Here is a 65096-nt window from a genome sequence, read left to right as displayed (position 1 = left end):
GGAAAAAATAGAGGCTTTGGCCTTAGATAGCCCCCGGTGGTATGTTTACCTCGCCACATGCACACACATGCATTCACAATATGCTATACCATTATTTTTATGCTATAATTAAATTCACATGCGCACAACACATCCACACAGGAATCATGCATCTCATACTTCATCTTCCAATGCCCTTAGTACATGACCCACACAAAGCAACTGCGTACATGTCAGTACGTGGCCCACACAGGCACCTACGTACTTCTTATCTACACGTGGCCCACACATGCACCACTACCCACATAGAGTACATAACATGGCCCACACAAGCTCCATTATCCACACAGGATATAACGTGACCCATACAGGCACCACTACCCACACAGGGTACATAACATGGCCCACATAGGTGTCATTATCCACACAGGATATAACGTGGCCCACACATGCACCACTACCCACACAGGGTACATAACATAGCCCACACAGGCGCCATTATCCACACAGGATATAACGTGGCCCACACAGGCATCACTCCAGCTTCTGCAACACGTGGCCCACACAGGCACCACTATTCACTAGTATTCAATCCCCATGACCTATCCGTCATATATCAGTAGAAGAAGCTCCTTGACCTGCCAACGTCATATCATGATTTATATTTAGGCAATATAACAACCTCCTCATGCCAACGTTATATTGAGATGCATACGAATAACCACACCAGTTAGTTCACATAGACACATCAATGCATTTCCACACAGGGATCCAACATATCAATTCATTTCCCACACAGTATTCCAACAGATCAATACATTTCCACACAGGAGTCAAACATAATAATTTATTCATCATGTCATAATCATTTCAAACATCCCCATATGCAAACCCAAATGCCACAACAATTTATATTCAATTTATTAGGAAAAATTATTCCCATGTCACACGAATTTAATATCATATGCAATTATTCCAAATATAAATTTTAAACAAAAATCATCATTTTTCCAGTACTCAGATGGTTCTAAAAATCATATAGATAAATAATAAATTTCATACACTCATAAATAACCGGCTCATCTTAATAAAATACTGATATAATTTTATTTCCCCTTACCTGATTCCTTGAACCACGCTTGCAGGCTCCTAAAATTATACCTGCGACGCTCATCCGAACCCTGATTCAATCAAATCAACCCCAATAAAATTTTATCTTAATCTTTCCTAATTTACAATAATTAAATAACAATTAATTTCTAAATAACTCATTTATCCTAATTTTGGGGCTATTCCTACAACGATCCCACGAGAAATTCGCTCCGCTAGATTTGTAGAGAATCATCCTTAATTCTTGTAGTGGTGTCCGATCGCCCATTTGTCTTAAAATTTAAGAAAAATTGAGGTAAGAATGAGAATCTGCCTTACCCAAGAGATATGCCCACGTTGTTCTTACGACAAATCCACTTCGGTACATATGTTGGTGGCGGAGAATAAAGTTCGGCGGTATTTTCGGATTTTTAATTGGGTGAGAATCCGCCACAAAATCGTAAAAAGAAGAGAAGTGGAGAACGTGAGCTGAGAGAATTTTTTTTTTCTTTCTTTTTTTCTCTTTCTGTCTGCGCGTGAGGCTGTCCCTTTGTTTTTGCCTTTCCACTTCCTGTTTCCTACAGGAAACTTAATAACAAAGTTTCCTTTTCCTTTTTTTTTTTTTTTTTCTTTCTTTCCTTTATCCTTTAAACTTTATATATACTTATATATATATATATATATACATACATATATATATATATATCCTTATATGTATTTAAATATACACATATATATATATATACACAAAATCCTCAATTTTTTTTAATTTAATTAATTTTATTAATAATAATAATTTTTTTTTATTAATTAAATTTTTTTTGTCGTTACAAAATATATATATAATGTAATAGGATGGATTGGATTTCAATTTGAAATCCAATTTCATCCTATTCCTCTCTGCATCTTCTTCAGCGTCTGCACTCTCTCACGTTCTCTCATCTCTTCGTCACTCCTCCGTCCTCCTCCTCCTCTCTTTTCTCGATTTCGTTAGCTTAACGAGCATCGATCGAAAAATGGAAGGTGTCGTTGGATTCATAACTCCAAACCGATATTTCTATTGGAGCGAATTTGTCGTGGGAGTGGCATAGGCACCACTCCTAGGGAAATGTATATTTCCCCTAATTTTTCAATTTATTGTTAAATCTGCTGTTAAATCGACGATTAGACACCACCATAGGGTCGTAGTCATGATCGTCGTCATTTTGATATAAGTAAAGTTCCAATTGGGGTTTTCTAGGCCCTACTCCAAAGCGAGAGTAAGATTTGAAAATTTTGGTAATTTGGCTATATTTAAGGGTATATTTATTTATTTAGAATTTATGAGCCTAGAAAATATTAAAATAACATTTTATTTAGGATTAATTTAATGAAATTAGGATTTTTGATTTAGGGTCTAGGTGAGCGCCGCAGGTATTTTTTGGGGTCCCTATTGGCGTAGTTCAAGAAACCAGGTAAGGGGAAATTATATATTAAAGTAGATTTTATAAAATTAAAGGTAATAAATTATGTTATAATATATGCATGTTTTGGTGTGAATTATTAAAATGTCAACCATATAAAACTACGACTTCTAAGTTTAGGACCACTTATTTAGTTATGTATTTTGTGATAATGAACTAAAGAAAATGGAAGGAATTTTCTAGATAATTATGTAAGAAATGGAAATGTATTTTTAACATATAAATATTAAATATGGGTTGACCTATTTTACAAGAATATGTATGAATTTTTACTGTTAAATTGTGTGACATGAGCATTTGTGTAAATATATGTTAAATGTATGAGATGCATGCTAAGTAAGTAAGACATTATGAATAAAATGTGATATGTACAATGTTGCATGTGTATATTAATGCAACCATATAAATGTAAGACAACTGAAAGATAGTCATGTTAGCATATCTAGCTCATTTCTATGTGGACTAATTGATGATAGCTAAAAGGAGTTGTGTTAGTAGATTATAACACATTTCTATGTGGACTAACTAATAATGACTAAAGACCAACTGTAATACAAATGAATGAAATGACCATGGAATGAAATGACAAATGTGAATGATATAACTAGGAAATAGTCACTTAAAGTAAAATGAAATGCAATGCTTAAATTATGAACATGAACATATGTGTATGAGTGAATAATGGCAAAAATGAATAAAATATTATGATATTAGAAGTACCTATATAGGTAAAACATGATGTGATTGGGCGAGGTGTACCTTTCGTCTGAGGGCTTGCAGAGTAAGGCGAGTGGATTAGTAGTTACAGATGTGAGAGTAGCTGCATAATGTATTAGGGCAGAAAGAACCTACTTGTATGAGTGGGTAGATTTCCCTATCTTTAGGGTCTTTGCAGGTAAACTATTGTTGAATGTGCGAGTACGAGATTAATCTTACACTTGAGGGCTTACTAAGTAAGGTGAGTGCTCTGGTATGCTTTAGTAGTGACCTTCGGGTTACCTAAGTATCAGAGTAGAGGGGGTGTTACTTGTATGGACGGGTAATCGCCCCTATCCTTGGGTAATCTCGTGGGTAAATCTCTACATGTGATTGTTTAGGTTCAGAAAATGGTTTTAATGTTATGATAATGATTTGCAAATGTATTTAAAATAATATTTATATACCTCATGTTAGCCACACGATGTATTTAATATATTATTTCTTCTCTTACTGAGATGTGTCTCACATAAATATGAATTTATCTTTTTCAGGATTTCCTCGAGATCAAACTTTGAAAGCTCGAGGTTTTTATAACATTATTGGGAAATAGAAAAAGAAAAGGGTGTATTTTAATGTTAATTTTGGGAAATGTGAATATTTATGTTTTATGTTTTTATGTTTTAAGGCTGTTGAGTAAGGAATGATTGTGAAAATACTGAAATATTTTGAGAGTTATGTAGATTTATGGAAATGCAGGTGATGGATGATTTATTATGTATTATAGTTAGAATTAGTAAACTCTGGTATTATGTTATATTGAGATTATGTTTATATTTTTCGCTGCGTATATATTGATTTATGGATTATTAGGGATTTTATCAGGTATAACGCACCGGACCCGGGATTATGGATTCGGGGCGTTACATAGCTACTGCTTGCCCCCTCCATCCCTCGTACTGACCAAGTAAAAAAAGCATTGTACAGTGGAATACATCTCAAAACACATTCCTTAATAAAGCTACCAAAAAATTATATGCTGGTTGAAAACCTCCCACCACCTTTTCTTTTTCCAACAGCAATCTAACCACATTAAACTTATCCAACTCATGTAGGATAACACATTCCCCCAACTCCTCCCAATATTGGAACCTAGAGGTAAGTCTAGAACGACCATTAACTAAAGTAAACCACAACTGCCCCCTTCCCCTACATTCAACAACATTGACAAGGGAAAACCCCCTAATACAATCTACCATATTAGCCAACTGGGTGTTCTAAACCATAAAAATACCTTCCGAAGACCCCCTTGAACATATAAAAGCCCAACTAGATCTTAATAATGTTCCCATCAGTACTTTCTACTTTATTTCTAGCAAAAGTAAACTATTGTAATAGTATATGGACATCAATTCCTAGACTTTCCCTTTTTCCTACAATCTCCCACCCAACCCTTTAGAATTCCAACTCATTAACCTCATACTTTAACAATATTAATTTAATAAGAAAATAAAATAAAATATAATAAAAAATAACACATAAAGTCTCTCTCTCTCTCTCTAAATGACACAAAATTTTTTCATACTATAAGAAATATACAAATTGTAATTGTTCTCATAAAAATAATTTATTTTCTTTGATAAAACCTACAAGGGAGTAATTAGTTAATGACAATTTTTATTGAACCTTATCCACTATAAATTAAAACTGTATGTTCGGTACGTAAGAATATAATGGAATTAAGAATAATGAAATCAAACTTATCACTTGATTTTGTCATATTGTTTATTTAAATTTTCATTTAATTCCTTTCCTATTTCGCTTTTTTCTTCGAACCAAACCTAACAAAAGAATTTTACATGACGAGTTCATAAGTTAGTCATGACTCATTTTTAAAGTTTTATTATACAAACTTTAGAACATACTTAATGCTATTCAAAGTGATAAAAAGATTTCGGAGTTAAAATTAAAGGTAATCGGCTTAAATACTCCAAATTATGATTTATGATTGGTAATTTTTTTTTTCAAATTATTACCGGTGAATCAATAGAATTTATTGTAACATAAAGAGATTTTTTTAAAGAAATGGACAATTATGGATTTGCATAATAACAATTATTATTTTTAAAAATCTCTAATATAATAAAAATATTTTAATTACTGAAAGGATGGTGATGCATGCATGAACTATGCAAAAAGAGCTAGTCCAAATAGTGTGTTTTATTTAAAAACGTTATTTAGTCTAGTATCTTTTCTTTAAAAAACGTTTGAGCGATTTTATGGATGAATCAATTGTGAAATAAAGTTCCATCTGAAATTTTCTTAAATGTTTTTAATTAAAATAAAATTAAATTCGAAAAAATCTCCAATTTAAACGTCAAGATGTCCAGCCCTACTGCGCGAGAACGTCTTACGTCACGCGCATCACCCCTATTTGTTTTTTTCTTAAACAATCCCAATTCCCTGCACCACCCCGTCTCTCTCTTCCTCTCTCTCAAACCGAAGCAAATCCCTCCGGCGCTGTGGATTTCGATCAATCTGGTGAGTTCGAGCATATTTTTGAACACGTTCTTTCGATATTTGCAATACACACGTTAATCATGTTTGACTCGTGTGTAAGAATAGGATATAGTGTTCCATGGAAGAAACATGCATCAGTAATTTAATAGAAATAGCTGGTTTCCTGCAGATGTTATGATTCCGAGCTTTAAATCGTTTGGGATGTGTTGTAAACCACTAAGCCGTGGAAAACTGTGCAATGAAGGTTCTATTTATTTATTTGTTGTGTTTTTTTGGAAATTTATTGGTATTTATTTGGTGGTTGCGGAAGCTCATGCTCCGTTTGGTTGCCCAGAGTGTGAGAAAATTAGAGGAAAGATTTAGAAGTTATAATAACGCCATTTGGAAATTACATAACGACTTCAATTCCAAGCCATAGAATTTGCTTGCTGTCTTCAGTATGGTTTAGGAAAATTGGTTTAAGTTATTTAAAATTGAAAAAAAAATGAAAAATACATTAAAAGGACTGTTAATTGGGAAATGTTAACAACTTTTCATTTATGCCTCCATTAGCAACTTGACACCAAAACTACAGTGTTTTAGTTCTAGTTCGCTGCTACTATCTTGAATCCTGAATTTATCAATTTAATGCTCCTAATTTTCTATATTTTCCTTTTCCTTTTTTATTGGCAACCAAATAGATTATTAGTTGCCCTGGACGGAACTGAACTAGAATAAAATGAATTATATTATATTCTACGGCATGTCATGGGTTTCATTAATGCCGGTGTTGCCTTTCTTGTTTTGGATAGAGAAAGAAATATATTAAGAGTGAGACAATAAGGAATTACAAGAAGTGGAGAACTAGAAGTCCTCACATGAAAATACCTAAAAAAGAAAAAGCAGAAAAAGCAGAAAAACCAAAAAGAAAGAAGGAAAAAACACAGCGAAGAAAACCTAATACTACCTAACCCAGAAACCCCCTCTTGATCCCTTTTCCATCATAATTAACATAACACACCAAATTTTCTTGCTCTGGATGACCTTTATTCACCTTGCTATTACCACCATCTAAATGAACTGCTTGACCTCTAGGATCGACGGTCACAATCCCATCTGATCTGCCATGTCCTGGACCTTGGTATCCTTACTATTAATCTTGACTGTTTGCGAAATGGTATCCCCATTATCAGCAATAACTTGCTGCTCTTCGCCTACAACATAATCCATGCAAATTGGAATACCTTCAAAATCATCAAGGAGAATGGAGTCGCTAGCACATGAAAAATCTCACCAACTATATTAGATGAGTATGAAACATGCCCATATTACTTCTAGATCTCATTGAATAATAGTCTGCCATCATAAACAAACTTAACATCAACGTCACTCTCATCTTCAGATTCATCGCCCCATTTCCTTTTCTTTTATTTTTTTCCCCCTTTAGATCTCTTTCACAATATTTCTCACTTGATTAACAACTAAGTTTCCACAACACACATATGGCCATAAGAATTCCTTCTCACAGATTTGGACATGACCACACTAGAATTAGCTTGTTTCTCTTCAAATAAATTTTTGCATTTCAACACCCGCCTACAACAATTAGGAAGACCTTGGATCAACGGTAAGGTTGCTCCTTTTTCACTGGTTGGTCACGGATTTGAATCCAAGGAAACATTCTCTCTGCATTAAAAAGTAAGGCTGCGTACAATGTAACAACCCTCTCCTTGCCCTCACAAACTAGGGAATCTTATGGCCCGGGGACGCTCTTTTTAACACTCGCCTAAGCATCATTCATGAGTATAGCTTGCTAACTCGAGCCTTATTAGATCTTTGCCCCTCACTATTAAGTTTTTTCCATGCATCAACATTATTCCCTTGAACAACTTTCAAGCATGCCTCTTGGTTCCAAATATGGAAATCTTGGCTTGTTTATCCCCACACCCTAGTGAATGCTTTTTAGACTAACCCGCATCGCGACAAAGATCCTATTTAACTACTCACATCCATTAGTTGAAATAGTATAACTACCTGTCCCAACTATGTTTATTGAGAGATTCTCCTCTTTGAAGCCCACCATTTGAGATTTGTGATTTCCAAATGGAGCATTGCTTGGCACCTACGATAAAGGAATAATGAATTTCCTTTTTTATACTTGTGTATCAATCCAATTCTGGATACATGAGTTCCCTAGTGTCTTAGAGACCTTTCTTTGGGCCTAGTCACCATTAGGACCATTGTTGTTTTGTAAATGGACCAGTAAAAAGCTCTTGGACTTCGAGTTGGACCATCACTCAACCCTGAGGTCCTAACTATGGGCTCAGGTGCATGATTCGAAGAATGGGCCTGGGTAACATGAATAGTGGCTTGATCCACATACATGATTAAAACAAATCTTGTTTTACCCAAAATTTGACCCAAGTTCAATATAGTAGTAATGATCCTTGGCTCATCCCACTCCAAGCACACACCATTCTTGGCCTCTTGTGGATCAACCCCCTTCATCTCAAGAAAAAAACTTGGTCCTCCTAGAGGACTAGTGTAGTCCTCCTGTCGGACCTCCCCAACAAATGAAATTATGCCAACATGCAGGTCTCGCTTGGTAGGATCCGCATGAAGTTGGGTGGTGCCCACACACCACATGCTACTTGACATGATTTCATTGGGCCGCATGTTTGATAAGAGGACCACCCTTGTCCTTTGGGAGGACCTAATTTTCCCACCTTCCTCTCATTCTTTGCTGTCTTGAAAACTTTTGAATCACCAATTGCCACCACTTTACCACGAACCAACTTTGTACTTCCATAGTCACTGCATCGCCACTAATTGTAACGAATTGCTGGCTCTAATCTCCTAACATCTCATTCTTCCAACTTTGGCAAACACGAGTATTTGAATATTATGGCTAATTTTCCTTGAGATTTGTTGATCTTCTCCCACCACACCACCAACGGCAACACTTCAACAAATGTACTTGTCCCATCCATACTCTAGGGATGAAAGCGTAATATCCCTTACCTTTAAAACCCAATCCCAACTTCAAAAACTTACCCTTATTTGAATTGGTTGCTACCTAGTATTATTGTACTACTAAACTTCTTGTAATGAATTTTCCAATATCGAGAATACCAATGACAAAACACTTGCATTCCTACCTTGCTGCTGACACAATAATGCTAATCCATTTGTTCTTATTTCAAGATTTCTCCTCCACAGAGTTTTGAGGAAATTCTTCTCAATATCTAACTTTGAACTGAGTCATCAAAGTGAAAAAGAACACTTTAACAGAGTGTGAGACCAGTTCCTTCCTTTATTGTACCTTCTCAGTTAAATCCTTGTAACTGTTATTTCTTGAGCGTCAAGTTAATGGTTGCTATGTTTTTATTTTATTTTATTTTTATTTTTTTGTGTTTTTGTTTTGATTGAATTGGGTTAATGTTGCCCTAGGTGGTTGTCTTTTTGGATTCTAGCATAGCCATTATTTCTTAAATATATGTAGGTAAAATACTTGTACTTGCGATGGAGCCTTTTCTTTTTTCCTAGGTTGGTATTGACCTATGTTATTGCTTTTCGGGTTGTGTTCTTTGACATCATCTTTGTTTAGTTGTTGAGATAACTTGGAAGAAGAATTAGAGACGTTTAGTTACAATCTTACAGTGATTGAAAAAGTTGTGCCGTGAAATGAAATCTTTTAATTTTAATTTTTCTTTCCCTAGTTCCTATACATTCTTACCAAGACAGTGTGTTATTGATTCTTATTCGATTTGTTTAGTTAGCGACATGGGTTTAAATAGTTTCTTATAGTGAATATGATAAATTGTTTGGTGAAGGTGTTTTCTTTTGTTTTGATGTTGCATAATATTATAGATGGTATGCAATATTTATGCTAGTGGAAGAACCTTGGTGTGGGTAAGAATTTGGAAATGATGGAATGTTTTGATGGGAAGGAGTTAGTGGAAGTTGAAGGAAATGTAGATACGGAACCATGTGTGGGTATGGAGTTTGAATCTGAAGAGGCTGCCAAGGTGTTCTACGATGCTTATGCGACACGTTTGGGGTTTATTATGCGTGTTGATGCTTTTCGTAGATCAATGCGTGATGGGAAGATTGTTTGGCGTCGACTTGTTTGTAATAAAGAGGGCTTCCGTAAGTTTAGGCCCAGACGAAGTGAAAATAGAAAGCCGCGAGCAATCACGAGGGAAGGTTGTAAGGCAATGATTGTAGTGAAGAAAGAGAAGGAAAAATGGGTTGTTACAAGATTTGTAAAGGAGCATAATCATCAACTAGTTGCTACACCTGCCAACAATCGTCGGAGTGTGCTTCTATCTCAAACACCGGTCAGTGCTCTAACCTCATTGGAAATTTTAATAATGATTGCTTCAAGATTCATAAATATAATGCTTTCTCAGCTGGTTTATATTTGTTATTTAATCATATTTCAGAGTTATTTCAAAAACCCTTTTTGGCTCTTGGATGTATTATGTGGTATAATTAGGTAAATTCTACTTTGTTTTTGTGTGTGATTTGTAACGAATGTGGTGCATGTGCCATAGTTATTGATCAGATTCTGATGTTAGCTATTAATTATTTGAAGCCATCTGGCTGATGTTGGCTACTAATCTTAAGATGAACCTGGATGCTCATGGTACATAACCTTTTACGCCAATGTTTATAGCTCTAACTAGTTTTTGTTAACCTTAATCAAGTCGATGGTTCATGTAAACAATTTTGCATTTTTACTTGAATGGGCATGTCAATGCTAAATTTCTTCCGTTTGGGAGCACTTAAAAAAAGTGCTTATAGTATCTATGATTTAAAACAAGCACTTTTGCAAAAGACAACTCACCTTCCTTGAGGTTTTCCATAAAGACAAGGACCTCCCTTGAGATTTTTAAAATCCCACAGACCTCCCTTTAAGTTTGAATTTAAGGGCATCCGTACCTGTTCATGTCAACTTTCTGTTAGTACTCAAATGGAAATTAGTAAAATGATTTTTTTTTTTCCTTTTATGCCCTCAATACTCAGGAGCTGCCAGCATCCCACAAGTGATGTGGCTCAAAAAATCCCCCCCTTTTGCCCTTAATTACATACTGCCTTTTAGTTTACCTTTAAAAATATTTTTTTTTTCCTATTTTGCCCTTAATTACATACTGTCAGCATGGTATCAGTTTTCTTTGAAAATAATATATATATATATATATATGTATATATATATATTTTACCCTTATGGAGCTCATTTCACCTTGCTCGCCTTGAAAACATTTTTTTTTCTTTTTCCATTTGTGCCCTTATTAAGCCACAGCTTTTTAAGGATAGTACTGCTGCTGCTAAGATGCAAAAGGACCTCATCCCTGCACACACACAAACAAAACAGACTTCTCTATGAAATGGAAATCAGACTTCAATTTTACATCCATATCAAATTGAAACAAAAATAATAAATTTTTTACTCTCATTGCTTTACTATTTACAGCTCCATCAAATTTCCTATCATTTTACCTATGATCTGAACGAAATATATAAATTATATTTTAAATAATAGATAAAAAGTCCGCAACTTGTCCTTTATATCATAATAAACCATTCAATCTACATTTTCAGGTCATTATATTTGGAAACCATTCAATCTACATTTATTCTCTAGTCTAGAATGCTACGCGACACTCAGATCCACTTATTCTTTGCTCTTGATGTACAAGCTATGATCTGAAACAGAGTTTTTCATTTACTTCGATCCTGTTTTTCGAGAAATGCCTCCCTGAAAATGTACAAAAATCAGCATTTCTCAAAATTGAGTTTGACTGAAAATGCAGCTTGATTGGAAAAACAATATAATGACAAGTTCTGATCTGAAACATATTTAATTGATTGTAGAACTATAGTCTGTTTTTTCTTTAATTGTGAGTTGTCCGGGGAAACCTATCTTGAAGCCATTGCCTGCACATCCAAGAAGATCTCAATCATCTTGACTAAGTGATGTAGGACAAGATGCAGGACCTTGGGAAGATCCATGTTGGAGACTACTTAAGAAGAATTGGATTGATACTTGTTGAGTTTAATTAGAAGTTTACTATGTGTTTAGTTTAATTAAGATAGTATTATGTGTATTTTGGGGCTTGTTTGTAATATTTGTTTATTCTACGTGTATGTTTGTAATGCTATGTAGTTTTAGGGGTATGTGTGTGATTTCTTGTGTTTAGAGGCTTTCTTATAAATAGTGTGTGAAAGCCATGTTGTAAGCAGTTGATGAATTTGAATTGAAGTGAACATGAGTTTCCCCCTGGTATCTCTTCTCTCATCCTTTGCTTCCTTCCTCTCTTCTAATTTCTCCATGGCTGCTGAACCTTGATGCTGCCCTTGCTTCACTAACTCATACCAGAATATTTCCCCAAAATAAATTTATGCATTTTCTCATCAACTTTGGCTTTTGTTTGTAAATCCCAGGTGTAATAATGAAATCCCATGGAGTACCTTAATTGGAGAGGGCTAAATGCTTATTTCAATAGTTTTCATAGCCCTTTTCTTTATAAAAGGTAAAGAACTAATAATCTAATATTAGCATTGAAAGGATAGAGAAGGTTTAGACACAATACAAGGAGTATGGGAAATTAGGGATGACACAGATCTGATAGTGTATTTATGGAACTATTGATCAAATTGAAGAGTGCATCTTATCTCTTTACCTATCAGCCCAAATTAAAATGTTTATATGCCCAGTCCTATTACCTATTTACCTTAAGCTATAAACTCAGCTGAGCATAAAAGCTATAAACTCAGCAAGAGCCACTATCAGAATTTTCCTTTGTCCTAGAGGAAGCCCCCAGGCGAAGAGTTTATAATCTGCTCCAACCAAATAAGATAAAAGAAAAAATAAAAGAAAAAGAAAGAAACTTGGTTCTTTGTTGAACTTGTATGTTCTATTGACTGGTGCTAAGATCAAACTGAGTGTCCACAAAAGCAGCAAATTTCTTTACTGGGCAAGGCATGCTTTTCATTGTTTAGTAATATTCGCTTTGTGTATAGTTACAGTCCCATTGTTTGCCTTTTAATAACATTGCCCTCCATTGCCAACCAAAATCAACATGAATAGCTTTCCTCATCTCTATCATCCGTCACATGTGGATTTACCTAGGGTTAAATCATTAAATGCATACTGGAACGCATGACTGCAACAGAAATTATATGAAAGAAATAGAGTTTGATTTATGGGACAGCATACCTAACCTTGTTGGTGAGAATAAGGATAGTTGCCTTCTGATGGTATATAGAAGTTAAGACAAATCTTTTCAATAACTATGAACTCTTTAAGAACTAAAATTTGAACCCCCTGCTAATCTGGTGACAAGATCAACTTCGTAAGATTTAGCATGCAACCTATTAAAAGAAAACACTATTCTACTTTGATTTCAACATCTAAAACCACCCGAAATTCATTAAGCTAGCTCCTTTCAACACTGAAACACATTCTGTTTCCAAAAACTTCAGCGATTGAAATTTGACCAAAAGGCACATTCCTGCTTTAATAGAGATCAGTAATCACTCACTCAAAATTCTATATTCTGTTATGAACTTCTTAAACGCTGTGTAGAGAAAGGTAATTTTAACTTTTGACACGTTTGAGAATACATACATGAACCTCAGTACTTTTCCCAAATTGTCCTTTATGTCCTTTCCATAATAGAGTGCTGGAATTATGAGGAGAAGCTTTGGAATCTAGAGTTTTCAAGTTTAGTAGAACTATAGAAGTAACTAGAACATATGAAATGCAATTTTAGAAATTCCTAGTGGCAGAAGATTTTGATTAGGGCAAAAGTAGGTAGGGGTAGGGTAAAATGGAGTAGTACTTTAGGCATGTATAGTTGTTAGACCAAAAGAAAAGTCAAGACAACTGTGTTATATGAATTCAAATCCAAGCCTAATATTCAGACAATACAGTAACAAATTAACAACAATCGATCTCAGAAACACAAGGAAATTAGTGAAGATCGTTATTATGAATTCCACTATTCAATATTCCCTTTAGTTCAACTAGAACTTTCTTAGTTTGGCACTCATTTGACATTTATACAAGAATGAAAAATGAAGGCCGAGCAAAAAGAAAAGAATTAGGAAAGATGAAAGATAAATAAATTCAAAACAAAAGAACTATATGTACCTCTTACTTGCAAGCAATCTCTTCTCTTTGTTCCCACTTCCCAGGCTTCAACATGCTGTTGTACCATAAGAGATATATGCAATACACAAATTCTTTGACCATTTATCCTACCATGTAGATAAGAGAAAGTTTTACCATATGCTAGGAGATTAAGTATGCCATGCAAAAATTAAGTATGCCTGTCATTTACATAAGCATAAAGTATGCATGAAAAAATGTTACAAAAATGCCGAGAATGGGGTTTAATGAATTTCCATACTACAAAGATAAAACAACAAAATAATGCTTGACAACTTCCTTTGCACCCAACTTCCATATATCGTGTTTGGGGGAAGCAAGAGTAGCGGATGTTACATAACAGAAGTGGGTGTAACGAGTCAACAACCATGAATTTTTTTCAAGCACACGCTTTCTTATGTATATTGGTATATTTGCATGTTTTAGGGTCTAAACTCTTCTTAAAAAGAGCGTGTATTTTTGATCCTTTAGTGTTAGCTTTGGTGTATTCCCAAGAGGGGGGGTGAATTGGAATTTAAAATTTAATCCTAGGTTTAGCTAGTTCAACAGCAGTACATTCACAACTTAGGGTCTATCTATGCAGTTCCAAATGCGCAGATAAATATAACGTGCGGAAATTAAAATCATGCGCAGCATTCACCAACTATAACATACATGTGCAGGAATGTAAATTGCAGAAAGATAAACAGTGCACACAAGATATGTTATTGGGGTTCGGCCAACTGTGCCTACGTCCCCGCCTCTAGCTCGCAAGCCCGAGGATTCCACTAATGACTCACTTAAGGGTGGAGCTACACCTAATACAATCAGGTCAATTAGCACAAGGCTGACCTCAACCTTTACAAACTCTTCTTGCGGAGCAGAAAAGGCCCTAGGTCAAATTCACAGGGCTGACTCCAACCTGATCCTTTTGGGTTAGATCAAACCCCCTCAGGCCATGCTTGGAAATACAACAGTATTTTTCACAAAGAATTGATACAGTGATTATGCTTTCATGTAAAGCAGATATGTACCCAATACGCGCAATCACATACACATCAACAATGTAGGTAAATGTATGCTCAGTGATGTGTATTTTTGTGCAAGCTACACTCAACTAGATATGATCGCTAATATGCTCAAGAGTGTTCTAAACAAGTAATATCTTGGAATTTAAGCAAAGCACAAATCAATAGCAAATCAGTATTCCAAAAATATCAATCAGATATTCAAATTAGTTCAAGAAGATTTTCTTCAATGAAATAGGCACACTACTAGTTTGAAAATATTTTGCTTGTTTGAAAATATCTTTGCACAACTAAAAACAAAGCTATTGGACACTTGCAATAACAATGCAAATATCCTAAGCTTACTAGGTTATCCCAACACAAGATTTATAGTATGAAAATCTGTGGGATAAACCTAAGCTAAACTCCCCAAAAAATAATATCTCAATCACACAAGCAAGTGGGAGTATTAGCACTATCTAATGGACACAAAGACAATCAATAAACTCTCACACTATCAAGATGTATCAAGGGAGTGAATATTGAGAGTATTTTGGGCAAAATGTGATTTGGAGATAGAGAGGATTTTTACTAATGATTTTGGCTAATCTCACACTAATCCACACAAATGAACCCATATTTATAGGCAGGGGTAAAATTATTACCGTTAGGGACTTGTTGGAAAGTATTAAAAAAGTTTCAAATAGTTAAAACACCATTAACCCAACTTAACCCTAATTTACAAACGGTTAAATTAATTTTAACCCGCCGACGTTCGTATGGCTGACCCATGGTTTGGTCGCCCGAACAGACGGAGGAATAAAAGGTATTTAACTACGTTCGGTCGCTCGTGTCATGCTTTGGTAACCCGAAACAAAGTCAGTAGCCTTTGTTCGTAAATTCGGGTGCTCGGTCATAGGTTCGGTTGCCCGAACTCTTGTATTCGGTCGCCTGGGGCTCATTTTGAACTAAAAGGTTCGGGTGCCCGAGTTGGTGAAAAGCACTCTGAGATGGGTTCGGTCGCCCTAGGGAGATGCGCCCATTTCTGGTTCGGTCGCCCGAAACCTGGTCAACCCGCTGACTTCTCAGTGGTTCGGGCGCCCGAGGTGTTTTGAACACCTGGGGTTCGGTCGCTCAACCTCTCATATATTTTTCAATTAAGTCCAAATTTTTCTTTAATTAATTCCCCTGATTATGTAAGTGATATGGGGACTTTGTCAACAATGTGTAGTAACTTAGGGTCTTTTCAAGTACGCCCAAAACTTGGCGTCCGTAGACCGAAGGGTGCCCTAAAGTCATTCGGTCCCTATGGTCAAAATGCGGTCTCTTTGAGCTTACAATTACCTACATGCATGACATGTAGAAATCATTACAGACCGATATGAATTATTATTACAGACCCATGTAATATAAACTATAACAAAAGAAGTCTTTGGGGTCTTTAGACTTTGAGTTTTCAGGTGCCATGAGTTAATCTGCTAATTATATACCTCTACACAAACTCGAAAGTCATGAAATACCAAGAGTATTTGTCATCATCAAAACTGGGTGTGACCTATAAGGTCAACATTTAGTTCAACTTAAATTGTTTAGTAAGGATTTTTACATTTGTTTTAAATTGCTACTGAAAGAAAAATTATATATATATTTTCACTTTTTCATTAATCATGTGTTTGATAAATTAATTAATAAATCAAAATTCATTGTACACTCACTAATCTATTAGGCACATAAGACATACAAATAATACAATAAATTAAACAAGTTCTATTTTTTTATTCGCTAAGTAATTTAAATCTAATAAGTTAACGGAAGCTTGGCCTAAATGAAGTCGTGATGCTCCCTCAGCACGATGGCTTTCTAGACTTCATCCTTTGACCTTGTGAGCATGGCTGGTTTGACCTTTCTTCTTGAACCCTACTACTTGTTCTCTCCCTCCATTGATACCATATTCAAGAAACCGTACCGTAGCACTGGTATTCCAACCTTAGCTGAGTCCTATTTTCTCTTCTTTTACCAGAAAACCCTTCCGTCTCCCAACAAAACACTCTAGCAAACTCTCGAGCACCCCTTCGACAAATCATCCTTGGCCTTTAGAGACAATCTTTGTACCCTCTTTTGGTCTTCAGAGAACCCTCATCTGTGATTCTCACACTTCAGAGCAGTTAGCGAGCCTGGTTATCAGGCTATTTCGCGACTTTGGTTCATCGGAGTTCCTATTGAAGAATGGATACCAACGGCTTGTCAGGTAAGAAGCTGTTTGAATGGGGAGGTCATTCCTCAATGCGGGCTGAACGCGAAACCGTCTATGCTAATCATCTTAAGCCCTTAGTATTTTGGATTTGGAGTCTTTAGGGAGAAAGTTTTTGCTTATTCTTCTAGAGAAAAAGGAATTTATTTGGATTGTGAAGTTATTGGGGGTGATATGTGAAGGAAAGTGAGGAGTGAATGAGCTTAATCGAGGAGGCTTATACCTAAAAGGCGAAGGAATATGGGCCTCAATTAAATTGCAATCCAATGACAAAGGGAGATTCCTTCTAATATAGAAGGGGATCGCAGGAGGAAAATGCAACATTCTATGTGTTCCTAAGAGTAAGAACATTAAATGTTGGAGGAATCTCTATGAAACTCTTTTGCAGCTTTCTTGTGAACATAACAAGCATATTGCCATTAGATGTTTAGACGGTGTTTCCTTGAACATAATAAGACATGAGAGGTTGATGATGGAGTACAGCTGGGACTTGAGCTAGTCGTAGAAGTGCACCTTTGCAGAAGTTGTCGGCAACGTGTCGGCAAGGGGGAAGATCAATTTAGGAAGGAACGATGGGGAATGCTGTGATTTTAGGAAAGGTTCGGGAAATTTGAGCCTGTTACCATTTGGCCTCTTACAACCACTAAATTGATAACTAAATGCAAAGGGGTAGTGGGCCAAGTCCTATCCAAGGGCGTGTTGGGCCTATATTAGAAGACAAGAAAATAAATGCTTATACCTAGACCCAAAGAACACTAAAGAGAAAAGTGAGGATGATAGTGAGGGTAGAACTGTGGCAGAAATTAAAGAAGTTAGCCCAGAAGTAGATGGTTCCAGTGAGCATACTCAAATGATTTCAACCTTAATGGACAAGATTGAGCGGCCTAAAGACCCGATGTTGGAATTAAAGGGGGAGAAAGATGATTTCGCTGAAGGGGAGACATATTTTAGATGGCATACTTTTGTAGAAGGACAACCTAAAGGATCAAGTACAACAATCATTTCAATAGAAACATGGCAATACCTTTTTCAAAACAGATCCAAGATGCAGCAAAGGGTCATATTTTGTTGCATATGAAGATATTAAATTAGATGAGTTCAATGAGGATGGGAGATGTTCAAAAGCAGATGATGATCTCTGCAGCTTTTGTGATTTTGATTCTGGCTTATTAGTCGATCAGCTGAGAAGCGAGATAGAGATGTGAGGAGAAAAATTGGGAAGAACTTGATGGGGATTTGTGCTTTAACAAAAGAACGGAAGAGACACTATGGAGTAAGAAACAACTACTTACACCTCGGCTTACGCAAGAAGAGAGCCCTTCATTGTCCTCTGATATCGGGCAAGGGTTAGAAGGTTCTGTTAAGCACAAGTCTAATCAGGGTAAAACTTTGATTGATGAGGGGCTTTTGCACCTTGCTATTAAGCCTATTCTCAGTAAGGTGGCTGTTGGTGTTAGTTCTTCAGGTGTCAGGAGGGGCAATGATGAGGAGATAGCGGATCCAATGGGCAATCTGAATTCTTTAGAACTTGGAAAAGTTATTCTTCCTATTCTTGTTAAGTTCTTTTTTCTTGTCTAGTCGTTTTGTCACAATGAGGAAACTAATGGGGGGAGTGACTTAGGTGTTGGTTGAGGGGTTAGTGAGAGGGGCTATAGAGACCCAAATGAGCTTTTATATGATATGGGGTTAAAGTTAGTGAGTCCCGTAGGTGTTGAGGTTAAGTTGGGGTTGAGTCTAAAAACTTATGAGAGGAAAAAAGGAGGGTGATAAAATAATTAAAAAAATCTGGTTTCTTGCATCAATTATGAGGGAAGAAAGGGGATAGGGAAAGGGGGTAAGTGTGTTAGACTATGAAGATTATTAGTTGGAACTTGGAATGTTAGGGGTTTAGTGGATGCTAGAAAGAGGTGTTTGATTAGGGAGGTTTTCCTAAGGAACTCACCCAATATTGTCTTAATCCAGGCGACTAAGCTTGAGTTAGTGGATGGGAAGGTTGTTAAGAGGGATCTTTTTGGAATGAGCTTTATTTTGTTTTGGTTTTTGCTCACTGAGGTGGATTTTGGGTGGTGATTTTAATGCAGTTAGGTTCTCCTAGGAAAAGAAGTGGGGTGGAAGAGTTAATACATCTATGCATAAATTTGATTTGGTTATTGGGAGTGTGGGTTGAGTGATCTTCCCTCGCGCAATGTCAATTTTACGTGGTCAGTGGTAGGTGGCTAGTAGAATCAATAGGTTCTTGTTTTCTGATGACTGGAAGAGGAGTTTCCTAATCTTTCTCAACTAGTGGAGGGAGGGGTTTTATAATCTTTCTCAAGTAGTGTTACCTAGATCCATGTCTGATCATTTTCCTATCCTATTGGAATCTAGGAAAGTGCCTTGGGGTCCCACCCTTTTTAGGTTTTAGAATATGTGGTTAAATCATGGCTCCTTTCAAACCTTGGCTAGGGGTTTGTCGAGTGAGGATGTGGAAAGGGGTTGGGAGGTGTTTAGATTTACAAAGAAGTTGAAGAGGTTGAAAGAAAAACTAAAAGTGTGGAATAGGGAGGTGTTTGTAGATATTAGGGTTAAAAAGTCTACTATTCTAAGAGATTTGGAAGGGTTAGACGGAAAGGAAGAAGGAGTGACCCTTTCAAGGGAGGAAGAGGCTAAAAGGGTTTCTCTTAAAAAAGAATTGGAAGAGCTAATCTTTTAGGAAATGAGAAGTTGGAGGCAAAAGAAGAAGTTTAAATGGGTTAGAGATGGCGATTGCAATTCTAGATTTGTTCATAGGATGGCTAATAATGGAAAAATGAGAAATAATTTGATAAGGGAAATGGAGTTGGATAGGGAGGTTATTGTCATGGATTTTAATTGAATTGCCTTTGAAGTTATTGATTTTTATTATAATCTGTATTCTAAGGAGGATGAGAGTAGACCCGTGGTGGAAGGATTAGAGTGGGATCCTTTGCCTGTTGATAGGATAAAGCTATAGTTTTTGGGGTGGAGAGAAATAATGCTCTTGGGCTGGATGGTTTTAATTTAGCCTTTTATCAACATTGTTGGATGGTGGTGAAATGACCTAGTGAAGTCTTTTAATTAATTCTATTGGAATTGGGATTTGAATAAGAGTATTAATTCTACTTCTATCATTTTTGTGCCAAAGAAAAGTAGGCCCATCAAAATTTCTAATTATAGATCAATTAGCTTAATTTCTAGTGTTTATAGGATAATTTCTAAAGTGATAGCTAATAGCTTAAGTGTGGTGCTTGATAAGACTATTTTTAAGGCTTAAAGTGCATTTGTGTGGGTAGATAGATTGTGGATGCAATTCCGGTTTTGAAACCGTTGAGGATATTATGAGGAGGAAGAAAAGGGGGCTTGTTTTTAAGTTGGATTTTGAGAAAGCTTATGATAGAGTGAGCTAAAACTTTTTGGATAAGATTTTAGTGAGGAAGGGGTTAGGAGAAAGATAGCGTAGATGGATGAAAGGTTGTATTTCTAATGTGAATTTTGCGGTGATAGTGAATGGTGAGCCTAAATCTTGGGAACTACTTGATGCACTATCTCCATTCAACCCTTTGAGCAAAATGCAGTAGAAGGATGAAAATCCATGGAACGACCCCATTGTCTCCACCTCGTAGGAACTGTGAGATCGCTCCAAGGATGCCTTTGACATCCAGGGGTCATAGACTGACCATAGAACCCTGTTCAGTAAGCATAACGTATTGGCTGTCTGCTCTCAAGTTGGGTAATAAGGGTTGGAGAAGGGCAATCACGCATTGTTACGACCAATGAAAGAGTCAGGCGGAAAAGGGGGTAAAGCTCTCCTTTCCCGATTATTCTGTAGTTGGATTCTTTGGAACCACAAGAATCCTTAGTTAAAATGGGATTCCAACTTAGCACCTTTTGAGATTTTGAGAAGAATTGCTCTTTGGAGAGCAAAGTACGATGAAAGTTGTAAGTTTTGTTCGGGGGGGAGTTATTGTCTATCATTGGCCTCTATGGTAGAATCAGTCGGGGAACATAGAGGCGGTGATTTACCTTGTTACGGATGTCATCGGTTCGAGTCTGCTTATCTCCAATTCGTGAACTTAGCCGATACAAAGCTATATGATATTATATGATAGCACCCAATTTTTCCAATTGTGCAGTTTGATCTATGATTTATCATTCATGGATGTTGATAAGGTCCTTTCATTCAGCAGCACCTTAGGAGAGTATAGCATAGCCTTAAAGTAAAAAGTTAAGGGCGAGGTTCAAACGAGGAAAGACTTATAGTGGATACCTAGGCACCTAGAAATGAGGAAGGGCGTAGTAAGAGATGAAATGCTTCGGGAAGTTAAAAAATAAGCATATGTTCGAAGATTCTTGAATAGGTCAACCTTTCGAACTGCTGCTGAATCCATGGGCAGGCAAGAAACAACTTAGCAAACTGAAATATCTTAGTAGTCAGAGGAAAAGAAAGCAAAATCCGTTCTCGTAGCAGCAGCAAGTGAAACAGGAGCAGCCTAAACCGTGAAAATGGCGTTGTAGGAGAGCAATCCAAGCGTCGTGTTGCTAGGTGAAGTGGTGGAGTGCTGTGCCTTGGGTGGCGAGAGTTTAGTAGCTGAAAACACACTAGCTTATGCTCTGACTTGAGTAGCATTGGGCACGTGGAATCCCGTGTGAATCAGCAAGGACCACCTTGCAAGGCTAAATACTCCTCAATGACCAATAATGAAGTAGTACTATGAGAGAAGGGTGAAAAGAACCCCCATCGGGGAGTGAAATAGAACATGAAACTGTTAGCTCCCAAGCAATGGGAGGAGTCTGGGGTTTTGACTACGTGCCTAGGTAAGAATGAGCCAATGACTTGTAGGTAGTGGCTTGGTTAAGGGAACCCACCGGAGCAGTAGCAAAAGCGAGTCTTTATACGGACGTTGCTATTAAGATAGATTTTCTACTATATTTTTTGTTACTCCGCCCATTATATAAAGTATTTGACTTGGTTTAACGACAACTACCTAGTATTCGGGAGATCCTTTCCTCAAACCCATACGTGTTTCCGTAGGTTTTATTGTAACTAATTTGTCTTGAAATATATGTACCCATATTTTTTCACCATGACGTGCATTTCATGTCATTGCCCTGCTTCTATTTGTCTAGATGTGATCCAAGTGGGTTCAAGTGCCTGAAGAGCATATTTACCGAAACAAATACAATTACCACGATAAGATGTTCCCTTTATTCTCCCTCTATGTTGTTTACGAAATCTGGTTCTTTTGGGGTCATACTGGATGGTTGTTTCACACAATTCCATCTCTGCTACAGAATTGGACATGAGAGTTTCTTCTATCTAGCTCCTCGCGAATGAAAGAATTTGAAAATCAAAAATCAAATATTTTTGTTTTAATATTTATACATATTATTAATATTTATACATATTAATATTTATATACATGTATTTAGTGCATGATACACTAAATCATGGAATTCTTTGAGATTTTATTCTTTGAATCTGTTAGAAATTTGTATATCTTGTTTGGATATGGATATATAACTAAAATTGTTATATATATATGTGTGTGTGTGTGTGTGTGTTATATATGTTATTGTATTAATTATGTTATTATATATGTTAAATTTTAGATTATAGATAAGATTCATTTTTTATAACGAATCTTTATTTTGTGTTGCCTTTTATCCTATAAAAAAAATTTAGAAATGCAATTCAATAAAATGAAGCTTTTGTGGGCGAATATTTACTCTTTCAATATCTATTTCACTTGTAGGGTTAGCTCATTACCTCTCAGAATAAATGAATTATTTTCGGTTTGTTCTGCCATCCCATCCAATGAATCATTAGGATTTGCTTTCAATAGAATCTTATATATTCACAGGTTCTTTTCCTATTGCCTCCCGATTAATGGTCTGAATTCCATTCCACAAGGGAGCTCCTAATGAAATTTGTTTGTTTGTTTGTTTTTTTTTGTTTTTTGTTTTATCTTTAGTCAATCTTCTAAGTCTTTATTGACTCGAGGCTCTTGATTTTTTTATTCTATGAACATGTCCATCTAATTATTGTAAGTGAATTGGTATTGATGTTTTATTGCACTTTGTTTTATGACTTATAGACCTTACATGTTGGAATCATATATTATTGATATTCTTTTTCCCTTTTTCTTTCAACCTTCCATTTATCCACATCCTTTTTTTTTTTTTTTTTAATATTTCACTTTACAACTCATAATCGGATTAACTTTTCTTTTATTTATGCAAAAAATATTGCAGTCGCTACAATGATATGAACGTTATATCATATCTTGACTAGTTTTTTGGATTTTGGATCTAGATAATGGGAAGCAATGGGTTGGTTATTAGTTCTATTTCTATAGTTATTTGTTCATATTGAGGAGTGGTCCATTTTTGTGCCTAATCCTAAAAAACCAATGAGTCACATACTAAGCATAGCAATTTGATCAAATGGTCAATCGAATTTTTATATAACCTTATAGAATTCGAATTGCTCATCTTTGTTTTGATTAAGCATAAAAGAATGAAAGTGTTTGTCATTTTTTTCCATCATTGTATAGAACAAAAAGACAAATCAATATCAAATAAGGACTTATTATTCCTTTGCTGTAAATAGCCCAATGTGACGATAGTTAGCTCTCGGTCTTCCAGTCGAAAAACAACGTTGATGAAGACATGTAGGTGCACTATGATGTGGTGGGGATTGTAGCTTTCCATGAAGTTCCCATTTGTCGTTCAATGATGGAACTTTGCTTTTTTTTTTTTCCTCTTGAGGATCAACAAAACAAATGATATTTATGTTCCAATTTTTGTCTCTTTTTTTTCCTCTTTGAATCTAACTTTTCTTTGCCACAGTAGTTTAGTTACTATTAGTTAGTATCAACAATGCAAATCGGATCCTAGATGTAGATATATAATAGAGACCCTCTCCATTGAAAGAAATGAGATTAATACAATACCAACAAAAAGCGTAAACCAAATTTGCCCGATGTAGAGGCAATCAAGAAAGCCGCATAAGTGAATATATAACCTACAGAAAAGTGGGCTAATCCGACCAATCTTGCTTGAACAATGGGAAGAGCCGCTGGTTTATCTCTCCATCGAATCAAATTAGCCAAAGACGTGCATTCATGAACCCATACTAAAGTCTCAATCAATTCCTGCTAGTATCCATGCTAGGAAATTAAAAACATAAATCTAGTAGCCCAAACAAGATGGCCAAATAAGACCATCCGTGTCCAGACCGATAAACTATTCAAACCAAAAAAGTTATATCCATTTATAAGTTGTGAAAAGTTTAACCATAAATAGTCTCTTAACCATCCCATAAAATAAGTAGAAGACTCATTAAATTGAGAAACGTTACCCTGCCATAATGCGATGTGCTTCCAATGCCAATAAAAAGTAACCCATCCAATGGTATTTAACATCCAGAATACCGCCAAACAAAATGTGCCCCAAGCCAAAATATCACAAGTACCACCTCGTCCTTGACCATCACATGGAAAACTATAACCAAAATCTTTTTTATTTGGCATTGACTTGGAATCGCGTGCATCTAAAGCACCTTTTACTAATATCAATGTAGTTGTATGTGAACCTAAAGCAATATCATGATGAACTAAAAAGTCTCTTGGACCTATTGTTAAGAATAGTGAATTACTATTTTCATTAATGGCATTTAACCAACCAAGCAACCATATGCTTCGACCCGCATTGAATGCCAGATCATTTGTTGAAGATAAAAGTACATTGAATTCATATGAAGTTTTACCTTGAGCAGATTGTATCCATTGGGCAAATATATGTTCAATCAAGATTTGTTTCTCTGAAGTACCAGAGGCAAGCATGACATCATTATGAACATAAAGTCCCAAGGTATGGAACCCCTGAAAGAGACTGGCCCAACTTAAATGGTATGATAGCTTCTTCATGGTCTAACGTTCTTGCCAGTACATTATCCTCATTTTGTTTCATAATGTAATCTCTAATGAAAAATATAGCTCCATGGGCAAAAATGTTTGTCATGATGAATTCTATATGTATTTATGATGAGTATATAACGCAGCTTGAGTAGCAAAGTCTTGTGCTATGAACGCCTAAGCGGGTAAAGAGTACATGTGTTGAGCTACAACTACTAAGGAAGTAATAACTCCTAAAGAGGCTAGAGCAAGACCTAATTGAAAATGAATCTAATTATTGATTGTGTCATAAAGACCTTGATGACCACGTCCCAATTGACCCCCCGGAGGAATATGTGCTTCTAAAATATTTTTCATATTGTGCCCAATCTCGAATTTAGTTCCATATGACCAGTGGTGAGAAAAATAAATGCAATAGCTAAATGGTGAGAGCGGTATTAGTCAACCATAAACTCTGTGTTTGTGGATGAAATCCCCCGAGAAGGGTTAAAATGGCAGTCCCTCCTCCCCCCCCTCCTAAGGGTACCACATAAATGACTACTTAAATTGGGGTTTTGTGCAATAAGATTCCATTGACCTGTAAAAAGTGGTCCTGATCCTTGGGGATGCGGTAATACATCTACAAAATTATTCCATTGAACGCACTCCCCCTGGATCCGAGAATAGCAACATGAACTAAATGCCCTGTCCAAGCCAAGGAACTTACCCCAAAAAGCTCTGAAAAATGATGATTGAGATGAGATTTGACATTTTTGAACCATGAAATGCTTGATTTCCATTTTGGTTGCAGGTGTAACCAACTCACTGTTAAGGATATGGTAGAATGAAATAATTGAAAAAGGGCTCCAGTATAAAGATCTTCATTAGTGGGTAAACTGATAGTATACAACTACTGATGAACACCAGAATAAGCGATATTCACTAGTCCAAGAGCACCCCCTTCGAGTAAAAGTTTCTACAGCCGGTTGACCAAAATGATGATCCCAAATTGCATGATCAATAGGTCTTACATGTAAAGCATCCTGTGCCCATGACTCAAAATTTCCTTGCCAAACTACACGAAATAGATTTCCAAAAGTCCTTAGAAAAATTATCACTAATTGCCCAAAGTGAGAAGCAAAAATATTCTGATAAGGACGTTCCTTAGTAATATCATCATGACTTTAGAAGTCATGTGTAGTAGCAATACCAAACCAAATACGACAAGTAGTGGGGTCCTGGGCTAAACCTTGGCTAAACCTTGGAAATCTTAGTGTCATAATGTCTTTCAAATCCTCCTAGCCGTTATCCTACTGCAATAATTCTAGCTAAGAAGAATGCTCTTGTTGTGGCAATTCCACCCAGAAGGTAATGAGTTACTCCTTTAGCACGTCCTTGTACAATGCTCAAGGCTTTAGGCTGAGTAGCAGGAGCAACTTTTAATTTATTATGAGGCGAAACGATGGATTCAATAAGTTCTTGCCAATAATCACGCCTACTAAATAGAAACATTAAACTAAAAGCCCATACAAAATGAGCTCCTAGAAACAAAAGGGCATAGGTAGATAATGAAGAACCATAAGACTGAATTACTCGAGATGCTTGGGCCCATAAGAAATCGCGGAGCCACCCATTATGGTAATGGAACTTTGGCAAAGTTTCCTCCCGTGATATGAGTTATCACCCCTTGATCACTCATACTACCCCAAACATCTGATTGCATTTTCTAACTGAAATGAAATATTAGTATAGAAATTGCATTGTACATCTAGAATAGCCTTGCGAAGACATGATTCCATGTAGATACTTGACATGTCCCCCCTTTTCCAGGTCCATCATGAGGGAAACAAAAACCAAGATTTGCTTTATCCGATGTCAAGCAGGAACTACGAGCAAATAGAACACCTTTTAGGAGTATCAATACCGTCACATGAATTGTAAATGCATGAATGTGATGTACCAAAAAATCCACGGTTCCTAAAGGATTGGGTAACAACGCTACTTTGCCGTCCACTGCTACTAAATCCCTGCCTCCAAAACTGGTGCTTGCTGTTGCACTAGGAGCTTTTGGACCAAATGCTGAAGTATCGGTGTTTTCTATCCATCGAGCAAAGACAGGTTGTAATTGTATAGCAGTATTTGAAAACATATCTTGAGGGCATCCTAAGGCGCTCATGATATCATTATGAATATACAAACCAAAACTATGAAAGCCTAGAAATATACATGCCCAGTTGAGATGCGATATGATTGCATCGCGATGTCTTAGGACACGATCTATTTGATAGTTGTATCAAGTGGTTGGATCATAGTCTCTTACCATAAATATAGCTACATGTGCAATAATGCCAACTATGAGAAATCCACTAATCCACATTTGATGTGTGAAAATGGCAATTGTGTACCATAATTAGAAGCCATATATGGATAAGGGGGCTTGGAATACGTATGGTGAGCTACAATAATGGTTAAAGAGCCTACCATAGCTAGGTTAAGAGATAATTGAACATGCCATGACATTATTAGGATCTCATATAGGCCTTTATGACCCTAACTTGTAAATAGACCATTTTGAGCTTCTAAAATATCTTTTAGGTCATGACCAATGCCCTTGTTGGTCCTACACATGTGACCCGCTATCAAGAAAAGAATTGCAATTGCTAAATTATGGTGTGCAATATTAGTCAACCATAGACTCTTGGTTACTGGATCTAATTCTCCACGAAAGTAAGAAATCCACATATTTTGATCAATTCAAGGTAAAAAATGGGGTTGTTCCCTTGGAAAAAAATAAGAGAAAGTTGAGCCAAAATATCCCAATTTAAAATAAATTCACGAGGAAGTGGCATCTCTGTAGGATCTACTGTAGCGTTTAAAAATTGGTTAATTGGCAAAGATACATGTACTTGATCTCCCGCCCATGAAAGAGATACATACTATGACGTGTAGCCATACTAGGCATGTCATATCCGTGTACTTTATTTATATATCCATTCGGTTTTTTTAACCTCGTTTCTTCATATTTATATAAGTGTGTGCCTTTTAATACAATAGTTATATGATAAGTGGTGTTTTTTTTGTTGGATAACTGCGTCCTCTCTCTTGAGGTTTTAATTTTTTTATGGCAGTACCGCCATTCACTTCAGCTTTACTAATAACTAAATCTGCTTTGCTGAAACCCATAATCTGACTAGCATTTGCTGCTGCTTAAACCAATTTAAAATAGGGCAACATGCTTGATAAGGCTTGAGTTATATTCTTCTATCTCATCTTTATCATAAGATTCACCTCTTACTAATGAATGATAAGTATCTATATTCACTTTATTAATGACGAGATTGCATGCCCCAAAAATTTTAGAGTAGGTGCAAATTCTCCCAATTTGTGGTCTACCATACGATCTGTTATATAAATAGGTAAATGTTCCTTTCCATTATGGATAGCATTACTATGGTCCAACATTGTGGGTATAATGGTAGATGCCCGGGACCAAGTTATTATTATTTCTTTTTTTGCTCGTATGTTAAGCTTATCAATTTTTTTTAATTAATGCTTTGCTTCAAAAGGTTTTTTTTTTGGTCATAGTTTTTTTTATTTGAATTACTTCTATTTTAAATTTTTTTTCTTTTGTTTTTGTACAGATGAAGAAAAAATTCAAATTCCTCTCCTATTTACTAAGATGACAAAGAATCAAATTATCATTATATTTATTCCCTTTTCTACTTTTTCTTCCAAGTGCGGGATAACCCCAAAGGGTTGTTGGTTTTTTTCTACCAATTGGGGCCCTCCCTGCACCACCCCCATTGGGATGGTCTATAGGGTTCATAACTATTTCTCTTACTACAAGACGCTTACCTAGCCAACACTTAGATCTGGCTCTACCCAAACTTTTCTAGTTCATCCCAACATTCCCCACTTGTCTGACTATTGCTGAGCAGTTTTTAGATATCAAATGGACCTCCCCAGAAGGTAATTTTAATGTGGCCGATTTCCCCTCTTTGCAATCAGTTTTGCTACAACACCTGCTGCTTTAGCTAATTGTCCACCCTTTCCAAGTGGATTTCTATGTTATGTATGGTCGTGCCTAAGGGTATATCGGTTGAAGTAGATTCTTCTTTTTGATCAATCAAAACCCCTTTCCAAACTATACAAGCTTCTTCCAAAGCATACGACTTTTTGGATGTTGATGATGGTATCTATACAGATGGATCTTATATCGTACGTAGAATGAAATATCACATGAGTGGATATATAGGAATCCAAATTTGCTGAATCACTCATGTTATGATCTTCTACATCCTAGGTCTTCCTGTTCCGTCATTTGGTTTATTTCCTTCATGTAGCAGTAGCACTCAGACCGAATGACTCTAGGACTCTTTCTTTGTTTTTGTTTGTGTTAGTGGCTGATGTTTTGAGTAGGTTGGTTGATAGGGCGGTGGATAGAGGTTTGGTGAAAGGTCTTAAAATGGGCAGGGAGGAGATCATGGGTGTCACACCTTCAGTTTGCGGATAATACTATCTTTTTCTTGGAGGATCATGAGCCTTATTTCCTAAATATAATGTGGCTTCTTCAAATTCTTGAAAGGGTCTTGGGGTTGAAGGTTAATATGGGAAAGAGTGGTATCACGACTATTAATGTGCCTATAGAGAGTGTTAGGGAATTAGCCTTGGAAGTTCGGTGTGTTGAGTTGGGGCGGTCGATGTCCTATCTAGGGGTTCCTTTGGAGGGCAATCCTAGAATAGCTAGTTTTTGGGATCTGGTGGTGGAGAGAGCGTCCAAGTGTTTGGACAGATGGAAGGGAGCCCTTATTTCTTTGGAAAGGAGGATTACGCTAATTTAGGCTTGTCTTTCTAGTATTCCGTCATAATTTTTTTTGTCTATTTTTTAAATTCCATTAGGAGTCGCTAGTAAGATTGAGAGATTTGTGAGAGATTTTCTTCAGTTAGGGGTAGGGGGTTTTAAGGATCAATTGGTGAGTTGGGAGGTGTTTTGTAGGACTAAAAGGGAGGGTGGTTTGAGTTTTGGAAACTTGATGTCTAAGAACATGGCTCTTTTGGCTAAATGGCTTTGGCGGTTCTCGTAAAGTTTTATCCTTGTGGCATAAAGTTATCAAAAGTAAATTTGTGCTTGATGGGAATGGGTGGGATACTAATTTGGGTTCTAGATGTTCTTTGGAAAGCGCATGGAAAGCTATTTCCCAGATTTACCCTCTCTTTATTCCCATGGGTAAGGGCTGTAACATTCGTTTTTGGAAAGATCTTTGGTAGGGGAATTTGTTTTGGTCACCTCTTTTCCTCGCCTATTTTTTTTGAGCTGAGGGCAAAATGACCCCATTTTTCTTTTATTGTAGATTTGGGCGGTCCTCTACCTTCTTGGGATTTTCATTTTAGGTGAGCCTTGAATAATAGGGATGCTATTGTATTATCTTTTTTGTTGGTTATGTTGAACAGTTGTAGGGTATCTTCCGAGGATGATAGATGATCTTGGTTGTTGGATTCCTCAGGTTTTTTTTTTTTTAATATTGTAAATATTTCTATATTTCTTGGTTGGTACCAATATCTCCTTTCCACTTTTTGAAGTAATCTGGAATGTCAAAATCACCCCAAAAATCAAAACGCTTCTTTGGTTGGTTGTGCTTAATAGGATAGATACTATTGACTTGCCACAGATGAGACCTTTAAAGGCACCTTCCCCTGATATATTTATGCTCTTTTGATTGTTCAGAATCTGTTTTGCATCTTTTCTTGCATTGCGATTTTGCATGGAAGGTTTGGAACAAGTTATTCAGTTATTTTGGAGAAAGCTGGGTTTGTCTTAGAACAGTGGAGGAATTCTTGGTAATATCTTCTGTGGGGTCTGGGAGGAGGAAGGAAGGAATTGCTTTATGGAATTATGTTTTATTTGCCGTTTTCTTGTGCTTGTGGAAGGAACATAACCTGCATTTTTTTTTCAGGGAAGAAGGTTTCATATTGGTTGGTGTTGGAAAAGGTGTTTTTTATGGCTTCTTTGTGGTGTGTGGGCAATGGAAATTTTAAGGGAATGTGCTTGACAGATGTTCAGCGTGATTGGCAGTCCCATCCAAGGGCATTCTGATTTCAGTTTGCTGTCTTTTATTTTTTGTGTTTTATTTTATTTTATTTTATTTAATTTTTTCTGGGGATTCCGATATTTTCGTTGAAGAGATGTCTCCTCTCCTGATTGTACATTCTTTCTATTTCTAAAAAAATTATTTTTTCCATAAAAAAAAACATGATAAATTTAGACCCACAAGTTATATCGTATAACTGCAACCTATCATTTAAAATTATAATATATAAAATCATAAAATTTATCATTTAATAAATAATATACTAACAACTTGAACAAGAAAAAAATAGTAGAAAAAGAAGATTGATATTGAAAAATATAGAAAAGAAATATCAAATTACTAATGTTATCAAGATAAATAATTTTTTAACAAAACTGTGTTCATGTGAATTGTTAAATTAATGCATCTCTTGTTTGTATTAAAAAAAATAAATTTTCTATTAACATCATCCTTATTAGAATCTCTCCCCCCCCCTCCCAACATAGCTTATTGGGAATGATATGGAAGGGAAAAAAGAAAAATGAGAAGAAAAAATTTAAATATAAGAGATATATTTTTTTGCCGTGACAATCTTGTACCGGTCTGTAATGGTTGCTACAACTTTGACCTTTCTTCCCACAAAAATAGTGGTATGTGACGATATTAGAAACCCTGAAAAGTAGTTATGTAATTGTTGCAGCTGCTGTTTAAAACCATGGGCATAGTGAGGCTGATGGAATGGAAGGTAGCATGCTAGAGATTCCCTTTGAAGAGGAGCTTGTAATAGCTCTGAATGATCTTAATGATGGAGATAAAGTTTCAGGGCTAGATGGATATTCCTAGCTTCTCCTTCATCAGTTAGAGCTGCATATGTTGTGGGTCTTTTTTTTTTGGGGGTGGTGGGAGGGGGGGGGGGGGGGGGGAAGGGTGGGGGTAGGAAGACAGTTAAAGGTTGTGTTATGGTTATGTGTTTTTTTGATAAATGAAGAAATATTATTAGTAAGGGCAGAACGCGTACAAGAAAATAAAATCCTCCCTTTACATTAAAAGTAAATAATTATGAAACTCTCACCCAATGTTTGGAGAAGCCTTGGAATCCAAGGTCCAAAATCCATGCTCCCAAACACTACCTCAGTCTCAGCCCAAAATCAAACTCAATGTGATGGAGCCAACCAGCCTCACTGCATGTCTTCCAAAGATATGTCACAAAAGAATCCATTTGCTGATGCCCACAACAATGAAGGGTAAATCACTGTACTCCAAAGCAAGTTATTAGATGTAACCGCTCCTTTGAATATTCTAGCATTCCTTTCCAGCCAAACACACCAAATAACAGCCGTAATGGAGCATTGTGATAAAGCTTTCTTATCCTTTCCTTCACCAAAACCTCTAAATGTGATGGTACAAAACACCTTCAATGTGGACGGGCAAACCCAATTCTTGCCAAATATGTGTTGGGATTTTGATTAAAATGAATGACCTAACTTGAAGATAGGTCTCTCCCTCTATTTATAATACAAATCAAATACATTCTAATGACAATAATACCCTTACTAACTCCCACTAGTTAACATACTAACACACTTGATAATAATAATACTAAAACACATAAATAACCTCTAATACTCCCCCTCTAGCTAGAGAATAAATGTCATGCTCCTAGCAAGCTACAAATAAAACAAATCTTTGGTAAACAAATCAGCAATATTAGACTCTACATAAGCAGTAGTAATGAGCTCTTGCACAAGTTTCTCCTAAACAAAGTGGCAATTAACTTGAATGTGTTCCATCCGCTCGTGAAAGACCGGGTTGGAGGCGGTATGAAGAGCAGCTTGATTATCACACGTCAACTTCATTAGCTGAGAATGTGGAAAACCCAATTCTTTCAACATGTTCTTCAACCAGACAAATTCATAAGTAGTGTGAGGCATACCTCTATACTCTGATTCAACACTTGACCTGACCACCACAGTTTGTTTCTCACTCTTCCAAGAAACCAAATTACCACCAACCAAGATATGGTACTTGGTTGTGGATCTCTGGTCAGAAGGTGATCATGCCCAATCTACATCTGTATATCCATGAATATAAGTGTGACCTTGATCATGATACAAAATACTTTTTCTAGGTGCACCTTTGAGATATCTCGATGCGAATGATTGGGTCTCAATGACTTGTCCTTAGAGAATCTAGAAATTGACTTGCAACACTTGTTGCAAAAGATATATCTTGCCGAGTAACTGTGAGATAATTCAACTTTCCAACAAGTCTCAGGTATTGTTCGAGATTAGGCAACAAATCACCCATATCCGACATTAACTTGCTGTTAGGATCTATGGGTGCATCAATCGGTTTGGATCCCAACAATCTAGTTTCGTCTAATAGATCAAGAACATACTTCCTCTTTGATAAAATAGTTTCCATATGAGATCTAGATACTTCTATACTCGAGAAATATTTCAACGGTTCCAAATCTTTAGTTTGAAACTTAAACTGTAGAAAAAGTTTGAGATTCTGGATACCTTTAGCATCATCATCTGTAATAACAATATCATCCACATAAAACAACATGAAGGATCCTACTCGATGAAGTATGACAATAAAACACAGAATGATCCACTACACACTAAGCTTTGGGAGACTATTTTAAACCATATAGTGCCTTCTTGAGCCAACACACTAAGCTTGACTCGCCCTGAGCAACAAACCCATGTGGTTGCTCCATATAGACCTCCTCCTCAAGATCACCATGCAAGAAGGCATTCTTCACATCTAATTAACGCAAATGCCAATGATGAGTAGTAGCCAAGGATATGAACACACGTACTGATGTAAGTTTGGAAACTGGAGAAAAGGTGTCAGAATAATCATACACCTGAATATACTCCTTAGCAACAAGGCATATGCCTTTAGACAAGCCACAGAAGCATCAGGGTTGACTTTCATAGTGTATACCAGTGACAACTAACCATAGACTTGTTAGGAGGAAGAAATACCAAGTTCCAAGTGCCATTGTACTCTAAAGTATTCGTCTCTTCAACCATAGCATTCCTCCACTCATAGTGGGCTAAGGCTTCGAAAATGGATTTAGGAAGGGCAGTAGATGATAAAGCAGTAACAAAACAAGTGATAAGAAGTCATAAAACACACAGTTGGAAATGGGATGTTGGGTACATGTGCATTTACCTTTTTGAACAGCAATGGGAGGATCAAGATCATGGGAATTATGATCATCAGATGAGGAAATCAAAGTCGTGGTAGTAGAAGCTAGAGGGGACTCTCTTCCTTGGAGCTGCCGTCGTGAATGCACTTGCAAATTAGGATGATCAAGATGGTGAGAAGGATTTGAACTACATGGAGACTTAGATGGTTGGTTGGGCAAGGACAACAAAGTAGAATCTGGAAGATTAGGCAGAGGAAGAGACTCATTAAGCTCCGAAGCACTTAGGGACTGGGTGTAGTAAGGTTTTGATTCAAAGAAGGTAACATCAGTAGAAACAAAAAAGCGATGCAACATAGGACTATAACAACGATATCCCTTTTGAGTATATGAGTAGCCCAGAAAGACACATTTTATAGCCCGAGGATCCAACTTATCCACCCTAGGAGTTAGTACAAAGGACACACACCTGAGAATACGAAGAGGGAGGGAGAATAAAGGTGAATTAGGAAAGAGAATGGAGTAGGGGATTTTACCACTAAGAACAAATGGCATCCTGAGCAAGCATTAAGTACAACATCACTCCAAAACACTTTAGGTACATGCATTTGATAAAGTAAGGTGCGAGTGATTTCAAGGATATATCTACTTTTCCTCTCTGCTACCCCATTTTGTCAAGGAATGTGGGCACAGGATTGTTGATGGAAAATACCAAGCTGAGTCATATAAGTAGCAAATAATGAACTGAAATACTCTTTAGAATTATTACTTCGATGTGTTCGAACTGGCTAACCAAATTAAGTATTTATTTCAGAGCAAAAGGCACAAAATATATGAAATAATTTGGAACGATCTTTTAGTAAATATAACGAAGTCATTCTTGAATAATCATCCACAAAGGTTACAAAGTACCGGAAACCCAACTTGGACACAACTCTACTAGGATCCCAAACGTTCGAATGGACTAACATGAAAAGGCTTGCAGCCCTTTTATTGACCCAGGAAGTGAAAGGGACGTGATGGTGCTTTCCCAGTTGACAAGACTTACAATCAAGGCTAGACACATGACTCAAATTTTGAACAAGATGTTTCACCTTGTCCAGTGAAGAAGATAGCGGCTCAAGTGATAGAATCCACCAGCTTCAAGCCCTCCGCCAATTGTCTTCCTTGTCTTCAAATCTTTAATAATCAGAGAATTAGGGAAGAATGTTACTAAACAATTCATGGATTTAGTTTCCTTGGGACCGGACTGCCTCAAACTCAAGTCTCAAGCCCGCTAGAACCTGAAGGACTGTCATCTTCTCCCTTTGCTTTTGCATCTCACAAACGTCGGCAGTTGTAGGTTGCACGATGTTAAGCTCCTCATGATACACTTCATCTCTCCAAAATAACCTGCAATGCTCCTACCTCCTTGTTATAACTAAAAGTACTCCTGGGATAAATCATACATACATGTAATGTTACTAGAGTATAGAAGCTTGGCATAATCCCAAATCTCCTTGCACGTATCTAGATGCATGCACATCCGTGCAATCTGTGGCTCCTTCGATTTCCACCATAGGGAAACAATCAAGGCATCTTCTTGAATCCACACATTTTTTCTCTTCTCATCAAAAGGATCATATTGGAGCAAGTGGTCAGATTTTCCTAATCCTGCCAAATAAGCCCAAATAACTTTAGATCATTGAACATAATTCTTTCCATCCAACTTTTGAGTAATCTGTGGCAGCAATGTAGGAAACATATTTTTGGGATTCATAGACTCCATCCTAACACTCACAAACTTGCAGCCACACCAATGTCAAACAAGAAGAACAATCAAAACTAATTGGGACAATCACAGACTATGTGAAGCACCGACACAACCACGAACGAGGTGAATGACTCACCTACTGATATAGCACTGCCACAGCCTCACAACTTAACTTACAAACACTGTCACTGCTCCAAAAAAATCAGAAAGAAGGCTTTACTAACACTGAACAGAAATTAACAGATTATTGCGAGTGCATGGTTGAAAAAGGTTGGATTTTTGAGCAAAAAACATTCCCAATGGCTTGATAATATTGTCTACAAAAGGAATCAGAACATGGCAGAGGAAAAAAGAAGAAGAAAAAGGTGGCTAGAAACTCTCTAATGCGCTGGCGCGTGGGGTTGGTGCTGCCGGCAGTTGGCTGGAGTGTGGTGGTGTGTGGGACCTTTTCTGGTGATGGGGTTTTGTGGGTAGGCTTTGAAGGATTTTGTTTTTGGCTATACGGTTGATTTTGTGGAATAATGAAGGGTGGAGGAGAATCTGAGTAGGGTCGCGACGGGAATGTGTTTTCTAGTGACGGCTGAGTATAATAGGGTTTGGTTGGATCATGCTTTGATACCATGTTGAGATTTTGATTAAAATGAATGACCTAACTTGAAGATAGGTCTCTCCCTCTATTTATAATACAAATAGAATACATTCTAACGAAAATAATACTCTTACTAGCTCTCTCTAATTAACATACTAACACACTTAATACTAATAATGCTAAAAGACATAAATAGCCTCAAACAATATCAAATGATTTATTCTAAATAGCCATTGTGTAAGGACAATGAAGAAACAAATGTACACAAGTCTCTCCACTTGTCAAAAAAAGGACACAAATCTCTGATGACAAGGCTTTATTGGGTCCTCTCTTTTGAAGCAAGTCATTGGTATTAATTCTTTCAAGTATTGCAGTCCAAATGAAAGCATTTATTTTTGAGGGAGTTTTTTTCTTTCCAAATCAATGGATACAAAGAAATATTATCCGCAATAAGGTCGCGAGTCAAATAAGAGAAATAGGACTTAGAAGAGAATTCCCAAAAAGTGGTGCAATCCTTATTACCTACCTTTATCCCCTCCACCAATCCTCAATCTACACCTCTCTCATTCATTCCACTTAAACCATCCACCACAATAGTAAAAAGAAAGGGAGAGAGGGGATCATCCGATCTTAGACCTCTAGACATGAAACCAAGGCTTAGGCTTGCTGTTAACTAAGATGAAAAAGCCACAAAAGACAAACACTCTCTAATCCATTTCCTCCACCCTATTATAAGCTTTTTCAAAGTCCAATTTCAACACCGCCTTTTTTCTTCGAACAACATCCTCAACCACCTCATTAGTTATCAAGGAGCATCTAGGATTTGTTTCTTACCTATAAAAGCACTTTGACTAATAGAGATAGTGCCCTCCAGAATAGTAGCCAATCTTCTAGATAACACCTTAGCCAAGATCTTATAAACACTAGTAGCCAAACTAATTGATCTAAAGTCCTTGACCTTAACAACGCCTTCTTTCTTATGCACCAAGGTGATAAAAGTTGAATTTATACTTCTCCCTAGAACTCCATTATCAAAGAATTAAAGAAAAACTTTAAGAATGTCTCCCTTCAATATCTCCTAACTATCCCGAAAGAAATCCATTTTAATGCCATTTTGTCTAGGGGCCTTTTCTATATCCATCTAAAAAAATTGATCTTTTGATCTCCTCTTCCTCAAGAAGTCTCTTTAACCAAGAAGCCTTATTAGTAGATATGGGACACCAACCCAACCCCTCAACCATGATTCTTCCCTTATCCTCCTCATTAAAAAGGTTCCTATTGAAATCTATAATCAAACTCTCAATACAATTAAGATCCTGATAATCTCTCCTCTATCATCCTCAAGTTCTTTAATAAGGTTCCATCTTTTCCTACCAGTTGCTACTTTATGAAAAAGTCTAGAATTACAATTCTCATATCTGACCCAATTCATCCTAGATTTTTGTAACTCATCTCTTCCCTAAAGACATCTTGTTCAAACTAATTAGATGATTGGGCTCATCTACCAACAATGTCCTCAGAAAGAGGCCCCTCCTTGGCCAATCTATTAATTACACCCATTTCCCCAAGAATACCTTTCCCCCCCTTCTAGAACAAACATTGCTAAAAGTCTCCAAATTCCAAAATTTTAATTTTCTTTCAAAAACCTCAATCTTTTCATAAAAGAGAAACCTTCCCAACCTTCCGCAGTGCACCCTCCCCGCCAATTCCTAACCTGTTTCTAAAAATTAGGATGGGTCAACCACATATTAACTAATCTAAACAGAGTAGGGCTCCATTTAACACGATTAGTTTCGAGAGCCAAAGGACAATGGTCAGAAATCACTCTAAGAAATACTTCTTGAGTAATAGTTGGAAAAGCATCTTCTCAACTAGTGGTAAATAGAAACTTATCAATTGGGTAGCCACTAACTTAGTGCCCTTAATAAATGTAAGTAAAATAGGCTTTTGAGAGTGGAATATCTCTTAGATCACACTTCCTAATGAAAGTATCGAAACCCCTTATACTGGAGGTAATTTTAGAGCCTCTTAATTTCTCATTTTTGGACCTTATGACATTAAAATCACCCCCCAAAACCCAATAGGGCTAGCATAACCCATAAACCGCAGCTAATTCATCCCACAAAATACCCCTCAAATGAGGGATATTGGGTCTACCATTGGCCATAAGCTTCATGAAATTCATAAAATTAAGACTGATTGTCATGATGCTCTCCTCTCAACGACTTCAGGAAGACGAGCATGGTGAGACTCATCTCTTCCCTTTCTCTAACCTTGAAATCAAACCCAAGCATCAGCAAAACCACAACAATTGAACCCTATTTCCTTCCTATTTCTAGAAAATTCTCTTGCCCACTAGAAAACAGTCTCATTAGACACCTGCGTCTTTCCTCGGCAAGTTCTTCTTGGCCATTAGAGCTCACTCAAATTTCACTAGTGACTACCTACAATGCACTTACCAGTTTTCTCATCAACACCATTTGCGCTTCGTACTCTATAATATGACAAAATTGGTGGGTGAGGATTTAGGCAGCATTTGGAGGACAACATTTGGGTTGAGAGGACATTCCTCAGTTAGGGTGGAAAGAAGGATCTTTTACGCGAATCACATTGAGCCCCTGGTCTTTCGGATTTCAGAGTCTCATAAGAGAAAATTTTCTAATATTTTATTGAAGAAAGAGGAGTTCCTTTGGATCATTATAGGGGGGTGATTTGCAAAGGGAATTGAGCAGTTAGTGAGTTTAATCAAGGAGGCTTATATCTGAAAGGTGAAGGCTCATGGCTCTTGATCAAACTATGATCTAATATAAAGGGGAGATTCCTTCGCCTAGAAAAGGGGTTCATAGGAGGAAAACGGATCAGGCTTTGTGCGTCTTTGAGAGTGAGAACAATGAAGGACGGAGAAGCTTATTTGAAGCCCTATTGAAGCTTCCGTTTGAAGTCTTTGCAGTCAAATTTATAGTGTGGATCCTTGAACCTAATATGTTGGAGGCTAGTGATGAAACAGAGTTGGGGTTTGAAACAGTTGGTGAAGCACACTTCTGTAGAAGTTGGCAGTAATGCCACAAAAAAAGGGAGGAGAGATTCAGGGAGGAGCGATTGGGAATCTTGTGATATTAGGAACAAAATTTTAACTTTACTTCCCAATTTAGTTTTAAAATCTGTTACCAACTATAATATTGGATCAGGAGAGGGAGGTTTGGGCTTGACACTAGTGGGTTTTTAGAATAGTTATTATCTGGGCCATCAAAGAAAAAGGGGGAAATGGGCCAAGCCTAGCTCAAATGGGTGACCTGCTTCACCAATCAATAAAAATTACTTTGAATATGACTCAATGCGAAGTGGTTGGGTTAACAAAAAGTTGATTAATTCTTTTGTGATGGTTCTGTTATCTCACGAAAAAGCCTCTCTCACACATCTTGCTAGTGCTTGAAATCATGGTGCTAGTACAAACTAATGGTGGGGGTCAATTCAATACAAATCGAAGGAAAGTCCTTCGATTTGGGAATGGATAAGATAGGGAATGTTGCAGCTTTGTTTGTCCTTGAGAAGAACTGTAGGTGCAATCAGTGGATAAGTCTATCTCTAGCTATGGCTTCATGGTTTTCTTAGAAATTTGTCTCACGAAGGTACGTTGTGCGAGGGTTTTCGATGTCTGAGTGGGATATGTCGATTACTAGATGGGGATTCATGCGACTAGGGCAGGGAAGTTCATGGCAATAGGGCATGGATGAAGGGGTAAAAGGTATTCCATTTTTGTTTTTGAAGGGTTGAAAGGGGATGGATGATCTGGAGTAGCCTGGGCTTAGTCTGATTATTAATATAGATTTGGGGTGGCTGTAGAGAATAATAAATTTATTTTAAAGTCTTTGCCAGGCTTGCTGATAAAGAAAGCCAAGAGTAGTCTTAAGATTTAACATTGGGCTTGGGCAGTAATAAAATGCAGATGGATCAAGAGCAGACCCATAAGACCTTATAGGTCCCAAACTAAAAGGAAGTCCTTCAGCCCAAATTTGAAAATGCTACAGGAGGTCAGAGTTTTTTAGAGCAAAAGCAAGACGATTAGCGGTTATCTTTGAATAAGGCAGAGTTGATACTCCTAAGTCGTGCTCCTCTTCAAACAACATCTTTGGAGGGCATCAGGAGGGATGTTCTGGTAAGATCAAAGAGCAGGAAATGGAAGTAGGATGTCAAGGTGCTTCTCCTCGGTAGGAGAAGAATGATAAAATATGTGAAGCGTTTGGGATGAAAGGGGGGATTCTGGCTCTAAGAATCTTAATTCTTCGGAGTGTGAAAATCAGGACTTCATGTTAAGGTCAATTGGAAATCTTGATGGTAAGGGAGTGAGTTCAGATAATTTGAAAAGTGGAAATGCTTACTCCCGTTGTAAGGAAGTGTAAACTGGTGTTGAAGGGAGGAAACTTAATGGCGATATGGGAGATTTGTTAGGTGAAAAAACACATAAAATTATTAAGAGAGATTCCAAAGGTGTTCTAAGGATTGCGGAGGAGCCAATTGGTGAGAGAGCCAAATGGTGCAACGATAATAAGAGATGGGGATATGTTACAAATGCAGATAGTGTAGGAAATAGTGATTTTGAATGCAAAAAGGGTATACTTTTGGATCATATTTGGGATCAGTATGGATATTCCTCTGATTCATTTATGCTTGCCTAGGGGATTCATCTTATGTGCCACCTGCTCCTTTAGAAGGTTTAGAGGGAATTAATATGTTTGATGATGATTAGGTTAATAAAGTTGAACAAAAGGTTAAGGATCATATTCTACCTAGTCTAATCCGAGAAATCTCTAGGAAAGACATTGAAACTCAATGTTTGTTGGATTAATTATTGAATTGGGCCTTAAGTTGTTTAATTTTGGAGGAAATGAAGTTAGGCTTGATGAGGGAAAACCAAAGGTGAAGAAGGGTCAAACTAGCTAATTTGAAGTGTTCAATGAACTATGATGGGAAGGGATTGAAGAAGGGATTTCTAGGCTGATATTAGCAGTGTTTTTTTTCTTTTATTCTTTTCTGTTCTTTTTTTTGAGTTTTATTTTGTATTTTCTCTTTTTTTGAGAATTTAGTATCCTCAATATAATTGTACATTCTCTTTCTTAATATATTTTCTTTTTCTATCAGAAAAAGGGTGACCTGCCTTCCCTAGACAAAAAGAAAATGGGTTTGGTAAAGTAGAGCCAAGCAAGAATTGGAAATACTGGAGATGAAGATACTGAGGGCCAAAATTTGACCGAGTGCAGAATTCCTTTATCAAAAGTCAATTTGGAAGAATGCGGTTCTAGTGAAAACTACCAAAAGAACTTACTATAGAAGGATATGATTGATTTTCTCAGAGATCCTATTTTGAAGATTGGGGCGGGGATAAGGGTGATAAAGCTAAAGGGGCTGCAGAGTTTATAGACGTAGAACATCTGAAGAGGGACGGAAAAGATGAACAGGAAATTTTGCTTGCATAGCAAAAAGACTGTAGTACCCATTTAGAAATTGACCCATGTAGTGGCAAGGGAGTGGAAGCTGGTCTCAATATTGTCTCTCAATATCCAAAACACATTGGGGGAACACTTAGGGATGAGATTAATGAGACAAGGAGTGCTCAAATTTGCAAGATGACTTAAGCAATTTCTGCGATTCCGATAATGGCTTGCTACTTAACTAGTTGAGAAATGAGATAGATATGGAAGGAGAAGACAATTGGGCTATACTTTCAAGAGTTGTTTTTATTTTTTATTTTTTTAAATTTTTTTTAATTTTATAAATGAATGGGAGGGAGAGTTAATATGGAGCGAGAAATCCTTACATGTAATTCAGCATATAGGAGCTTGTAGTGAGAGGGTATAGGACAAGGAGAGGGAAGGGGATCACCATGCTTTCCATCTTGATGGGAGAAGACATTGAGAAGAGAGCATTGTTGTGAGCTCAATATCCAAATATTCTGAATTTTAACATGATTATGCTTCTCTCATTCAACTTCTCCTGTGGGTTTTAAAGATCATACTTTGTGTTATTGTTATGTTAAATGTGTTGTCCTTGTTATCATTTAAATTATTTGATGATTATTGTTAGAAGAAAGTTATTTTAATAATTAGGTTGTGTTAATGGGGGTATTTTATCCCTAAGACTTTATTATTGTTATTAATATATAAGGGAACATCGTGTCCTTAAGATCTCAACTTGCCCAAATCTGGAAAAGGTATTTTTCCCCATCCTATTCAATCTGTTATTGCTTTTGACACTTTTTGCCATAGGGAGGGTTGTTCTGGGGTTAGTGCTTTTGATATGGGCTTGGGGGTTAGTGAGAGAGACATTCCAAATCCAAATAAACTCCTTGTGGACTTGGGTTTGAAATTAGTTAGTCCAATAGGGATCGAGGTGAAACTGCCAGTTAGTCCTCGAAACTATGAGCGGAATAAAAAAGAATACGGTGCAGAAAGAACTTAAGAATTTGGTTTCTTCTATTAAATATGGGGAGGAGAGGGAGTTGGGAAAGGGGGGAAGGGGTAAACAAGTGAAATTATGAAAATCGTTAGCTAGGATGTTAGAGGGCTAGGAGATTATAGAAAGAGGGGGTTAATAAAAGAGGTCCTGCTTAGATACTCCCCTAATATGGTTTTGATTTAGGAGACCAAACTTGATAATGTTGATGAGGGGGGGGGGGGTTTGTTAAGGTATTTGGGAAGGTCAAAATAAGGAGTGGGCTTTCGTTCCTTCTCAAGGGCTAGTGAGTTGTATTTTGGTATTGTGGGATACTCACTCTATTGTTAAAGTGGATAATTTAGTAGGTTTTTTCTCTCTTTCCGTTTTAGTAGATGTGAGAGGCCAAGGCCATTGGTGGGTTTCGTTGGTGTATGTTCCTTCTAGACCAACTCTTAGGAGCTCTTTCTAGGATGAGCTTGGTTATGTGTATGACTTTTGTGCTCTTAATTGGATTGTGGGAGGTGATTTTAATGTGGTGAGGTTTCCCCGAGAGAAGAAAGGAGGTGATAGAGTTATTGCTACTATGCTGAGTGTTGACTCTTTTATTAGAGAGTGTGGTTTGAGAGACCTTCTTCTTGATAATGCTAATTTTACGTGGTTAGTGGGTGGGGCTAGAGCAGTGGTCAGTATGCTTGATAGATTCCTTTTTTGTATGGAGTGGGAGGACAAGTTCCCTAATCTTTCTCAATCTATGTTACCCAAGCCCACTTCTGACCACTTTCCCTTCTTGTTGGAATTGAGAAAGGATGCTTGGGGTCGTACTCCTTTTAGGTTTGAAAATATGTGGTTGGATTATAATTCTTTTCAGCCTTTAGTCAGGATTTCTTGGAATGAGGATGTCGAGAGGGGTTGGGAAGGCTTTAGGTTCATGAAAAAAACTTAAAAGGTTTAAAGAGAAGTTGAAAGATTGGAATAGGGAAGTGTTTAGAGACTTAAAGTTTAGAAAGGCGAGTATCTTAGGAGAGTTGGTTGAATTAAATAGGAAGGAAGAAGATAATAATCTATCAGAGGAGGAAGAGATGAGAAGAGTATCTTTGAAGAATGAATTGGAAGATGTGATTTTCAAGGAAATGAGGAGTTGAAGGCAAAATATGAAGTTTAAATGGATCATAAATGGTGATTGTTATACTAGATTTTTTCATGGGATAGTGACGGGGAAAATGAGTAAGAATTTGATTAGGGAGTTGGAAGTGGATAGGGGGGTCATTATAATCAAAGTAAATTGCTGCTAAAATCACTGATTTTTATCCTAATTTGTATTGTGAGGAGGATGTTAGCAGACCTATGATTGAAGGATTAGAGTGGGGTCCTTTATTTGGCGAGGAGGTGGGCTGGTTGGAAAGACCTTTCGAGGAAGAGGAAGTGAGGGCCACGATTTTTGGGATGGAGAGAGATAAAGTTCCAGGATTGGACAGTTTGAATATAACTTCCTTTAGCAAATCACCGCCTTGATCTGGGTTCGAGAATTCAAGGTTTGGATATTGGTAGAAATTTAAAAGGAATCAACCTATCCACAACTACTAAAAATTCTCATTCTTCCTAAAAGAAAAAAGAAGATCTGAACCTTCTACTCCCCTTCTAAATGCCAATTTATCGGATAAGGATTTGGGAAGCAACAATCCATGAGCGAGCATGGGGAACTTTACAACTCCCATAGGTAACCATTCTAATTTTGGTCTTCCCATATTAACTCTAGTTTACTGGAATGCCATAAGGAATTAGAATATGAGGGAAACCAATATGTTGTTGATTTATTTGGGATGAGAGAGAAAACCAAGTAGCCCAAGAACTTCTTGTAAATTTGGGTTTCTCCTTGGTAGCTCTCTCTGGGGATTTGGTCGGACTTAAGGAGGGGATAGGGGAGAGGAAAAAAACTAATAAGTTGAGAGTAGATAATTAGTTAAATTAGTGACCTTAGTGAACTATAAGAAAGATGGAACGTGCTTGGGGTTGGTAGTGTTACCAAATGAATATTTTGTCCTAGAACATTAGAGGTCTAGGGGGGTTAGACAAGAGAAGAGTTGTTAGAGACTTGGTGAATGAAGTGAACCCTGGTGTTTTGTTTTTACAATAGTCTAAATTAGTTGAGGTTGATTCCTTTGTTTTTAGGACTATCTGGGATATTGGTTTTAAGGATTGGGCATCTCTTCCTTCTTTTGGGGCTTTAGGGGGGCAGGTTGTGGCTTGGGATGGTAGGGTTGTGTCTTGTAAGGATTATGTTTTGGGTTCTCTTTCCTTTTCTGTACTACTTGAGATCAAGGGGGTTGGGAATTGGTGGTTACATCTGTTTATGGCCCTACAATACACTGAGAGGAGTGGTTTTTTTGGAAGGGTTGGCTAGTTTGTATGGGCTTTGCAGTCCTTGTTGGGTGCTAGGGGGCAATTTCAATGTTATCAAAACTGCTAGGGAGAAATCTGGGAATCAAGGATGACAAGTAGTTTGAGAAATTTTGACTCTTTCATTAGGGATAGTGGTTTGAGAGGTGTCCCAATAATTGTAGCTTCACGTGGATAGTGGGGATAGACGAGCATTGACTCGTCTTGAAAGATTTTTTTTAGTGACGCTTGGGAATATTTACTTTTGAATATTGGAGTTTTGTTGGGGTTGAGCAAGCTAATTGATTAGAAAGACCTTTTGGCTTGGAGGAAGTGAGAAGAGTAGTGTTTGATATGGATAGAGATAAACACTAGGTCCTAATGGCTTTACAACTTCAAGGATAGATGGGAAGTGGTGAAATGGGACATATGAATTTTTTTGAGGAGTTTCATAGGGGAGGAGTGGTGTGCAAGAGTATTAATTCTACTTTCATTACTCAACCCAAAAAAAGGATAGGTTCAGGAGGGTGAAGGATTTTAGGCCTATTAGCTTGGTTACTAGTGTTTATACGGTGCTTTCTAAGGTTCTTTCGAGTAGGTTGAGAGGGGTGTTGGGGGATATGGTGTCATTAGCCCAATATGCTTTTGTGAAAGACAAATCTTGGTAGCAAATGAGGTGGTAGAGGAAGTTAGAAGGAGAGGCAAAAAGGGACAGGTTTTTTGGTGAAAGTTTTGCAGAAAAAAAAGGTTATGAGTTTTTTTGGCGAAAGTGGATAAGAGGTTGTCTCGTCTTTGTTAATATGTCAGTTATTGTTAATGGGCAGCCCAGAGATTGCTTTGGTGTTTCAAGAGGTTTAAGGCAAGGAGACCTGTTATCCCCATTTTTTGTTTTCTTTGGTTGTAGATGTTCTTAGTAAGATGATTTCTCATGCCCAGGATTTGGGAGTTACTACTGGATTGTCTATTGGAGGGGAGAGGTTGGATGTGTCTCATCTTCGGTTTGCTGAAGATACTATTCTTGGTCCTTAAGAATAATGTTATGAAATTCTATAAAGTTCTAACTTTGCTTAGAATTTTTGAGAAAATCTCAAGGCAGAAGATAAATTTGGCCAAGAGTGGTATAGCTGGCATTAATTTGAGTAGCATGGAGCTTGAGATCTTTAGATCCTTAGTAGGGTGTTTGTCTTTGGCCTGGCCTTTGTCCTATCTTGGTCTTGCATTAGGGGGTAACCCTTTATTTGATGTTTTTTGGAACCCAAGGATTGAGAGAGTTGGGAAAATATTAGAGGGGTGGAAGATGGCTTGTCTATTGCTAGGGGGTTAAATCACTCTTATTAGTGCCTCACTAGCTAAACTTGTTGCCGTGTGACCTGGAGGTCATGGGTTCAAGGCGTGGAAACAGCCTCTTGCAAAAATGTAAGGTAAGCTGTGTACTATAGACCCATTGTGGTCCGCTCCTTTCTTGGACCCTGCATACATGGGATCTTTGTGCACCAAGCTGCCCTTTTCAAAATCTCCCGTAGGGTGGCTAGAAGGTGGAGAAGATTATGAGAGATTTTCTATGGTAGAGTGTTGGTGATGACAAGAGGGACCATTTAGTTAGTTGGGAGGTTGTTAAGTGGCCTAAGCCAGAGGAGGTTTTGGGGCTTTGGAATGTGGTTTCTAAGAATATATCCTTAACAGGGAAATGGTTGTGGAGGTTTCCCTTAGAATCGAATTCCCTATGGCACAATGTAATAAAGAGTAAATACAGAATACATAAAAATAGACGGGATTCCAAAAGGAGTGGTAATGCCACTCATGTGAGTCCATGGAAGTTTGTGTCCGAAGTTTCTGATCTTTTCTTTCCTGTTACTTGTTTTAAAGAAGGTAATGGGATAAAATTAAATTATGGGAGGAGATTTGGGTTGGCGAGTCTTTGTTGGAGCTGTTGGTGCTGTGTTTGTTTAGACTGTCCACTGTTCACAATGCACAAATTTCAACTTTTTATTCTTTTGAGGGGGTGCTCTCTATCTGGGGATCTTCATTTCTTTATAAGTATCAATGAAAGAGAGGTTGGTGAGTTAACTCTCATGTTGGGTGTGCTAGATTCTTTTGTGCCAACTTTGCGGTAGGATACAAGGCGTTGGATTGGAGAGGCTTTACGGTCTATCTCTTCAAAGTCTTTCTTTTCCAATCTCATAAAATCCACACTTCCTGGTCCTTCCCCCTTACATAAAGCTGTTTGGAAAGCAAGGATTCCTTTTAAATTCTGGGCCTTCATGTGGACCTTAATTCTTAACATGATCAGTACAAACGATATGCTACACTTAAGGAGGCCCTGCAAAGCCCTTAGTCCATATATTTGTGTTATGTCAATGAGACTAATGAGACTATAAGTGATCTGTTCATTCATTGTGAGGTAGTAAGATGCATGCAAAATAATTTGTTTTCATAGTTTGGTGAGGCTTGGGTGGCTCCAACCACAAGTCAAATTTTTTTTGAAAATGAAGTTTTGGGGCTTTTGAAAATGAAGTTTTGGGGCTTTTGTTTTCATTTTAGTTGTCATTTTAATAGTATTGTTTTATTATTTTAAAAAATAATTAGGTTGTGTTAATAGGGGTATTTTGTCCGTAAGACTTTATTATTATTATTAATATATGAAGGCAGACTTGGAGCTGTACGTAGACTCCAGGAAACTGTTGCTCAGTTTTTTCCTCTCTTTTTCTCTTCTTCTCCTCTTCTTTTCTCTCCTTCTCTTCTCCATCTCTAACTTTACAACAATTATTACACAGCTGAAGATTTGTTACCAGCCTAAATGCTTTCTGCATGGATCAGATTCCCCCATAAAAGAAAGTGCGGCCAAAGACGTGAGAAACTAGGATATAAGCCTTGTTGTTATAAGGTGCTAGTTAAAGTACTTGCTAACAGGTTGAGAAAGGTGATTGTGGAGAACACAGACAGAGGATTTGAGTCTACCTCCTTACAATGGACTCAATTTTTCTGTAGAATAGGCAGATAAACATGGGGGAATTCTTTATGATAATGACTAACTACTCACATTTAGATGGCTTGTACAAAGAGTAGAACAATCTCTGGCTTGGATGAGCTTTGGTCCTCTGACTCCTACTATTTGCTTGGTTGACACCTTGTGAGGAGATGCTGAATGGGGATAAAATTTGTGAGGCAAAGGGCTATACTAGACTTACAGATGGTTGATTGTGTTTCAAATGGTTTCGTATTCTCTAATCAACATGATGTTGATAATATATGGACTTTTACAGAAAAAAGAAAAGTCTTGTTGATGAGTGGAATTAAGTTTTTGATGCTTGCGCTGGTAATCATGGTCTTAATCCTCATTTGTTATCTCCTTCCTCTATGCCTCCCAACTTAAAATTAACTACGATTGAGTTTTTAGGTGCTCATGTGGTTGATGTTAATTCTAGTGAAGGTATTGGGGCTGATATTGAACTGGGTTACCTGCATAGCCAAAGAGATTTAAGTCCTAGATTGTTGATTGTGGAACCATTGGGAGAGGGACAATTGGAGACCCATAGCTGGTGTTGGATTGGCTGGGGTTTAAGCTAGTAATTGCATGTTTCGTACAAAGGAATATAATGGAATCGAATCTATAACTTGTTATCTTCATTCTATTGTCTTAAATTTTCATTCTATTATGTTCCTACCTCAATCCATTCTGCAAAACAAATGTGCCATTTGTAGGACTTAAGAATGGAAAAAAAGGGTGTAAAAAGAGTTACAAAAGTTTGCATCATCCATTAATTATCGTGGGGTGAGAGGTTGGCGCTTGGCATGGAGTGGGAACTAAGAAAGTAAGCAATGCTAAGTAAGCAATGCTAAACGACTGGTATCTTTTAAGGATTAAATTTCCTAGGAGAAAATCATCTGGTAACTCTGGAATTAAGCAAAGTATTTGTTCCTTAAAAACTCTACCATTTAGAGTTATCTGGACATTTCTTGCAATTTCTCCATTCTGGAGTAATGCACTGTTACCTACTCTAACTTGAAGATTTGCTGATTCCCAATTTACTTCTGGAAATCTAATACGTGTACATGACCAAGTACATCCAGTATCTATAAGGGCTGTACATTCTATCCTACTGATAGAGATGTTTACAAGTGTTGCCCATTCTTCAATTTTAGCACTTAAAATGGATGTTCCCATATATGCTACATGGGATTGGTCTTCTTCTTCATTTGCGTAGGTAGAAATTCTTATGGTTCTCTGACCAACTATCCTCCTACTTCTTGATGGTCTTAATTTAGATGGTCCAGATCCTTTTGATCGTATTTCTGAATTAATGTCCTCTTCTTTGGATATACTCTCTCTACTAAGAGTATAATCACTCAAAGGTTCAGTTATTATTAATCTATTTGCTTCCTGTCATACTGACTCTGCCAATAGATTTTTTAGTCTCTCTTCTATTCTTGGGGTTATCCATATCTGTGGCCAACTTAGTGCTCTTGGATTTTCAACTTCTGGTTGCACTCCCTTGACCGAGTCAGTCTGATTTGTTTCGAAGAGTTGAGTGAATCTACTAACTTCCCTTCTAAGAGCTGGCTTCCCCGTGTTATAGAACTTTAAATATAATTTGACAATCAGTCTAATGCACCTCTTGTCTGGGCTGCATTTTAATATATTCTGCCATTCCCTCGTATTAACTCTGATCTGCAGAGTTTTCTCCACACTTTTATCCTGAAGATCAATATGTAAATCTGGTATTACTTTTATCTAGGCTGCTCTTGAATGTAAGTTAGCCCTTGCTTCTCCTAGTAAGGACCTACCAAAATTACCAATGCTTCCATCCATTATTGCTACAAGGATAGAAAGATCTTGCCCTTTTCTAACTAATGGATCTATCCCAACCTGGATAATTCCATAGTGGACATATCTTGCCTTTTTATCCATAGCTCTCTGGACTTCTTGTGTAGTGAGTAGAGGAACTATGAATGTTCTTACTTCTGTGCTAGATACCTCTACAGTTACCTTTTTTTCGATAACCTTTACAGTCTCTTTGTAAGGTATCCATGAGGTTTGATATGCTTCAGCCCAACTGGCTCGAGGCATTCTCCATTCTTGGCAATCCCTACTTTTTGAAGGGATTTCAGTTTCTGCATCTTGCACTAGATCCTATTTTTCTCTTACTAGAGAAACTAGTCCCGGTGCTTTATCTACTGCTCTCATCATGGCTAATCTTAATTGACTTAGCTTAAGATGAAATGGAGATTGATCTAAGACGACTTCTTCTGATTCATCTCCCTTAGATTCTGAGTACCTTGAAAAAATAGAGTAAACACTATCGTCATCTGAGTCAATTTCTTCTCCCCAAATTGGTTCATAGAGAAGTTCTGAAGAGTTCTCCATCAAGATACTCTTGAGGCTACCCTTTCTCTTTTTTTCTTCAGGGCAGTCATTAGCCTTGTGACCCTTCTTGCCACAAAACCAACAACAGTTACACTTTGAAAGAGATTTTCCCTGTGGGCATTTAGGATATCTTCCATATTTCTTCTTGAAAGATTCCTTAACATCCTTTCTGACTTTGCTGGGTCTCAGGTATCTCTTTCCTAGAGCTTTAGGTTCTTTCCTAGAACTGCTCCTTGTACTAAATCTTTTCCAAGATTTCCTTCTTGGTTATCTTTTATGGCATTGACCTCCTGCACAACTAGACTCCATACACTCTGAAGTTTTTGCTGCCCTCTGATCACATCCATATCTTCCTTCAAGCCCACTAGTCTTAGGGCAGCATGCGGAATTCATGAATGGCATACTTTTTATATCTTGTAAGACATGCCTCTGCATACAATAAAGCCTTATCATCTACCTCACTGTTTTTGCTCTTACTCCGAGAGTATTTGATACTTTTGTATCTCTCTCAAATATTTGTTTTATGGCCTGAACTACCAATTGTGGCCAACTACCTAGTAGCTTTTGCACAAAAACTTCTTTGGCATAGGCTTGGTCCTAGGGGCCTAATTGATAATATTAGTGTTGAAGCTCACAAATGTATTCTTCAAAATAACACATATCACAAATTTGAATTTTTGTGATTGCCATTCTGGCTTTCTCTACTAATTCATCTCCCCTATCCACTAGCGAATATCCTACAAACTCTTGTTTGAGGAAGTCTGCTATAATGACGATTACTTCATCTGGGGTTTGAATAGTATTTAGGATTATTATACTCACATTTGAGTTTCTTTGCAATATTTCCTAGAAATTTCCTGCGTTTCCCCTCAAGGTAGATGCTGCAAACTTATAAGCTCGCTCTACCGTCCAAGTTTCTATACCATGACTTAGGATATTATATCTAATATCCATAGCCCAATCATCAATAGCAATTGCAGGATCCTTTTCGCAATTGAGTCTAAGAATTGTTCCATTCTGGGGTACTCCCTCTGGACTACTTTTCTAAGGTCTGAATTCTTCCTTAATTCTTCCTGGATAATCAAGAACCGTTTTTGGTTGTCTTGTTGATTGGAGCATTTCCTTGAAAGATAGCTTCTTTCGCTCCCATGGTCTAAGTATTAGAGGCAGCCATACTGGCTTTGCATCCCAACCCGATACTTTAGGAAAGCTTATTGGTACTATTTCCTTAGGATATGATGGTCCTACTCCTGCAGTTCCACCTCTTGTAGATCCTTTACTAGTTCTTGCAAGAATTGCTTCTGTATTAGCCAATTTTCTAGCTCTAAGGTTTTCTACCTCATTAAGCCTATTATTTACCTTATCTTGGATCTTTGATAATTCATCTTCTGTCCATTTTTCTTTGAGTAATAACTTATTTAGCTCATCCTGAGCTTTCTGAATATCTTTTGTTATGTCTGACAAAACTTTTGTTTCATCAATATCTCTGAGGGCACTTTGAACTTCTTGTTCTTGTGCATCCTCATAGTCTTTAGCTATATATCTACCTGATATATTGCTTTTGGCTTGAGACGATTGAGGATCTTCTCTCCTACTGAGAGCTTGTATTTTGTTTTCATAACTCCTCATTATCTCTCTTATTCTATTAGAGATAGATTTTATATCACTCATCTTTCTAAACAGATAAGATCCTAACTGTCGGATTCCTTTCCTAAGGTCCTGTGGAGTGCTTCTAATTGCCACTCACACTGCCTGATCCTTGACTGATAGAGCCTAATCTGCTCTTCAATTTCTACAAGGCGTGTTTCAACCCCTGCTTTAACTACCCAAGGGTCTGAGTCAAAATTGGCTTTTGAAGAAGGCAATTGATGATACTTCTTGAGCCAAACTTCTCTAATTATTCTCTCGTACCACTGTACTCGAGAATACAATTTAGCTCCTTGATAATATAACCCTTTCTTCTCTACCATTCAGGTTCTGATACCAATTTCTCTTGAAGTACACTCTGAAGCAGTTATTCACATGCTTACTGGAAATTTAAGATGGCATTGGGAATGCAATTATAGAAAATGAAGCTTTTTATTTATTTATTTATTTTGGGTGGGGGGAGAGGGGGGAGATAGAGGTTGCTTGGAGTAGAGAGGAAAAGGGATTGGGAATTTGTCACTTTGTCGTGTTTCTGTCAAAAGTTACATTTTTCTTGGACGGTAGCAAATACAAGTTCTTCATGGTTGATCACTTAATTAGTAGGAAATTGATATTTTCTTGTTGGAGTATCATCTGTCAGAAAAGGTAGCAATTAAGTTTTGATGAATCACTTTTGTTCAAAACCTTTTAATGTATAGATTTGATGAGTGCTTTGAGATAAATTCATGCAGGGAAGAAAGTTATGAAGGCCTAGGGTGTTATTATTTTATTCCCTCTTTGGGACTCTTCTAGAAGAGAAGAAACAGAAAACGTTGAGCTTTGGGCAAAAATTGAAGTGTTAAAATGAATGCTTTGGAGAAGGGATTGGGGGGGGGGGGGGTGGGGGGAGATTGTTAGTTTCTTCATAGGCACGGCTGTTTGTGGACGCACCGATTAATTTTTCGTTTTCTTGATTTTTCTGCTTGTTTGTTTTGTATTTTTAGCGGACATTGCCTTTTGTTTCCTCTTTATTAAAATCTTATTTAGGAAATAGTTGGCTGTACATGCAAATATTAAGAGAGAGAGAGATAGAGATTCATTTTTTTTTTTAGTTTTCCATAAAAATCTTAACTTATTGTTTAGTTGTTTAAGTTTCGTATTAAAAACTGAAAATAAAGATTTTGTTTAAATGTGAAATAATTTTTTATTTTTATTTTAGATTTTTTAATAATTATAAAAAAAGTCATTTAGTTTAATTTTTTTTAAAAAATATTTAAGGTAGTATGAATTTGAAAGAAATTCAATACATATTCTACACAAATTAAAGTGCACATTTGAATTTAATGATCCTATACACAAAGTAAGAATTAAAAATTTTAAAATAAAATAAAAAGATGTTTTTTAAAGTTTTCTAAATAAATTTAAAAAAGGTGACATTTTTATAGTTATTTGAAAAATTTAAAAATAAAACTATTTAAAAGAGCAAATAGTGCAAAATATTTTATTTTTATTCATTTGTTTCGTATAAATGTTATAAAGATATAAAAATTAGCTAATATTTAATAATTTTTTTGACAATTAAAATGAAAATTAAAAATTATTTTCCATAACTTAACGGGCCTAAAACTTTTTTCCTGTCCTTAATCTAATTAACGTACAGTATTGTTTCATATAATTTTTTTCCCCCCTGCTCGTTGAATCTTGGTGACAGCCAATGTTAACTTCCTTGAAGCCAAGCAGAACTGCAATTTTACTTGTATTTGCTTCAGGTGCCCTGCACGACTGGGCACCTCGTCACATGTGTAATGTTAGGAGTTCATAATCTATCATATTATACTAAAAACTTTCCAGCTCTGCAAAATTTGCATCATTTACCTCAATTTTCTGATCAAATTTTGCAAATTATTTTAGCTGTTTATATAATTTGATTGATGCACACTTGAGCTCAATGATCTCGACGTTTGAGCCTGCCTTGTGTTATTATTCTTTTAATGTCTATTAATGTTTGGCACTGAAAATTTTTTCAGGATGAGAAAGATGTAAAAATTCGGGAATTAACCTCTGAATTACTACGCGAAAGGAAGCGATCTGCAGCTTTTCAAGAACAACTAGGTATGGTTTTGAAGGATATGGAGGAGCACTCTAATCATCTTTCAAGAAACATTGACGACATAGTTCAAAGAGTGAAGGAAATTGAATCTAATATGGTTCTGACATAGCTATTGACCATACACGCCCTGGCCGATTTTGCTCTGTATGATATCTCCTACATTTCATTCTTTTTGTTTTATTTTCTATATATATATATATATATTACTCATATATTCCTCTTCTTGTTTTTTTACCTCTTTCAGCTTTAGTCTCCCATACCAGTTTGAGGTGGTTAAAAATTTTCACATACTTGTACACAGAGAGATGAGCTAAACTTTGCCACGAGGAACTGGTTTTGTGGCATAACAAGTGTGTAAGGTCTGGGAACTTCTTAAATGCAAAATAAGTGTGTTACTAGTAAATGTATGTTTTAGTTATATATAATTGCAAATGAATAATATTGATAAATTTACAATGCATTGTTGTGTTATAAACATGTTTTCAAAAAAAGTTGTTCCAAAGATCAAGTGTTAAGAGAAGTATTAGTCACAAAAATTATATTTACAAGATTATAGATATGTTGTACTTCAGGGAATATTTCAATGGTTAAAGTCTGAGATGAATAATGTTGAAGGTCTCATGTTCGAATATTGAGAAAAATGAGAAGGGGTATGGGATGGGAGATTGGCTTCCTCCCTCAACCTGACAACTTTTCTGTACAGGATCCAAGTTTTGAATTGTATTCTTGCAAAGGTTATCTAGGATTTTCAGTTGAAGCATTTCTTTTATTCATCGTGATCAAATTTGTTTTAACTTCTTTTTTTTTTACTGCTAGTGAGATCTTGTCCCTTTCTTGACCTTTTTATTATTATTATTATTATTTTATTTTCTCAAATTGTTCTTAATTTCTGGTTAGTAGAGTAAGTTTTCTATTTTTCAATTTGTTAGCTTTACATATTCATTTAATTTTTCATTTTTTAGGATCTCAAGACAAAAACCCTTTGCTACTCTTGAATTTAACAAAAAAATTTCAGAAGTACTATTGCAGGAGTTTTTTGTTTTTGTCTCGCTTTGTTTCACAAAGCCAAAATTGCTTCAGATTTTAAGTTCATTGTGATGTATGTGTGATTTTTTAAGATTTGGCTTTAGGGTGTGCCTTAAAAAATTGTGAACTGGATGCAGAGGTCGGATTTTAGAAGATTTTTTTTTAGCTTAGATTAGTTTTGTTTTACTTTAGATTACTTAAAGTAGGTTGTGTGGATTTTTTTTTTTGGTTTCTGTGAAATAAACTTGCATTAAAAAAAAAAAACAAAACTATTGAATCTTGGTACTGAATGTTGTAATTTCTCATTTTTCAAGATCTTAAGATAAAGACCTTTTGCAACTCTTGGCTTTAACAAAAAAAAATTTCAAAATTACTATTGGTCGAGGGGTTTTTATTTTTTATTTTTTTTGGTCTAGCTTTATTTCGAAAAGTAAAATTGTAGGCTTTAAATTTTAAGTTCACTAAGATGTATGTGTGATTTTTAGATCTGGTTCTTTTGAAAATTGTGTACTGGACGTAGGGTAGGATTTTAGTAGGCTTCTTAAACTTTGATTAGCTTTGTTTTACTTTAGATTGCTTAGGGTAGGTTGTGAATAGGAAAAGTAATGCTTTGAATTATTTTTATTAGAATTCAAAATACTAGCACCCTAAATCACCCATTCTTGGAATGGTTACTGTGATTACCTGTGTACCTTATGTATGTTTGTTGATAGAATGATTTCAAAAAATATTCATTCTTTACCCCTTGTAAAAAGGCCTTTGTAGGACTTGTGCAAAGGACTAATTCCCATGAAAGTCCTACTACTTTAATGCCTAATCAAAATGCACATACAAATGCAAACTAATAAACAAAAAAGAAGAAATGAGAAGAAAGGAAGGAGGGATTTAGGTTTGTTGTTTGGTATGGCTGGATCAACAAAGTAGACTGTCTACATATTCTTAAAATTAGAATCAAGCCAACTGTAGTTCCCAAAAAACTGTTTTAATTCGCGTTAAAAAATTTTTTTTGGGTTATTTATTAAAACACTAGGAATTTGCATGATTTTGGTTTCTTTGAAAGGAAAACCATAAAATCTAACTTGAAATTCCTTGTTTTATCTTCTAGAAAAAAGACTTTTAATCCATTCAACAATCGCATCATGAATGGTTCACTAGTTCAATAAAAAGTTCAAATTTTTAAAAGACAACTTTGGTTTATTTTGAAGAAAAATTATAAAATCACTTGAAAAAAGTGTGAACGGAAGGATAACCACAAACTCGACTTGACCATCATTTGAAAAGGTTGGAGAACATCCAAACACCACTTCATGAATGTATGACCGCAAATAACTTAAAAATTTTTACAAAAACATTGATGTTTTTTTAGAAAACTCATACAAATTTATTTTGTTTTTAAGAAAAAAAAAGTGATTTTTTAAAAAATTTTTTTATAGAGAAACCATAAAAGTACCAATGTCATAGGTTAACAGTGGCATCATTAGACATGTGATGGGTCCAAAAACTTCAACCAATTACATGAAGACTACTCAAAATTTAAAAAAAATCCAAGACTAGTTGACTGCCTTTAGAGGATAGTTGACCTTTTGCCGGTGGCATTTGTTGGCTTAACATGACTTACGAATTTTATTTTGATGATAACAAATTAAGGGTATTTAACATGTTTTGATTAAAGTGATGATGTTTTAGGAATCAAGTATATGAGTTCAAGATTAAGTGATTACAAGCCTTATTAAAAGATTACATTCAAAGGACAAGTTGAAAAATGAAAGCTTAAAGAGTATGAAAGCATGGATTCAAAGATGATTTGATGAAAGCTTAAAAGAGTATTGAAGCTTAAAGTTAAGATGAATTCAACAAAAGACAAACATGAAGACTCCGAGCTTAAAACGTTTTTAAGTCTTAAGAAAGTCTTTATATAAGTACTTCATTCAAAAGTCAGTATGATTTTTTGAAATTTATTAGGATAAATCATTGACTTAGAGACCATATTTTGAAAAACCCCAAAAAATATTTTCAAAAGTCTCAAAGTGTTTTGACAAGTACAAAAGACCACAAAAAGATTTTGGAAACAAATTGAAAAATAAGTTTTTGAATTGTCCAGGCGACTGACCCTTGCTTGCCTAGTCGACTGAACATTTATGTAGAATAAATTTGGGCAGATACTAAAGGCCTAGTCGACTGACCCTGGCGAGCCCAATCAACTGACCTTACACTGACTTTGAAATTTCATTGATTTTAAAAGCCTAGGCGATTGACCTCTCGAGTTTAGTTGACTAACCCCTCAAAATTCAAAATTTTAAATGTAACGGGAAGTTTCCAAAAATGAGTTTTTTGAATTCTAAACGTTATGAAAACTTGGGAAACACTCCAAGTCACTTGGGGAGCAAGAAATACACTTTCTAAACTCTATAAATACCCTCCAAGACAATGGATTTTAGACACAAAGAATTAAAACCCACAAACAAGCCTTATTGCTTACAATCTTAAAAAGCTCTCTTGCTCACATACTTGCTGAAGTTTCTACTAAGTATTGCTGATATTTTCTCACCAATCTTTGCGTACAAATTTTGGATCTTTCAATCAAAGAAAGAAGATCACGGTGATAGATTTCTAAAGCTTCAAATTCTCTATATTTGATATTTTGATTTGAAGTATATAGTTGTGCTTTAAATGTGTACTAATAAGCTCTTGTTGAGAGTGTCTTTGTACACCAAATTCTCTTGTTGTTTTGTTGACAGTTTAGGATTGTTGAATCGTTGTACCGAGTGTGGACCATCGCTTGGAGAGGAGGGCTCTATCCTATTGAAGGAGTGTTGTAAAATATTTGCTCCACTCATAAAGGAGTGGTATAGTGGAATCCTTAGGTGTATTGCCTAAGCTGAGGATGTAGGCAGGGATAGCTGAACCTCGTAAACTCTCGGTGTCACTCTCTTCCCTACTCTCTTTAATTTTCTGCACACTTAAATTGCGTGGATTGGATATTAAATTGCCAAAAATTAATTTGCTTTTGGGAATTGTGGAAACCGAAAGGGAGTACGTTGGTTGATCAATACATATTGTGGAAACCATAATGACGTACGTTGATTGATTTACACCCAAGACTCATTAATTTGTTAATTGATAGATACCAAAGCTCATTAATATTGAAAGTAGTTTATTTGATTTCTGAGTTCTGGAAGCTTGGTTGAATTCTTTATTTCTTTTAATCTAGCTTATCTTGTTGAGTGGGTTGTCATATTCAAAAGCTAAATCTTGGAAGCATTGTTGGAATTGATATATTGTTTCATATCGTGAAGCTCTTCTTGGTTGATTGAATTGGTTTATTGGGTGTTGATTTTAAGTGCTAGAAGAAGTCTTGGAAAACCTACAAAGTATTCAATCTTGTATTCTCATTCATAAAGATTTCTAACTGAATTAATTCTTAATTGAACTTGTGATTAAAATTCAAATCAACTGTAATTGTGGGATTGCTGAAATTAAAAAGAATTAATAAAAGAGGTTATAAAGAAATTTTTTAAAATCCCAATTCATCCCTCTCTTGGGAGTACACCTTCCTTTTCAATTGGTATTAGAGCGGGGTTATAACAAATCTTAATTAAAAGTTATATAAATATCTCTATGACACACATAGGTGTATCTCCTTTTACTGAGAGTCAATCCTCAACTAGACCTCCTATTTTCTGCGATGTAAACTACACTTTTTGGAAACAAAGAATGAGAATCTATTTACAAACCATAGATTGGAAATCATGGAAAGTCATCACACATGGTGACCACATCCCTACTAAAACTATTGATGGCAAAGAAGTGCCTAAAGAAGAAAAAGAGACGGCCGACAATGATTTTAAAATGCTGCAAGTAAACTCAAGTGCAATGAATGCACTATATTGTGCTTTGGACCTAAATGAGTTTAATAAGGTCATGACATGTAAATTAGCCAAAGAAATATGGGACAAACTAGAGGTAACTTATGAAGGAACCGTTGATGTTAGAGATAATAGAATTGACATGCTCACAAGCGAGTATGAGGCGTTTAGGATGAACCCGGATGAAAATATCACTAGCATGTATACTAGATTTACTCATATGATAAACTCCTTAAATGCTTTAGAGAAAAATTACTCTACTTATGAAATGATTCGGAAAATCCTTAGAGGACTTCCTTCGATATGGGAACCTAAAGCCACAACAATCACGGAAGGAAGAAACTTGAAAAATACTTCTCTTGATGAATTGATTGGATCCCTTCTCACATATGAGATGACAATTAATGAAAGAAATTCTAAAAATAACAAGAATAAGAAATCAATAGCCCTTAAGGCTGCCAAAGAAAACTCTAGTGACGAAGATGAAGACAATGAATTAGATGACGATGAACTAGCCTTCATTACTAGAAGACTTGGAAAGTTTTTCAAAAAGAACAAGAAGTTCCCTCAGAAGTTTAAAGGATCAAAAGTTGATAAAGGAGAAACAAATATAAAGGAAACCAAGAATGAACCTCCTACTTGTTATAACTGCAAAAAGGTTGGACATATTAAATCTGATTGTCCACAGCTGAAGAAAGACAAGAAGAAGAAAAAGAAGGTATTGGCTTTTTGAGTCCGATCCCTAGTTTTGATAATCACAAACCGCAAGTTACTTATGTGTGTATCTAGTGATTGAACAGGTTATGATTCAACACTCACATAAGAGGTATGAGATGGAAGCCGTATGGAGCTCAAAGAACACATCTTTTGGCATATTCCATGAAGACGGAAGAGCAAAAGAAGAAGAAGAAGAAGAAGAAGAAGAAGAAGACATGTTTTAATTTGTATAATGCATTTAAGATTTTATATGTTGGTCTGTAATAACTGCATACATCCTGCATGATATGTCTTATTGCTTAGACATAACCGTAGACAGCAATCGACCGACGCTAGGTTTTTAGGGTAAATCAAAATACCTAAACCTTAGAGAGACCCTAGGACCCTGCACTTCACTTAAGGAAATTAATAAGGGTAAAATATAACTTAGGTCTTAATTGTGTAAGGGGTTCGGGCGACCGAACCTTGGCGTTGAAAACGCCTTGGTCGACCAAACATTTAACTGGTCAAATAGTTGATCTGACTTTGGGTGACCAAACTCAAATGACCATAGCGTCCACGGTCGATCGAACTCAAGCCCTTACTTTTTCCACCAACTCGGGCGCCCGAACTTCACATTCAAAATACCATTGGGCAAGCGAATGTTCAAGTTTGGTAGACCAAAATTGAGACCAGGCGACCGAACCTCAGACAGATTGGAAAATTGTCTTGGTCAGCAAACCGAACCCTTATTCAGGCACCCGAAGTTCAAAATTTACTTTTTTTGTTGTGTCTGTTTAGGTGACCAAATCTATAACTCGGTCGACCGAAACTCTCGGGTTGGGGGATTTTTAAATGCTAAAACGGGTTTAAAATTTAATTAAACTTTTCTAATAATACCCAGCGTGTCTGCAACGGTCAAAAAATTCCTAGACTTTATATATACTCCTTCATAAGCCAAGATTAGTAACTTTGATTAGCTTAACTTTTCTCTCAAATCTTTTTTCCTAATCAAAGTTCCCCTACATATTCTTCTACTTGAAAAATCATTTTGGGGTCAAAATTTTCATACTCTCCAAACACTCTCTTTCATTCACTCTTGAAAATCATTTTTACAAGAAAGTATTATTTAGGCATTTTGTTTACATTCAAACCCTAGGTTCTCCTATGTCTTATTGAAAATATTTTTCGGATAAATATTTGGATTAGGGTTTAAATCTTTGAGGTGCTCATCATACATATTATACTCAAAGATTACAAATTTTTTTTTGAAAGCACCCTTACTCCCTGAGCATTATTTCATATCATATTAGAAAGTGCATTTATTTGAGCTTAAATGTGTACATCTTAGATTGTATTTTCAGAAGCATTATTTTGTACAAAAATGGTTTTAATGTATCAGTTGGGTTTAGTCTGGAATTGAACTGGGGAGTCTTAGCCTCGTAAGTGAGACCCCTTCGGTTGAGCTCAAAAATTGAACTAGGGAATCTCAGCCCCGTAAGTGAGACAAGTTGGGCTCAACCTTGTAATTGAACTAGGATTTTCCTCGCCCTATAAGGAGAGGATGTAAACGACTTCTGCTTCGCCCGGTTAAGAGAGCAGGGATAGTGTAATCCTTGGGGGATATGCCTGAGGCGGGGATGTAGGTTGGTTTGGTTAAACCTTGATAATAAATATAATGTATTCCTATCTCCCTATTTCATTTACTTTCCACACTGTAATTTCCATATGTGTATGTTTGTCAATTTATAGTTATAATTATTTGCATGCACACATTCATTTAAATGAGATATGCTGCACGTGTATGTTTGCATTCACAATTTTATTATTTACATACATGTTTGTATTATGAATGAGATATGCTTTGTGGTGAATAGGCGAAATGTTTAAATTAGTCAAAAAGTTTTTAAAACCCAATTCACCCCACCTCTTGGGATCACACCAATTCCAACAGAAGGCAATGAAAGCTACATGAGATGATACAAGCTCAAGTGAATCAGAGAATGAATCAAGTGAACAAGAAGGGGCAAACATATGCTTCATGGCTCACAATGCTGATGTAAACTCCTACTATAGTTCATCTGAAGAATCTAGTGATGAGTCATGTAGTGATTCATGTGATAATATGCCTTCATACAAAGAAATCCAGGCTGAATTATTTGCCTTACACAATAGGTTCATAAAAGTAACTAAAAGAAATATAACCTTGAAAGAACAAAATGAAAAGCTAAAGAATCAACTAGAAACCTTAATATCTGCTGAAAAAGAAAAAGACACACATATTGATGATCTTATGAAGAAAATAAATGAGATGTCTCAAGATTTAGTTAAATTTCAAGTGAATGGTGAAAGCAAAAAGGACTTAGGAATAAGTAATCTTAAAAATAAAGTTGAAGATAAATAAAAAATCATATACAATTTTACTAAAGGAAAAGAAAACTTTGAAAAAATGGTTGGACTTCAAAAGATGACTTGTGATAAAGGAGGAGTTGGATTTAATGGAATTGAAAGCAAAAAGAAAAAGAACTTATACATGAGATATTTCGTAAAAGAATTAAAATACTATATGCTAGTACATCCTCTACAAATATTTATGAACACACTACTTGCTTCTTGTGTAGTAAAAAGGGGCATATAAAATTTGATTGTTCACTTAAGAAGAAGTATGTCAAAATCAAGAATGAATGAAAAGTTAATACTAAAAATAGGCATGACTTAAAAAGGATTAAGAAGGTTTGGATTCCAAAAGTAACACCTTAAATCCTTCTTGTAGATATGTTTTAGGACCACTCCATCAAAGGACAAGTGGTACTTGGACAGCGGGTGTTCAAGACACATGACCGGGAATAAAACAAAATTCACCACCCTAATACAAAAAGATGAAGGGTATGTCACCTTTAGCGACAACGCTAAAGGTAAAATCATCGGAAACGAAAAAATAGATAAAGAAACTTCCTTGACTATAGATGATGCTTTGCTAGTAGATGAGTTAAAACATAATCTTTTAAGCATAAGTGAACTTAGTGATAAGGGGTTTGACATAATCTTTAAACAGGACAAATGCATAGTTGAAAATCCAAGAAAACATGAGGTTTTATTCTCTGCCTATAGAGTTAATAATGCATATTGTATAAACTTTGAAAATTTAATTTCTCAATAAGTTACATGCTTAGCTGCCATGAATGAAGCCAGTTGGCTTTGGCATAGAAAACTAGAACATGCAAGCATGGAATTGTTATCAAACCTATATAGAAACATTTTTCACTTCGTGATCATGGCCCATTTTGACCATACTGGAGCTCGTTTCTCTTGAAACTCAAAACACAGAAGTTGTAGATAATCCTATTGTCTTTCTCTAGAAATTTGAATCATCTCAATCAGAGTTCAGACGGTAATGTTATGCATGAATTACAAACTAGTACCGGTTTTGGCTCTCGGAATTTTCATGTGATAAAAAAATTGCCAAAAATTCATAAATTGTTCAATAAAACTCAGAAATTATAAATAGGGCATTTTACTAAAATATTGGAAAATGACCGGTTTAAGATGCCTAATTACGCAGTTTAAGCGCGTAATCACACCCCCCCAACTAACGTTTTGTTAGTCTCTAACAAATAACGTGAATGAATTTCAGGGCGGTGCCCACAACTATGAACTTCAGTGAACATGAAATTAATGCACATGCAACACAACCATACCGTTTCACATATAAACATATAACTGAATTTCACATTAACTCGTTCATATTCAATGTGCACAACTCCGAAGCACGTCATTCATGCAAGTTTCATCATTTATATGTCATTTAAGAACAGTATACTTACATGAAGTTAATCAGCGGCACAATTCATAGTTAATATGGTCATATAAGTTTGAGTATAAATAGGTAATTTCTCGAGGTGTGTGTGATGTGTGTGAATCAGTACACCTAGGATATCAATGGACACCTACAGAACGATCGCTTTGATTTGACCTAACTGGTATACCCTCAAGAACACTTAAAAGAAATGGGTTCACTCATCATATGTGAGGAGGAGTGTCGCGATCCATCCCACATGCTGAAAGGAACAATGCTAAGTATTTGGAGTGGACTAGTTTGAGAAGTATCTACCCTATTTATGAGGTGTCGGGTCCTTCACTCTAGCATCTTCTCACCTATTCGCCATATTCAATTGAGACCACCCTAGATCAACTTATTCATAAACTTGTCGTGAGTACATCTGAGGCATTAACCAATTGAAGAATCTTCATACGTGGAGAACATGTGCCGTGTCCTTGACTTTTTTGTGGTATTTTTATGGAACAGACATTAGCATTTCATTCTATGCGCATTTCTATTTCTTATTCTTTCTTCTGCTCATTCTTCATTTTCTGTCTTTTCTTGATCAATTAGGACAATCATTACACTTCTTTTGTTATCTTCATACCATCAATGGGAATTGAGCTCGAATAGTGGTCCATGAACTAAGTCTATCTGTAGGGGTGGCTTAGCTTTCACATCTTGAGTAAGCTACAAGACCTAGGTTTCTATCTCCCCACTAGATGTCACTTCTAGGCTAGCAAATAAAAAAAAATAGACTAGTGTACAAAGAATCATTCAAAAGAAAAGGGAATTGAGTTCCATGAACTCTGATTTGATGTTAACGAACAAAAGGACGATAAATAGCTCAAGGATATCTCACAAGGTGTCATAGTCGCCACGGGTGTTCTCTCAATGCTCACAAGAAATCCTAAGTGCAGTGAATCACGTAAATGTGTTTATTCAGCCTCTCGAGATACCATGTAGATATAAGAAATTATATAGCCAGATTAACACGAGTGTACTACCAATCAATTCTTCATGGAGTCACAAAATCATATAAAGAGAAACTATGCATAATTGATTCAAGTGTGTAATTCTTAAGTTATACGCAAGTATGTGAAGGGTATAAGTCAGTATTAATCATGACATAATTCAGTGTAATTCTTCAGTGCTTTTTCTTTCTTTCTCTATTTATT

General features: G+C 36.3%; 1 protein-coding gene across 2 annotated transcripts; it reads left to right on the top strand.

The window, feature by feature from the left end:
• The first annotated feature begins 5473 nt into the window (after nt 1-5473).
• LOC131154852 (protein FAR1-RELATED SEQUENCE 5-like) lies at nt 5474-54913 on the top strand. Of its 2 annotated transcripts, XM_058107641.1 has the most exons (5): nt 5607-5768; nt 5917-5991; nt 9597-10066; nt 54428-54654; nt 54755-54913. In XM_058107641.1, the coding sequence occupies exons 3-4, from the start codon at nt 9653-9655 to the stop codon at nt 54617-54619; spliced, it is 606 nt and encodes a 201-aa protein (XP_057963624.1). In that variant the 5' UTR covers nt 5607-5768; nt 5917-5991; nt 9597-9652; the 3' UTR covers nt 54620-54654; nt 54755-54913. The 2 variants fall into 2 exon arrangements, with proteins under 2 accessions (XP_057963625.1, XP_057963624.1); XM_058107642.1 differs by lacking the exon at nt 5917-5991 and having other exon boundaries at nt 5474-5768.
• Nucleotides 54914-65096: the final 10183 nt, after the last annotated feature.

This window comes from Malania oleifera, chromosome 5, assembly GCF_029873635.1.
Source record: "Malania oleifera isolate guangnan ecotype guangnan chromosome 5, ASM2987363v1, whole genome shotgun sequence".
NCBI classification, from domain to species: Eukaryota; Viridiplantae; Streptophyta; class Magnoliopsida; order Santalales; family Ximeniaceae; genus Malania; species Malania oleifera.
This window is presented reverse-complemented; position numbering and strand designations above follow the sequence as displayed.

What these genes read in the sequence shown, in the direction of transcription:
- LOC131154852 (XM_058107642.1), top strand. Translation starts at nt 9,653, where the DNA reads ATGATGGAATGTTTTGATGGGAAGGAGTTAGTGGAAGTTGAAGGAAAT. An exon ending in TGCTTCTATCTCAAACACCG is followed by an intron (nt 10,067 to 54,427) that starts GTCAGTGCTCTA and finishes AAATTTTTTCAG; the next exon opens with GATGAGAAAGATGTAAAAAT.